The 72,089-nt window shown below is 35.1% G+C and overlaps 1 protein-coding gene and 1 long non-coding RNA gene across 3 annotated transcripts; both read left to right on the top strand.

Moving 5' to 3' along the window:
* Positions 1-40,485: 40,485 nt before the first annotated feature.
* LOC310716478 (uromodulin-like) lies at positions 40,486-43,532 on the top strand. Its single transcript, XM_083523809.1, has 7 exons — positions 40,486-40,602; positions 40,705-40,889; positions 40,990-41,150; positions 41,271-41,516; positions 42,738-42,900; positions 43,150-43,251; positions 43,431-43,532. The coding sequence occupies exons 2-6, from the start codon at positions 40,740-40,742 to the stop codon at positions 43,243-43,245; spliced, it is 816 nt and encodes a 271-aa protein (XP_083379935.1). The 5' UTR covers positions 40,486-40,602; positions 40,705-40,739; the 3' UTR covers positions 43,246-43,251; positions 43,431-43,532.
* A 13,346-nt stretch (positions 43,533-56,878) lies between these two features.
* On the top strand, positions 56,879-64,051 carry LOC310716559. 2 transcript variants are annotated; one of them, XR_014530614.1, is made up of 3 exons: positions 56,879-56,911; positions 58,669-58,707; positions 63,927-64,051. It is a non-coding gene; the product is annotated as an uncharacterized lncRNA (long non-coding RNA). The 2 variants fall into 2 exon arrangements; XR_014530615.1 differs by lacking the exon at positions 56,879-56,911 and adding an exon at positions 58,337-58,357.
* Positions 64,052-72,089: the final 8,038 nt, after the last annotated feature.

Raw genomic sequence — 72,089 nt, 5'->3', positions numbered from 1 at the left:
TTAATTAGAGGGTAAAGGAGATTTTTTTTTTTATTATTTTATTTATTAATTTTTTTAAACCATGTATCTTAGTTAATTCAGTTTTATTTTAAATCCTATGGACAAAATCTGCATTTAGCAAATCTAGCTGATTAGCTGCTTTTTTAAAGTCTACAAGTTCTATGTTTAAATATGTGTAAAATGTTCTTTATTGCAGAACCACCCACAGAGCCACCAACAGGTAAAACAATTTTCCGTTTTACAGTAGTTTTAATTGGCAATGTGTAGGAGATATTTTTGGGAAAAATGTATATGAATTTTTCTAGATTTTAGCCAGAATTCTAGGAACAAAAATGTCATTTACTGAAGCGTCTCCCTAAAATCCTTTTCCAAAATGTACATCTTTTATGATTAAATACGAGTAAATGTTGTTTTTGCAGAACCACCCACAGCGCCACTAACTGGTAAAACAATTTTCCTTTACAGTAGGTTTAATTGGCAATGTGTAGGAAATTTTTTGGTTGGAAAATGTATATGAATTTTTCTACATTTTAGCTAGAATTCTAGAACCAAAAACTTAATTTACTAAAGCGCCTCAATAAATTGTTTTTCCAAATTGCTCATCTTTTATGATTAAATACGAGTAAATGTTATTTTTTGCAGAACCACCCACAGAGCCACCAACAGGTAAAACCATTTTCCTTTACAGTAGTTTTAATTTTCAATGTGTGGGAGAAATCTTTGTAAAAAAAATGTATAGGAATTTTTCTAGTTTCTAGCTTCAGTTCTAGAAAGAAAAATGGCTTTTTTTGACGCTTCTTGCTTAATTGCATTTCCAAATGTACATCTTTTATGATTATATACGAGTAAAATGTTCTGTTTTTGCAGAACCACCCACAGAGCCACCAACAGGTAAAACCATTTTATATCAGTTTTTATTTAGAAGGTTAAGGAGATTTTTTTTTTAACTAAGAATCTTTATTAATTCAGTTTTTATCTTAAATCTTATGGACAAAATATGCATTAAGCAATTCTCGCTGATTAGCTGCTTTTCTAAAGTCTACAAGTTCTAAGTTTAAATATGTGTGAAATGTTCTTTATTGCAGAACCACCCACAGAGCCACCAACAGGTAAAACTATTTTCCTTTACAGTAGGTTTAATTGGAAATGTGTAGCAGATATTTTCGGAAAAAATGTATATGAATTTTTCTAGATTTTAGCCAGAATTCTGGTAACAAAAACGTCATTTACTGAAGTGTCTCCCTAAATTGCTTTTCCAAACTGTACATCTTTTATGATTAAATACGAGTAAATGTTGTTTTTGCAGAACCACCCACAGAGCCACCAACTGGTAAAACAATTTTAAATCACTGTTACTTGGTAATTTGTAGGAGATTTTCGGAACAATGTATTTGAAATATTCTAGTTGTTATATTAAGTCATTTGGATAAATCCTGCATTTACTGAAGCTCATTGCAAAGTTGCTTTCCCAAGTTCTACATCACCTATGTGTAACCACAATTAACATGTTCTTTTATCGCAGAACCACCCACAGAGCCACCAACAGGTAAAACCATTTTCCTTCACAGTAGTTTTGATTGGCAATGTGTGGGAGAAATTTTGAGGAAAAATGTATATGAATTTTTCTAGTTTCTAGCTTCAGTTCAAGAAAGAAAAACTGCTTCTTTATGAAGCTCCTTGCTTAATTTCATTTCCAAATGTACATCTTTGATGATTATATACGAGTAAAAGTTTCTGTTTTTGCAGAACCACCCACAGAGCCACCAACAGGTAAAATACTAGTAATTCAGTTGTAATTGCCAATGTGTACTAGATATTTTTGGGAACCATACAATCCAAATATTCCAGTTTCTATCTTTAATCATATGAAAATAATTTTAATTTACTAAAGCTACTTGCTTAGCTGCTTTTACAAACTCTACAAGTTCTATGTGTAAATATTTTAATTTACTGAAGCTACTTGCTTAGCTGCTTTTTCAAACTCTACAAGTTCTATGTATATATATGTGTAAAATGTTTTTTTAATTGCAGAACCACCCACAGAGCCACCAACAGGTAAAACAATTTTTCTTTACAGTAGGTTTAATTGGCAATGTGTAGGAGATTTTTTGGTGGGAAAATGTGTATGAATTTTTCTACATTTTAGCTAGAATTCTAGAACCAAAAACTTCATTTACTAAAGCGCCTCAATAAATTGCTTTTCAAAATTTCGCATGTTTTATGATTAAATACGAGTAAATGTTATTTTTTGCAGAACCTCCCACAGAGCCACCAACAGGTAAAACCATTTAATTTCAGTTTTTATTTAGAGGGTAAAGGAGATTTTTTTATTTAATATTTTATTTATTTATTTATTTATTTATTTATTTATTTATTTATTTATTTATTTATTTATTTATTTTAAACCTTGTATCTTACTTAATTCAGTTTTATCTTAAATCCTATGGACAAAATCTGCATTTAGCTAATCTCGCTGATTAGCTGCTTTTCTAAAGTCTACAAGTTCTATGTTTAAATATGTGTAAAATGTTCTTTATTGCAGAACCACCCACAGAGCCACCAACAGGTAAAACCATTTTCCTTTATAGTAGGTTTAATTGGCAATGTGTCGCAGATATTTTCGGGAAAATGTATATGAATTTTTCTAGATTTAAGCTGGAATTCTAGGAACAAAAACTTTATTTACTGAAGCGTCTCGCTAAATTGCTTTTCCAAATTGTACATCTTTTATAATTAAATACGAGTAAATGTTATTTTTTGCAGAACCACCCACAGAGCCACCAACTGGTAAAACCAATTTCCTTTACAATAGTTTTAATTTTCAATGTGAGGGAGAAATCTTTGTAAAAAATCTATATGAATTTTTCTAGTTTCTAGCTTCAGTTCTAGAAAGAAAAACTGCTTTTTATGATGCTCCTTCCTTATTTGCATTTCCATTGTACAACTTTAATGATTATATACGAGTAAAACTTTCTGTTTTTGCAGAACCTCCCACAGAGCCACCAACAGGTAAAACCATTTAAATTCAGTTTTTTATTTAGAGGGTAAAGGAGATTTTTTTTTTTATTATTTTATTTATTAATTTTTTTAAACCATGTATCTTAGTTAATTCAGTTTTATTTTAAATCCTATGGACAAAATCTGCATTTAGCAAATCTAGCTGATTAGCTGCTTTTTTAAAGTCTACAAGTTCTATGTTTAAATATGTGTAAAATGTTCTTTATTGCAGAACCACCCACAGAGCCACCAACAGGTAAAACAATTTTCCGTTTTACAGTAGTTTTAATTGGCAATGTGTAGGAGATATTTTTGGGAAAAATGTATATGAATTTTTCTAGATTTTAGCCAGAATTCTAGGAACAAAAATGTCATTTACTGAAGCGTCTCCCTAAAATCCTTTTCCAAAATGTACATCTTTTATGATTAAATACGAGTAAATGTTGTTTTTGCAGAACCACCCACAGCGCCACCAACTGGTAAAACAATTTTCCTTTACAGTAGGTTTAATTGGCAATGTGTAGGAAATTTTTGGTTGGAAAATGTATATGACTTTTTCTACATTTTAGCTAGAATTCTAGAACCAAAAACTTAATTTACTAAAGCGCCTCAATAAATTGTTTTTCCAAATTGCTCATCTTTTATGATTAAATACGAGTAAATGTTATTTTTTGCAGAACCACCCACAGAGCCACCAACAGGTAAAACCATTTTCCTTTACAGTAGTTTTAATTTTCAATGTGTGGGAGAAATCTTTGTAAAAAAAATGTATAGGAATTTTTCTAGTTTCTAGCTTCAGTTCTAGAAAGAAAAACGGCTTTTTTTGACGCTTCTTGCTTAATTGCATTTCCAAATGTACATCTTTTATGATTATATACGAGTAAAATGTTCTGTTTTTGCAGAACCACCCACAGAGCCACCAACAGGTAAAACCATTTTATATCAGTTTTTATTTAGAAGGTTAAGGAGATTTTTTTTTTTAACTAAGAATCTTTATTAATTCAGTTTTTATCTTAAATCTTATGGACAAAATATGCATTAAGCAATTCTCGCTGATTAGCTGCTTTTCTAAAGTCTACAAGTTCTAAGTTTAAATATGTGTGAAATGTTCTTTATTGCAGAACCACCCACAGAGCCACCAACAGGTAAAACTATTTTCCTTTACAGTAGGTTTAATTGGCAATGTGTAGCAGATATTTTTGGGGAAATGTATATGAATTTTTCTAGATTTTAGCCAGAATTCTGGTAACAAAAACGTCATTTACTGAAGTGTCTCCCTAAATTGCTTTTCCAAACTGTACATCTTTTATGATTAAATACGAGTAAATGTTGTTTTTGCAGAACCACCCACAGAGCCACCAACTGGTAAAACAATTTTAAATCACTGTTACTTGGTAATTTGTAGGAGATTTTCGGAACAATGTATTTGAAATATTCTAGTTGTTATATTAAGTCATTTGGATAAATCCTGCATTTACTGAAGCTCATTGCAAAGTTGCTTTCCCAAGTTCTACATCACCTATGTGTAACCACAATTAACATGTTCTTTTATCGCAGAACCACCCACAGAGCCACCAACAGGTAAAACCATTTTCCTTCACAGTAGCTTTGATTGGCAATGTGTGGGAGAAATTTTGAGGAAAAATGTATATGAATTTTTCTAGTTTCTAGCTTCAGTTCAAGAAAGAAAAACTGCTTCTTTATGAAGCTCCTTGCTTAATTTCATTTCCAAATGTACATCTTTGATGATTATATACGAGTAAAAGTTTCTGTTTTTGCAGAACCACCCACAGAGCCACCAACAGGTAAAATACTAGTAATTCAGTTGTAATTGCCAATGTGTACTAGATATTTTTGGGAACCATACAATCCAAATATTCCAGTTTCTATCTTTAATCATATGAAAATAATTTTAATTTACTAAAGCTACTTGCTTAGCTGCTTTTACAAACTCTACAAGTTCTATGTGTAAATATTTTAATTTACTGAAGCTACTTGCTTAGCTGCTTTTTCAAACTCTACAAGTTCTATGTATATATATGTGTAAAATGTTTTTTTTATTGCAGAACCACCCACAGAGCCACCAACAGGTAAAACAATTTTTCTTTACAGTAGGTTTAATTGGCAATGTGTAGGAGATTTTTTGGTGGGAAAATGTGTATGAATTTTTCTACATTTTAGCTAGAATTCTAGAACCAAAAACTTCATTTACTAAAGCGCCTCAATAAATTGCTTTTCAAAATTGCGCATGTTTTATGATTAAATACGAGTAAATGTTATTTTTTGCAGAACCTCCCACAGAGCCACCAACAGGTAAAACCATTTAATTTCAGTTTTTATTTAGAGGGTAAAGGAGATTTTTTTATTTATTATTTTATTTATTTATTTATTTATTTATTTATTTATTTATTTATTTATTTATTTATTTATTTATTTATTTATTTTAAACCTTGTATCTTACTTAATTCAGTTTTATCTTAAATCCTATGGACAAAATCTGCATTTAGCTAATCTCGCTGATTAGCTGCTTTTCTAAAGTCTACAAGTTCTATGTTTAAATATGTGTAAAATGTTCTTTATTGCAGAACCACCCACAGAGCCACCAACAGGTAAAACCATTTTCCTTTATAGTAGGTTTAATTGGCAATGTGTCGCAGATATTTTCGGGAAAATGTATATGAATTTTTCTAGATTTAAGCTGGAATTCTAGGAACAAAAACTTTATTTACTGAAGCGTCTCGCTAAATTGCTTTTCCAAATTGTACATCTTTTATAATTAAATACGAGTAAATGTTATTTTTTGCAGAACCACCCACAGAGCCACCAACTGGTAAAACCAATTTCCTTTACAATAGTTTTAATTTTCAATGTGAGGGAGAAATCTTTGTAAAAAATCTATATGAATTTTTCTAGTTTCTAGCTTCAGTTCTAGAAAGAAAAACTGCTTTTTATGATGCTCCTTCCTTATTTGCATTTCCATTGTACAACTTTAATGATTATATACGAGTAAAACTTTCTGTTTTTGCAGAACCTCCCACAGAGCCACCAACAGGTAAAACCATTTAAATTCAGTTTTTTAATTAGAGGGTAAAGGAGATTTTTTTTTTTATTATTTTATTTATTAATTTTTTTAAACCATGTATCTTAGTTAATTCAGTTTTATTTTAAATCCTATGGACAAAATCTGCATTTAGCAAATCTAGCTGATTAGCTGCTTTTTTAAAGTCTACAAGTTCTATGTTTAAATATGTGTAAAATGTTCTTTATTGCAGAACCACCCACAGAGCCACCAACAGGTAAAACAATTTTCCGTTTTACAGTAGTTTTAATTGGCAATGTGTAGGAGATATTTTTGGGAAAAATGTATATGAATTTTTCTAGATTTTAGCCAGAATTCTAGGAACAAAAATGTCATTTACTGAAGCGTCTCCCTAAAATCCTTTTCCAAAATGTACATCTTTTATGATTAAATACGAGTAAATGTTGTTTTTGCAGAACCACCCACAGCGCCACCAACTGGTAAAACAATTTTCCTTTACAGTAGGTTTAATTGGCAATGTGTAGGAAATTTTTGGTTGGAAAATGTATATGACTTTTTCTACATTTTAGCTAGAATTCTAGAACCAAAAACTTAATTTACTAAAGCGCCTCAATAAATTGTTTTTCCAAATTGCTCATCTTTTATGATTAAATACGAGTAAATGTTATTTTTTGCAGAACCACCCACAGGGCCACCAACAGGTAAAACCATTTTCCTTTACAGTAGTTTTAATTTTCAATGTGTGGGAGAAATCTTTGTAAAAAAAATGTATAGGAATTTTTCTAGTTTCTAGCTTCAGTTCTAGAAAGAAAAACGGCTTTTTTTGACGCTTCTTGCTTAATTGCATTTCCAAATGTACATCTTTTATGATTATATACGAGTAAAATGTTCTGTTTTTGCAGAACCACCCACAGAGCCACCAACAGGTAAAACCATTTTATATCAGTTTTTATTTAGAAGGTTAAGGAGATTTTTTTTTTTAACTAAGAATCTTTATTAATTCAGTTTTTATCTTAAATCTTATGGACAAAATATGCATTAAGCAATTCTCGCTGATTAGCTGCTTTTCTAAAGTCTACAAGTTCTAAGTTTAAATATGTGTGAAATGTTCTTTATTGCAGAACCACCCACAGAGCCACCAACAGGTAAAACTATTTTCCTTTACAGTAGGTTTAATTGGCAATGTGTAGCAGATATTTTTGGGGAAATGTATATGAATTTTTCTAGATTTTAGCCAGAATTCTGGTAACAAAAACGTCATTTACTGAAGTGTCTCCCTAAATTGCTTTTCCAAACTGTACATCTTTTATGATTAAATACGAGTAAATGTTGTTTTTGCAGAACCACCCACAGAGCCACCAACTGGTAAAACAATTTTAAATCACTGTTACTTGGTAATTTGTAGGAGATTTTCGGAACAATGTATTTGAAATATTCTAGTTGTTATATTAAGTCATTTGGATAAATCCTGCATTTACTGAAGCTCATTGCAAAGTTGCTTTCCCAAGTTCTACATCACCTATGTGTAACCACAATTAACATGTTCTTTTATCGCAGAACCACCCACAGAGCCACCAACAGGTAAAACCATTTTCCTTCACAGTAGTTTTGATTGGCAATGTGTGGGAGAAATTTTGAGGAAAAATGTATATGAATTTTTCTAGTTTCTAGCTTCAGTTCAAGAAAGAAAAACTGCTTCTTTATGAAGCTCCTTGCTTAATTTCATTTCCAAATGTACATCTTTGATGATTATATACGAGTAAAAGTTTCTGTTTTTGCAGAACCACCCACAGAGCCACCAACAGGTAAAATACTAGTAATTCAGTTGTAATTGCCAATGTGTACTAGATATTTTTGGGAACCATACAATCCAAATATTCCAGTTTCTATCTTTAATCATATGAAAATAATTTTAATTTACTAAAGCTACTTGCTTAGCTGCTTTTACAAACTCTACAAGTTCTATGTGTAAATATTTTAATTTACTGAAGCTACTTGCTTAGCTGCTTTTTCAAACTCTACAAGTTCTATGTATATATATATGTGTAAAATGTTTTTTTAATTGCAGAACCACCCACAGAGCCACCAACAGGTAAAACAATTTTTCTTTACAGTAGGTTTAATTGGCAATGTGTAGGAGATTTTTTGGTGGGAAAATGTGTATGAATTTTTCTACATTTTAGCTAGAATTCTAGAACCAAAAACTTCATTTACTAAAGCGCCTCAATAAATTGCTTTTCAAAATTGCGCATGTTTTATGATTAAATACGAGTAAATGTTATTTTTTGCAGAACCTCCCACAGAGCCACCAACAGGTAAAACCATTTAATTTCAGTTTTTATTTAGAGGGTAAAGGAGATTTTTTTATTTATTTATTTATTTATTTATTTATTTATTTATTTATTTATTTATTTATTTATTTTAAACCTTGTATCTTACTTAATTCAGTTTTATCTTAAATCCTATGGACAAAATCTGCATTTAGCTAATCTCGCTGATTAGCTGCTTTTCTAAAGTCTACAAGTTCTATGTTTAAATATGTGTAAAATGTTCTTTATTGCAGAACCACCCACAGAGCCACCAACAGGTAAAACCATTTTCCTTTATAGTAGGTTTAATTGGCAATGTGTCGCAGATATTTTCGGGAAAATGTATATGAATTTTTCTAGATTTAAGCTGGAATTCTAGGAACAAAAACTTTATTTACTGAAGCGTCTCGCTAAATTGCTTTTCCAAATTGTACATCTTTTATAATTAAATACGAGTAAATGTTATTTTTTGCAGAACCACCCACAGAGCCACCAACTGGTAAAACCAATTTCCTTTACAATAGTTTTAATTTTCAATGTGAGGGAGAAATCTTTGTAAAAAATCTATATGAATTTTTCTAGTTTCTAGCTTCAGTTCTAGAAAGAAAAACTGCTTTTTATGATGCTCCTTCCTTATTTGCATTTCCATTGTACAACTTTAATGATTATATACGAGTAAAACTTTCTGTTTTTGCAGAACCTCCCACAGAGCCACCAACAGGTAAAACCATTTAAATTCAGTTTTTTATTTAGAGGGTAAAGGAGATTTTTTTTTTTATTATTTTATTTATTTATTTTTTTAAACCATGTATCTTAGTTAATTCAGTTTTATTTTAAATCCTATGGACAAAATCTGCATTTAGCAAATCTAGCTGATTAGCTGCTTTTTTAAAGTCTACAAGTTCTATGTTTAAATATGTGTAAAATGTTCTTTATTGCAGAACCACCCACAGAGCCACCAACAGGTAAAACAATTTTCCGTTTTACAGTAGTTTTAATTGGCAATGTGTAGGAGATATTTTTGGGAAAAATGTATATGAATTTTTCTAGATTTTAGCCAGAATTCTAGGAACAAAAATGTCATTTACTGAAGCGTCTCCCTAAAATCCTTTTCCAAAATGTACATCTTTTATGATTAAATACGAGTAAATGTTGTTTTTGCAGAACCACCCACAGCGCCACCAACTGGTAAAACAATTTTCCTTTACAGTAGGTTTAATTGGCAATGTGTAGGAAATTTTTGGTTGGAAAATGTATATGACTTTTTCTACATTTTAGCTAGAATTCTAGAACCAAAAACTTAATTTACTAAAGCGCCTCAATAAATTGTTTTTCCAAATTGCTCATCTTTTATGATTAAATACGAGTAAATGTTATTTTTTGCAGAACCACCCACAGAGCCACCAACAGGTAAAACCATTTTCCTTTACAGTAGTTTTAATTTTCAATGTGTGGGAGAAATCTTTGTAAAAAAAATGTATAGGAATTTTTCTAGTTTCTAGCTTCAGTTCTAGAAAGAAAAACGGCTTTTTTTGACGCTTCTTGCTTAATTGCATTTCCAAATGTACATCTTTTATGATTATATACGAGTAAAATGTTCTGTTTTTGCAGAACCACCCACAGAGCCACCAACAGGTAAAACCATTTTATATCAGTTTTTATTTAGAAGGTTAAGGAGATTTTTTTTTTTAACTAAGAATCTTTATTAATTCAGTTTTTATCTTAAATCTTATGGACAAAATATGCATTAAGCAATTCTCGCTGATTAGCTGCTTTTCTAAAGTCTACAAGTTCTAAGTTTAAATATGTGTGAAATGTTCTTTATTGCAGAACCACCCACAGAGCCACCAACAGGTAAAACTATTTTCCTTTACAGTAGGTTTAATTGGCAATGTGTAGCAGATATTTTTGGGGAAATGTATATGAATTTTTCTAGATTTTAGCCAGAATTCTGGTAACAAAAACGTCATTTACTGAAGTGTCTCCCTAAATTGCTTTTCCAAACTGTACATCTTTTATGATTAAATACGAGTAAATGTTGTTTTTGCAGAACCACCCACAGAGCCACCAACTGGTAAAACAATTTTAAATCACTGTTACTTGGTAATTTGTAGGAGATTTTCGGAACAATGTATTTGAAATATTCTAGTTGTTATATTAAGTCATTTGGATAAATCCTGCATTTACTGAAGCTCATTGCAAAGTTGCTTTCCCAAGTTCTACATCACCTATGTGTAACCACAATTAACATGTTCTTTTATCGCAGAACCACCCACAGAGCCACCAACAGGTAAAACCATTTTCCTTCACAGTAGCTTTGATTGGCAATGTGTGGGAGAAATTTTGAGGAAAAATGTATATGAATTTTTCTAGTTTCTAGCTTCAGTTCAAGAAAGAAAAACTGCTTCTTTATGAAGCTCCTTGCTTAATTTCATTTCCAAATGTACATCTTTGATGATTATATACGAGTAAAAGTTTCTGTTTTTGCAGAACCACCCACAGAGCCACCAACAGGTAAAATACTAGTAATTCAGTTGTAATTGCCAATGTGTACTAGATATTTTTGGGAACCATACAATCCAAATATTCCAGTTTCTATCTTTAATCATATGAAAATAATTTTAATTTACTAAAGCTACTTGCTTAGCTGCTTTTACAAACTCTACAAGTTCTATGTGTAAATATTTTAATTTACTGAAGCTACTTGCTTAGCTGCTTTTTCAAACTCTACAAGTTCTATGTATATATATGTGTAAAATGTTTTTTTTATTGCAGAACCACCCACAGAGCCACCAACAGGTAAAACAATTTTTCTTTACAGTAGGTTTAATTGGCAATGTGTAGGAGATTTTTTGGTGGGAAAATGTGTATGAATTTTTCTACATTTTAGCTAGAATTCTAGAACCAAAAACTTCATTTACTAAAGCGCCTCAATAAATTGCTTTTCAAAATTGCGCATGTTTTATGATTAAATACGAGTAAATGTTATTTTTTGCAGAACCTCCCACAGAGCCACCAACAGGTAAAACCATTTAATTTCAGTTTTTATTTAGAGGGTAAAGGAGATTTTTTTATTTATTTATTTATTTATTTATTTATTTATTTATTTATTTATTTATTTATTTATTTTAAACCTTGTATCTTACTTAATTCAGTTTTATCTTAAATCCTATGGACAAAATCTGCATTTAGCTAATCTCGCTGATTAGCTGCTTTTCTAAAGTCTACAAGTTCTATGTTTAAATATGTGTAAAATGTTCTTTATTGCAGAACCACCCACAGAGCCACCAACAGGTAAAACCATTTTCCTTTATAGTAGGTTTAATTGGCAATGTGTCGCAGATATTTTCGGGAAAATGTATATGAATTTTTCTAGATTTAAGCTGGAATTCTAGGAACAAAAACTTTATTTACTGAAGCGTCTCGCTAAATTGCTTTTCCAAATTGTACATCTTTTATAATTAAATACGAGTAAATGTTATTTTTTGCAGAACCACCCACAGAGCCACCAACTGGTAAAACCAATTTCCTTTACAATAGTTTTAATTTTCAATGTGAGGGAGAAATCTTTGTAAAAAATCTATATGAATTTTTCTAGTTTCTAGCTTCAGTTCTAGAAAGAAAAACTGCTTTTTATGATGCTCCTTCCTTATTTGCATTTCCATTGTACAACTTTAATGATTATATACGAGTAAAACTTTCTGTTTTTGCAGAACCTCCCACAGAGCCACCAACAGGTAAAACCATTTAAATTCAGTTTTTTAATTAGAGGGTAAAGGAGATTTTTTTTTTTATTATTTTATTTATTAATTTTTTTAAACCATGTATCTTAGTTAATTCAGTTTTATTTTAAATCCTATGGACAAAATCTGCATTTAGCAAATCTAGCTGATTAGCTGCTTTTTTAAAGTCTACAAGTTCTATGTTTAAATATGTGTAAAATGTTCTTTATTGCAGAACCACCCACAGAGCCACCAACAGGTAAAACAATTTTCCGTTTTACAGTAGTTTTAATTGGCAATGTGTAGGAGATATTTTTGGGAAAAATGTATATGAATTTTTCTAGATTTTAGCCAGAATTCTAGGAACAAAAATGTCATTTACTGAAGCGTCTCCCTAAAATCCTTTTCCAAAATGTACATCTTTTATGATTAAATACGAGTAAATGTTGTTTTTGCAGAACCACCCACAGCGCCACCAACTGGTAAAACAATTTTCCTTTACAGTAGGTTTAATTGGCAATGTGTAGGAAATTTTTGGTTGGAAAATGTATATGACTTTTTCTACATTTTAGCTAGAATTCTAGAACCAAAAACTTAATTTACTAAAGCGCCTCAATAAATTGTTTTTCCAAATTGCTCATCTTTTATGATTAAATACGAGTAAATGTTATTTTTTGCAGAACCACCCACAGGGCCACCAACAGGTAAAACCATTTTCCTTTACAGTAGTTTTAATTTTCAATGTGTGGGAGAAATCTTTGTAAAAAAAATGTATAGGAATTTTTCTAGTTTCTAGCTTCAGTTCTAGAAAGAAAAACGGCTTTTTTTGACGCTTCTTGCTTAATTGCATTTCCAAATGTACATCTTTTATGATTATATACGAGTAAAATGTTCTGTTTTTGCAGAACCACCCACAGAGCCACCAACAGGTAAAACCATTTTATATCAGTTTTTATTTAGAAGGTTAAGGAGATTTTTTTTTTTAACTAAGAATCTTTATTAATTCAGTTTTTATCTTAAATCTTATGGACAAAATATGCATTAAGCAATTCTCGCTGATTAGCTGCTTTTCTAAAGTCTACAAGTTCTAAGTTTAAATATGTGTGAAATGTTCTTTATTGCAGAACCACCCACAGAGCCACCAACAGGTAAAACTATTTTCCTTTACAGTAGGTTTAATTGGCAATGTGTAGCAGATATTTTTGGGGAAATGTATATGAATTTTTCTAGATTTTAGCCAGAATTCTGGTAACAAAAACGTCATTTACTGAAGTGTCTCCCTAAATTGCTTTTCCAAACTGTACATCTTTTATGATTAAATACGAGTAAATGTTGTTTTTGCAGAACCACCCACAGAGCCACCAACTGGTAAAACAATTTTAAATCACTGTTACTTGGTAATTTGTAGGAGATTTTCGGAACAATGTATTTGAAATATTCTAGTTGTTATATTAAGTCATTTGGATAAATCCTGCATTTACTGAAGCTCATTGCAAAGTTGCTTTCCCAAGTTCTACATCACCTATGTGTAACCACAATTAACATGTTCTTTTATCGCAGAACCACCCACAGAGCCACCAACAGGTAAAACCATTTTCCTTCACAGTAGTTTTGATTGGCAATGTGTGGGAGAAATTTTGAGGAAAAATGTATATGAATTTTTCTAGTTTCTAGCTTCAGTTCAAGAAAGAAAAACTGCTTCTTTATGAAGCTCCTTGCTTAATTTCATTTCCAAATGTACATCTTTGATGATTATATACGAGTAAAAGTTTCTGTTTTTGCAGAACCACCCACAGAGCCACCAACAGGTAAAATACTAGTAATTCAGTTGTAATTGCCAATGTGTACTAGATATTTTTGGGAACCATACAATCCAAATATTCCAGTTTCTATCTTTAATCATATGAAAATAATTTTAATTTACTAAAGCTACTTGCTTAGCTGCTTTTACAAACTCTACAAGTTCTATGTGTAAATATTTTAATTTACTGAAGCTACTTGCTTAGCTGCTTTTTCAAACTCTACAAGTTCTATGTATATATATATGTGTAAAATGTTTTTTTAATTGCAGAACCACCCACAGAGCCACCAACAGGTAAAACAATTTTTCTTTACAGTAGGTTTAATTGGCAATGTGTAGGAGATTTTTTGGTGGGAAAATGTGTATGAATTTTTCTACATTTTAGCTAGAATTCTAGAACCAAAAACTTCATTTACTAAAGCGCCTCAATAAATTGCTTTTCAAAATTGCGCATGTTTTATGATTAAATACGAGTAAATGTTATTTTTTGCAGAACCTCCCACAGAGCCACCAACAGGTAAAACCATTTAATTTCAGTTTTTATTTAGAGGGTAAAGGAGATTTTTTTATTTAATATTTTATTTATTTATTTATTTATTTATTTATTTATTTATTTATTTATTTATTTATTTATTTTAAACCTTGTATCTTACTTAATTCAGTTTTATCTTAAATCCTATGGACAAAATCTGCATTTAGCTAATCTCGCTGATTAGCTGCTTTTCTAAAGTCTACAAGTTCTATGTTTAAATATGTGTAAAATGTTCTTTATTGCAGAACCACCCACAGAGCCACCAACAGGTAAAACCATTTTCCTTTATAGTAGGTTTAATTGGCAATGTGTCGCAGATATTTTCGGGAAAATGTATATGAATTTTTCTAGATTTAAGCTGGAATTCTAGGAACAAAAACTTTATTTACTGAAGCGTCTCGCTAAATTGCTTTTCCAAATTGTACATCTTTTATAATTAAATACGAGTAAATGTTATTTTTTGCAGAACCACCCACAGAGCCACCAACTGGTAAAACCAATTTCCTTTACAATAGTTTTAATTTTCAATGTGAGGGAGAAATCTTTGTAAAAAATCTATATGAATTTTTCTAGTTTCTAGCTTCAGTTCTAGAAAGAAAAACTGCTTTTTATGATGCTCCTTCCTTATTTGCATTTCCATTGTACAACTTTAATGATTATATACGAGTAAAACTTTCTGTTTTTGCAGAACCTCCCACAGAGCCACCAACAGGTAAAACCATTTAAATTCAGTTTTTTACTTAGAGGGTAAAGGAGATTTTTTTTTTTATTATTTTATTTATTTATTTTTTTAAACCATGTATCTTAGTTAATTCAGTTTTATTTTAAATCCTATGGACAAAATCTGCATTTAGCAAATCTAGCTGATTAGCTGCTTTTTTAAAGTCTACAAGTTCTATGTTTAAATATGTGTAAAATGTTCTTTATTGCAGAACCACCCACAGAGCCACCAACAGGTAAAACAATTTTCCGTTTTACAGTAGTTTTAATTGGCAATGTGTAGGAGATATTTTTGGGAAAAATGTATATGAATTTTTCTAGATTTTAGCCAGAATTCTAGGAACAAAAATGTCATTTACTGAAGCGTCTCCCTAAAATCCTTTTCCAAAATGTACATCTTTTATGATTAAATACGAGTAAATGTTGTTTTTGCAGAACCACCCACAGCGCCACCAACTGGTAAAACAATTTTCCTTTACAGTAGGTTTAATTGGCAATGTGTAGGAAATTTTTGGTTGGAAAATGTATATGACTTTTTCTACATTTTAGCTAGAATTCTAGAACCAAAAACTTAATTTACTAAAGCGCCTCAATAAATTGTTTTTCCAAATTGCTCATCTTTTATGATTAAATACGAGTAAATGTTATTTTTTGCAGAACCACCCACAGAGCCACCAACAGGTAAAACCATTTTCCTTTACAGTAGTTTTAATTTTCAATGTGTGGGAGAAATCTTTGTAAAAAAAATGTATAGGAATTTTTCTAGTTTCTAGCTTCAGTTCTAGAAAGAAAAACGGCTTTTTTTGACGCTTCTTGCTTAATTGCATTTCCAAATGTACATCTTTTATGATTATATACGAGTAAAATGTTCTGTTTTTGCAGAACCACCCACAGAGCCACCAACAGGTAAAACCATTTTATATCAGTTTTTATTTAGAAGGTTAAGGAGATTTTTTTTTTTAACTAAGAATCTTTATTAATTCAGTTTTTATCTTAAATCTTATGGACAAAATATGCATTAAGCAATTCTCGCTGATTAGCTGCTTTTCTAAAGTCTACAAGTTCTAAGTTTAAATATGTGTGAAATGTTCTTTATTGCAGAACCACCCACAGAGCCACCAACAGGTAAAACTATTTTCCTTTACAGTAGGTTTAATTGGCAATGTGTAGCAGATATTTTTGGGGAAATGTATATGAATTTTTCTAGATTTTAGCCAGAATTCTGGTAACAAAAACGTCATTTACTGAAGTGTCTCCCTAAATTGCTTTTCCAAACTGTACATCTTTTATGATTAAATACGAGTAAATGTTGTTTTTGCAGAACCACCCACAGAGCCACCAACTGGTAAAACAATTTTAAATCACTGTTACTTGGTAATTTGTAGGAGATTTTCGGAACAATGTATTTGAAATATTCTAGTTGTTATATTAAGTCATTTGGATAAATCCTGCATTTACTGAAGCTCATTGCAAAGTTGCTTTCCCAAGTTCTACATCACCTATGTGTAACCACAATTAACATGTTCTTTTATCGCAGAACCACCCACAGAGCCACCAACAGGTAAAACCATTTTCCTTCACAGTAGCTTTGATTGGCAATGTGTGGGAGAAATTTTGAGGAAAAATGTATATGAATTTTTCTAGTTTCTAGCTTCAGTTCAAGAAAGAAAAACTGCTTCTTTATGAAGCTCCTTGCTTAATTTCATTTCCAAATGTACATCTTTGATGATTATATACGAGTAAAAGTTTCTGTTTTTGCAGAACCACCCACAGAGCCACCAACAGGTAAAATACTAGTAATTCAGTTGTAATTGCCAATGTGTACTAGATATTTTTGGGAACCATACAATCCAAATATTCCAGTTTCTATCTTTAATCATATGAAAATAATTTTAATTTACTAAAGCTACTTGCTTAGCTGCTTTTACAAACTCTACAAGTTCTATGTGTAAATATTTTAATTTACTGAAGCTACTTGCTTAGCTGCTTTTTCAAACTCTACAAGTTCTATGTATATATATGTGTAAAATGTTTTTTTTATTGCAGAACCACCCACAGAGCCACCAACAGGTAAAACAATTTTTCTTTACAGTAGGTTTAATTGGCAATGTGTAGGAGATTTTTTGGTGGGAAAATGTGTATGAATTTTTCTACATTTTAGCTAGAATTCTAGAACCAAAAACTTCATTTACTAAAGCGCCTCAATAAATTGCTTTTCAAAATTGCGCATGTTTTATGATTAAATACGAGTAAATGTTATTTTTTGCAGAACCTCCCACAGAGCCACCAACAGGTAAAACCATTTAATTTCAGTTTTTATTTAGAGGGTAAAGGAGATTTTTTTATTTATTTATTTATTTATTTATTTATTTATTTATTTATTTATTTATTTATTTATTTTAAACCTTGTATCTTACTTAATTCAGTTTTATCTTAAATCCTATGGACAAAATCTGCATTTAGCTAATCTCGCTGATTAGCTGCTTTTCTAAAGTCTACAAGTTCTATGTTTAAATATGTGTAAAATGTTCTTTATTGCAGAACCACCCACAGAGCCACCAACAGGTAAAACCATTTTCCTTTATAGTAGGTTTAATTGGCAATGTGTCGCAGATATTTTCGGGAAAATGTATATGAATTTTTCTAGATTTAAGCTGGAATTCTAGGAACAAAAACTTTATTTACTGAAGCGTCTCGCTAAATTGCTTTTCCAAATTGTACATCTTTTATAATTAAATACGAGTAAATGTTATTTTTTGCAGAACCACCCACAGAGCCACCAACTGGTAAAACCAATTTCCTTTACAATAGTTTTAATTTTCAATGTGAGGGAGAAATCTTTGTAAAAAATCTATATGAATTTTTCTAGTTTCTAGCTTCAGTTCTAGAAAGAAAAACTGCTTTTTATGATGCTCCTTCCTTATTTGCATTTCCATTGTACAACTTTAATGATTATATACGAGTAAAACTTTCTGTTTTTGCAGAACCTCCCACAGAGCCACCAACAGGTAAAACCATTTAAATTCAGTTTTTTATTTAGAGGGTAAAGGAGATTTTTTTTTTTATTATTTTATTTATTTATTTTTTTAAACCATGTATCTTAGTTAATTCAGTTTTATTTTAAATCCTATGGACAAAATCTGCATTTAGCAAATCTAGCTGATTAGCTGCTTTTTTAAAGTCTACAAGTTCTATGTTTAAATATGTGTAAAATGTTCTTTATTGCAGAACCACCCACAGAGCCACCAACAGGTAAAACAATTTTCCGTTTTACAGTAGTTTTAATTGGCAATGTGTAGGAGATATTTTTGGGAAAAATGTATATGAATTTTTCTAGATTTTAGCCAGAATTCTAGGAACAAAAATGTCATTTACTGAAGCGTCTCCCTAAAATCCTTTTCCAAAATGTACATCTTTTATGATTAAATACGAGTAAATGTTGTTTTTGCAGAACCACCCACAGCGCCACCAACTGGTAAAACAATTTTCCTTTACAGTAGGTTTAATTGGCAATGTGTAGGAAATTTTTGGTTGGAAAATGTATATGACTTTTTCTACATTTTAGCTAGAATTCTAGAACCAAAAACTTAATTTACTAAAGCGCCTCAATAAATTGTTTTTCCAAATTGCTCATCTTTTATGATTAAATACGAGTAAATGTTATTTTTTGCAGAACCACCCACAGAGCCACCAACAGGTAAAACCATTTTCCTTTACAGTAGTTTTAATTTTCAATGTGTGGGAGAAATCTTTGTAAAAAAAATTTATAGGAATTTTTCTAGTTTCTAGCTTCAGTTCTAGAAAGAAAAACGGCTTTTTTTGACGCTTCTTGCTTAATTGCATTTCCAAATGTACATCTTTTATGATTATATACGAGTAAAATGTTCTGTTTTTGCAGAACCACCCACAGAGCCACCAACAGGTAAAACCATTTTATATCAGTTTTTATTTAGAAGGTTAAGGAGATTTTTTTTTTTAACTAAGAATCTTTATTAATTCAGTTTTTATCTTAAATCTTATGGACAAAATATGCATTAAGCAATTCTCGCTGATTAGCTGCTTTTCTAAAGTCTACAAGTTCTAAGTTTAAATATGTGTGAAATGTTCTTTATTGCAGAACCACCCACAGAGCCACCAACAGGTAAAACTATTTTCCTTTACAGTAGGTTTAATTGGCAATGTGTAGCAGATATTTTTGGGGAAATGTATATGAATTTTTCTAGATTTTAGCCAGAATTCTGGTAACAAAAACGTCATTTACTGAAGTGTCTCCCTAAATTGCTTTTCCAAACTGTACATCTTTTATGATTAAATACGAGTAAATGTTGTTTTTGCAGAACCACCCACAGAGCCACCAACTGGTAAAACAATTTTAAATCACTGTTACTTGGTAATTTGTAGGAGATTTTCGGAACAATGTATTTGAAATATTCTAGTTGTTATATTAAGTCATTTGGATAAATCCTGCATTTACTGAAGCTCATTGCAAAGTTGCTTTCCCAAGTTCTACATCACCTATGTGTAACCACAATTAACATGTTCTTTTATCGCAGAACCACCCACAGAGCCACCAACAGGTAAAACCATTTTCCTTCACAGTAGTTTTGATTGGCAATGTGTGGGAGAAATTTTGAGGAAAAATGTATATGAATTTTTCTAGTTTCTAGCTTCAGTTCAAGAAAGAAAAACTGCTTCTTTATGAAGCTCCTTGCTTAATTTCATTTCCAAATGTACATCTTTGATGATTATATACGAGTAAAAGTTTCTGTTTTTGCAGAACCACCCACAGAGCCACCAACAGGTAAAATACTAGTAATTCAGTTGTAATTGCCAATGTGTACTAGATATTTTTGGGAACCATACAATCCAAATATTCCAGTTTCTATCTTTAATCATATGAAAATAATTTTAATTTACTAAAGCTACTTGCTTAGCTGCTTTTACAAACTCTACAAGTTCTATGTGTAAATATTTTAATTTACTGAAGCTACTTGCTTAGCTGCTTTTTCAAACTCTACAAGTTCTATGTATATATATGTGTAAAATGTTTTTTTAATTGCAGAACCACCCACAGAGCCACCAACAGGTAAAACAATTTTTCTTTACAGTAGGTTTAATTGGCAATGTGTAGGAGATTTTTTGGTGGGAAAATGTGTATGAATTTTTCTACATTTTAGCTAGAATTCTAGAACCAAAAACTTCATTTACTAAAGCGCCTCAATAAATTGCTTTTCAAAATTGCGCATGTTTTATGATTAAATACGAGTAAATGTTATTTTTTGCAGAACCTCCCACAGAGCCACCAACAGGTAAAACCATTTAATTTCAGTTTTTATTTAGAGGGTAAAGGAGATTTTTTTATTTATTATTTTATTTATTTATTTATTTATTTATTTATTTATTTATTTATTTATTTATTTATTTTAAACCTTGTATCTTACTTAATTCAGTTTTATCTTAAATCCTATGGACAAAATCTGCATTTAGCTAATCTCGCTGATTAGCTGCTTTTCTAAAGTCTACAAGTTCTATGTTTAAATATGTGTAAAATGTTCTTTATTGCAGAACCACCCACAGAGCCACCAACAGGTAAAACCATTTTCCTTTATAGTAGGTTTAATTGGCAATGTGTCGCAGATATTTTCGGGAAAATGTATATGAATTTTTCTAGATTTAAGCTGGAATTCTAGGAACAAAAACTTTATTTACTGAAGCGTCTCGCTAAATTGCTTTTCCAAATTGTACATCTTTTATAATTAAATACGAGTAAATGTTATTTTTTGCAGAACCACCCACAGAGCCACCAACTGGTAAAACCAATTTCCTTTACAATAGTTTTAATTTTCAATGTGAGGGAGAAATCTTTGTAAAAAATCTATATGAATTTTTCTAGTTTCTAGCTTCAGTTCTAGAAAGAAAAACTGCTTTTTATGATGCTCCTTCCTTATTTGCATTTCCATTGTACAACTTTAATGATTATATACGAGTAAAACTTTCTGTTTTTGCAGAACCTCCCACAGAGCCACCAACAGGTAAAACCATTTAAATTCAGTTTTTTATTTAGAGGGTAAAGGAGATTTTTTTTTTTATTATTTTATTTATTTATTTTTTTAAACCATGTATCTTAGTTAATTCAGTTTTATTTTAAATCCTATGGACAAAATCTGCATTTAGCAAATCTAGCTGATTAGCTGCTTTTTTAAAGTCTACAAGTTCTATGTTTAAATATGTGTAAAATGTTCTTTATTGCAGAACCACCCACAGAGCCACCAACAGGTAAAACAATTTTCCGTTTTACAGTAGTTTTAATTGGCAATGTGTAGGAGATATTTTTGGGAAAAATGTATATGAATTTTTCTAGATTTTAGCCAGAATTCTAGGAACAAAAATGTCATTTACTGAAGCGTCTCCCTAAAATCCTTTTCCAAAATGTACATCTTTTATGATTAAATACGAGTAAATGTTGTTTTTGCAGAACCACCCACAGCACCACCAACTGGTAAAACAATTTTCCTTTACAGTAGGTTTAATTGGCAATGTGTAGGAAATTTTTGGTTGGAAAATGTATATGACTTTTTCTACATTTTAGCTAGAATTCTAGAACCAAAAACTTAATTTACTAAAGCGCCTCAATAAATTGTTTTTCCAAATTGCTCATCTTTTATGATTAAATACGAGTAAATGTTATTTTTTGCAGAACCACCCACAGAGCCACCAACAGGTAAAACCATTTTCCTTTACAGTAGTTTTAATTTTCAATGTGTGGGAGAAATCTTTGTAAAAAAAATTTATATGAATTTTTCTAGTTTCTAGCTTCAGTTCTAGAAAGAAAAACGGCTTTTTTTGACGCTTCTTGCTTAATTGCATTTCCAAATGTACATCTTTTATGATTATATACGAGTAAAATGTTCTGTTTTTGCAGAACCACCCACAGAGCCACCAACAGGTAAAACCATTTTATATCAGTTTTTATTTAGAAGGTTAAGGAGATTTTTTTTTTAACTAAGAATCTTTATTAATTCAGTTTTTATCTTAAATCTTATGGACAAAATATGCATTAAGCAATTCTCGCTGATTAGCTGCTTTTCTAAAGTCTACAAGTTCTAAGTTTAAATATGTGTGAAATGTTCTTTATTGCAGAACCACCCACAGAGCCACCAACAGGTAAAACTATTTTCCTTTACAGTAGGTTTAATTGGAAATGTGTAGCAGATATTTTCGGAAAAAATGTATATGAATTTTTCTAGATTTTAGCCAGAATTCTGGTAACAAAAACGTCATTTACTGAAGTGTCTCCCTAAATTGCTTTTCCAAACTGTACATCTTTTATGATTAAATACGAGTAAATGTTGTTTTTGCAGAACCACCCACAGAGCCACCAACTGGTAAAACAATTTTAAATCACTGTTACTTGGTAATTTGTAGGAGATTTTCGGAACAATGTATTTGAAATATTCTAGTTGTTATATTAAGTCATTTGGATAAATCCTGCATTTACTGAAGCTCATTGCAAAGTTGCTTTCCCAAGTTCTACATCACCTATGTGTAACCACAATTAACATGTTCTTTTATCGCAGAACCACCCACAGAGCCACCAACAGGTAAAACCATTTTCCTTCACAGTAGTTTTGATTGGCAATGTGTGGGAGAAATTTTGAGGAAAAATGTATATGAATTTTTCTAGTTTCTAGCTTCAGTTCAAGAAAGAAAAACTGCTTCTTTATGAAGCTCCTTGCTTAATTTCATTTCCAAATGTACATCTTTGATGATTATATACGAGTAAAAGTTTCTGTTTTTGCAGAACCACCCACAGAGCCACCAACAGGTAAAATACTAGTAATTCAGTTGTAATTGCCAATGTGTACTAGATATTTTTGGGAACCATACAATCCAAATATTCCAGTTTCTATCTTTAATCATATGAAAATAATTTTAATTTACTAAAGCTACTTGCTTAGCTGCTTTTACAAACTCTACAAGTTCTATGTGTAAATATTTTAATTTACTGAAGCTACTTGCTTAGCTGCTTTTTCAAACTCTACAAGTTCTATGTATATATATGTGTAAAATGTTTTTTTTATTGCAGAACCACCCACAGAGCCACCAACAGGTAAAACAATTTTTCTTTACAGTAGGTTTAATTGGCAATGTGTAGGAGATTTTTTGGTGGGAAAATGTGTATGAATTTTTCTACATTTTAGCTAGAATTCTAGAACCAAAAACTTCATTTACTAAAGCGCCTCAATAAATTGCTTTTCAAAATTGCGCATGTTTTATGATTAAATACGAGTAAATGTTATTTTTTGCAGAACCTCCCACAGAGCCACCAACAGGTAAAACCATTTAATTTCAGTTTTTATTTAGAGGGTAAAGGAGATTTTTTTATTTATTATTTTATTTATTTATTTATTTATTTATTTATTTATTTATTTATTTATTTTAAACCTTGTATCTTACTTAATTCAGTTTTATCTTAAATCCTATGGACAAAATCTGCATTTAGCTAATCTCGCTGATTAGCTGCTTTTCTAAAGTCTACAAGTTCTATGTTTAAATATGTGTAAAATGTTCTTTATTGCAGAACCACCCACAGAGCCACCAACAGGTAAAACCATTTTCCTTTATAGTAGGTTTAATTGGCAATGTGTCGCAGATATTTTCGGGAAAATGTATATGAATTTTTCTAGATTTAAGCTGGAATTCTAGGAACAAAAACTTTATTTACTGAAGCGTCTCGCTAAATTGCTTTTCCAAATTGTACATCTTTTATAATTAAATACGAGTAAATGTTATTTTTTGCAGAACCACCCACAGAGCCACCAACTGGTAAAACCAATTTCCTTTACAATAGTTTTAATTTTCAATGTGAGGGAGAAATCTTTGTAAAAAATCTATATGAATTTTTCTAGTTTCTAGCTTCAGTTCTAGAAAGAAAAACTGCTTTTTATGATGCTCCTTCCTTATTTGCATTTCCATTGTACAACTTTAATGATTATATACGAGTAAAACTTTCTGTTTTTGCAGAACCTCCCACAGAGCCACCAACAGGTAAAACCATTTAAATTCAGTTTTTTATTTAGAGGGTAAAGGAGATTTTTTTTTTTATTATTTTATTTATTAATTTTTTTAAACCATGTATCTTAGTTAATTCAGTTTTATTTTAAATCCTATGGACAAAATCTGCATTTAGCAAATCTAGCTGATTAGCTGCTTTTTTAAAGTCTACAAGTTCTATGTTTAAATATGTGTAAAATGTTCTTTATTGCAGAACCACCCACAGAGCCACCAACAGGTAAAACAATTTTCCGTTTTACAGTAGTTTTAATTGGCAATGTGTAGGAGATATTTTTGGGAAAAATGTATATGAATTTTTCTAGATTTTAGCCAGAATTCTAGGAACAAAAATGTCATTTACTGAAGCGTCTCCCTAAAATCCTTTTCCAAAATGTACATCTTTTATGATTAAATACGAGTAAATGTTGTTTTTGCAGAACCACCCACAGCACCACCAACTGGTAAAACAATTTTCCTTTACAGTAGGTTTAATTGGCAATGTGTAGGAAATTTTTGGTTGGAAAATGTATATGACTTTTTCTACATTTTAGCTAGAATTCTAGAACCAAAAACTTAATTTACTAAAGCGCCTCAATAAATTGTTTTTCCAAATTGCTCATCTTTTATGATTAAATACGAGTAAATGTTATTTTTTGCAGAACCACCCACAGAGCCACCAACAGGTAAAACCATTTTCCTTTACAGTAGTTTTAATTTTCAATGTGTGGGAGAAATCTTTGTAAAAAAAATGTATATGAATTTTTCTAGTTTCTAGCTTCAGTTCTAGAAAGAAAAACGGCTTTTTTTGACGCTTCTTGCTTAATTGCATTTCCAAATGTACATCTTTTATGATTATATACGAGTAAAATGTTCTGTTTTTGCAGAACCACCCACAGAGCCACCAACAGGTAAAACCATTTTATATCAGTTTTTATTTAGAAGGTTAAGGAGATTTTTTTTTTAACTAAGAATCTTTATTAATTCAGTTTTTATCTTAAATCTTATGGACAAAATATGCATTAAGCAATTCTCGCTGATTAGCTGCTTTTCTAAAGTCTACAAGTTCTAAGTTTAAATATGTGTGAAATGTTCTTTATTGCAGAACCACCCACAGAGCCACCAACAGGTAAAACTATTTTCCTTTACAGTAGGTTTAATTGGCAATGTGTAGCAGATATTTTTGGGGAAATGTATATGAATTTTTCTAGATTTTAGCCAGAATTCTGGTAACAAAAACGTCATTTACTGAAGTGTCTCCCTAAATTGCTTTTCCAAACTGTACATCTTTTATGATTAAATACGAGTAAATGTTGTTTTTGCAGAACCACCCACAGAGCCACCAACTGGTAAAACAATTTTAAATCACTGTTACTTGGTAATTTGTAGGAGATTTTCGGAACAATGTATTTGAAATATTCTAGTTGTTATATTAAGTCATTTGGATAAATCCTGCATTTACTGAAGCTCATTGCAAAGTTGCTTTCCCAAGTTCTACATCACCTATGTGTAACCACAATTAACATGTTCTTTTATCGCAGAACCACCCACAGAGCCACCAACAGGTAAAACCATTTTCCTTCACAGTAGTTTTGATTGGCAATGTGTGGGAGAAATTTTGAGGAAAAATGTATATGAATTTTTCTAGTTTCTAGCTTCAGTTCAAGAAAGAAAAACTGCTTCTTTATGAAGCTCCTTGCTTAATTTCATTTCCAAATGTACATCTTTGATGATTATATACGAGTAAAAGTTTCTGTTTTTGCAGAACCACCCACAGAGCCACCAACAGGTAAAATACTAGTAATTCAGTTGTAATTGCCAATGTGTACTAGATATTTTTGGGAACCATACAATCCAAATATTCCAGTTTCTATCTTTAATCATATGAAAATAATTTTAATTTACTAAAGCTACTTGCTTAGCTGCTTTTACAAACTCTACAAGTTCTATGTGTAAATATTTTAATTTACTGAAGCTACTTGCTTAGCTGCTTTTTCAAACTCTACAAGTTCTATGTATATATATGTGTAAAATGTTTTTTTTATTGCAGAACCACCCACAGAGCCACCAACAGGTAAAACAATTTTTCTTTACAGTAGGTTTAATTGGCAATGTGTAGGAGATTTTTTGGTGGGAAAATGTGTATGAATTTTTCTACATTTTAGCTAGAATTCTAGAACCAAAAACTTCATTTACTAAAGCGCCTCAATAAATTGCTTTTCAAAATTGCGCATGTTTTATGATTAAATACGAGTAAATGTTATTTTTTGCAGAACCTCCCACAGAGCCACCAACAGGTAAAACCATTTAATTTCAGTTTTTATTTAGAGGGTAAAGGAGATTTTTTTATTTATTATTTTATTTATTTATTTATTTATTTATTTATTTATTTATTTATTTATTTATTTATTTTAAACCTTGTATCTTATTTAATTCAGTTTTATCTTAAATCCTATGGACAAAATCTGCATTTAGCTAATCTCGCTGATTAGCTGCTTTTCTAAAGTCTACAAGTTCTATGTTTAAATATGTGTAAAATGTTCTTTATTGCAGAACCACCCACAGAGCCACCAACAGGTAAAACCATTTTCCTTTATAGTAGGTTTAATTGGCAATGTGTCGCAGATATTTTCGGGAAAATGTATATGAATTTTTCTAGATTTAAGCTGGAATTCTAGGAACAAAAACTTTATTTACTGAAGCGTCTCGCTAAATTGCTTTTCCAAATTGTACATCTTTTATAATTAAATACGAGTAAATGTTATTTTTTGCAGAACCACCCACAGAGCCACCAACTGGTAAAACCAATTTCCTTTACAATAGTTTTAATTTTCAATGTGAGGGAGAAATCTTTGTAAAAAATCAATATGAATTTTTCTAGTTTCTAGCTTCAGTTCTAGAAAGAAAAACTGCTTTTTATGATGCTCCTTCCTTATTTGCATTTCCATTGTACAACTTTAATGATTATATACGAGTAAAACTTTCTGTTTTTGCAGAACCTCCCACAGAGCCACCAACAGGTAAAACCATTTAAATTCAGTTTTTTATTTAGAGGGTAAAGGAGATTTTTTTTTTTATTATTTTATTTATTTATTTTTTTAAACCATGTATCTTAGTTAATTCAGTTTTATTTTAAATCCTATGGACAAAATCTGCATTTAGCAAATCTAGCTGATTAGCTGCTTTTTTAAAGTCTACAAGTTCTATGTTTAAATATGTGTAAAATGTTCTTTATTGCAGAACCACCCACAGAGCCACCAACAGGTAAAACAATTTTCCGTTTTACAGTAGTTTTAATTGGCAATGTGTAGGAGATATTTTTGGGAAAAATGTATATGAATTTTTCTAGATTTTAGCCAGAATTCTAGGAACAAAAATGTCATTTACTGAAGCGTCTCCCTAAAATCCTTTTCCAAAATGTACATCTTTTATGATTAAATACGAGTAAATGTTGTTTTTGCAGAACCACCCACAGCGCCACCAACTGGTAAAACAATTTTCCTTTACAGTAGGTTTAATTGGCAATGTGTAGGAAATTTTTTGGTTGGAAAATGTATATGAATTTTTCTACATTTTAGCTAGAATTCTAGAACCAAAAACTTAATTTACTAAAGCGCCTCAATAAATTGTTTTTCCAAATTGCTCATCTTTTATGATTAAATACGAGTAAATGTTATTTTTTGCAGAACCACCCACAGAGCCACCAACAGGTAAAACCATTTTCCTTTACAGTAGTTTTAATTTTCAATGTGTGGGAGAAATCTTTGTAAAAAAAATGTATATGAATTTTTCTAGTTTCTAGCTTCAGTTCTAGAAAGAAAAATGGCTTTTTTTGACGCTTCTTGCTTAATTGCATTTCCAAATGTACATCTTTTATGATTATATACGAGTAAAATGTTCTGTTTTTGCAGAACCACCCACAGAGCCACCAACAGGTAAAACCATTTTATATCAGTTTTTATTTAGAAGGTTAAGGAGATTTTTTTTTTAACTAAGAATCTTTATTAATTCAGTTTTTATCTTAAATCTTATGGACAAAATATGCATTAAGCAATTCTCGCTGATTAGCTGCTTTTCTAAAGTCTACAAGTTCTAAGTTTAAATATGTGTGAAATGTTCTTTATTGCAGAACCACCCACAGAGCCACCAACAGGTAAAACTATTTTCCTTTACAGTAGGTTTAATTGGAAATGTGTAGCAGATATTTTCGGAAAAAATGTATATGAATTTTTCTAGATTTTAGCCAGAATTCTGGTAACAAAAACGTCATTTACTGAAGTGTCTCCCTAAATTGCTTTTCCAAACTGTACATCTTTTATGATTAAATACGAGTAAATGTTGTTTTTGCAGAACCACCCACAGAGCCACCAACTGGTAAAACAATTTTAAATCACTGTTACTTGGTAATTTGTAGGAGATTTTCGGAACAATGTATTTGAAATATTCTAGTTGTTATATTAAGTCATTTGGATAAATCCTGCATTTACTGAAGCTCATTGCAAAGTTGCTTTCCCAAGTTCTACATCACCTATGTGTAACCACAATTAACATGTTCTTTTATCGCAGAACCACCCACAGAGCCACCAACAGGTAAAACCATTTTCCTTCACAGTAGTTTTGATTGGCAATGTGTGGGAGAAATTTTGAGGAAAAATGTATATGAATTTTTTTAGTTTCTAGCTTCAGTTCAAGAAAGAAAAACTGCTTCTTTATGAAGCTCCTTGCTTAATTTCATTTCCAAATGTACATCTTTGATGATTATATACGAGTAAAAGTTTCTGTTTTTGCAGAACCACCCACAGAGCCACCAACAGGTAAAATACTAGTAATTCAGTTGTAATTGCCAATGTGTACTAGATATTTTTGGGAACCATACAATCCAAATATTCCAGTTTCTATCTTTAATCATATGAAAATAATTTTAATTTACTAAAGCTACTTGCTTAGCTGCTTTTACAAACTCTACAAGTTCTATGTGTAAATATTTTAATTTACTGAAGCTACTTGCTTAGCTGCTTTTTCAAACTCTACAAGTTCTATGTATATATATGTGTAAAATGTTTTTTTAATTGCAGAACCACCCACAGAGCCACCAACAGGTAAAACAATTTTTCTTTACAGTAGGTTTAATTGGCAATGTGTAGGAGATTTTTTGGTGGGAAAATGTGTATGAATTTTTCTACATTTTAGCTAGAATTCTAGAACCAAAAACTTCATTTACTAAAGCGCCTCAATAAATTGCTTTTCAAAATTGCGCATGTTTTATGATTAAATACGAGTAAATGTTATTTTTTGCAGAACCTCCCACAGAGCCACCAACAGGTAAAACCATTTAATTTCAGTTTTTATTTAGAGGGTAAAGGAGATTTTTTTATTTATTATTTTATTTATTTATTTATTTATTTATTTATTTATTTATTTATTTATTTTAAACCTTGTATCTTACTTAATTCAGTTTTATCTTAAATCCTATGGACAAAATCTGCATTTAGCTAATCTCGCTGATTAGCTGCTTTTCTAAAGTCTACAAGTTCTATGTTTAAATATGTGTAAAATGTTCTTTATTGCAGAACCACCCACAGAGCCACCAACAGGTAAAACCATTTTCCTTTATAGTAGGTTTAATTGGCAATGTGTCGCAGATATTTTCGGGAAAATGTATATGAATTTTTTCTAGATTTAAGCTGGAATTCTAGGAACAAAAACTTTATTTACTGAAGCGTCTCGCTAAATTGCTTTTCCAAATTGTACATCTTTTATAATTAAATACGAGTAAATGTTATTTTTTGCAGAACCACCCACAGAGCCACCAACTGGTAAAACCAATTTCCTTTACAGTAGTTTTAATTTTCAATGTGAGGGAGAAATCTTTGTAAAAAATCTATATGAATTTTTCTAGTTTCTAGCTTCAGTTCTAGAAAGAAAAACTGCTTTTTATGATGCTCCTTCCTTATTTGCATTTCCATTGTACAACTTTAATGATTATATACGAGTAAAACTTTCTGTTTTTGCAGAACCTCCCACAGAGCCACCAACAGGTAAAACCATTTAAATTCAGTTTTTTATTTAGAGGGTAAAGGAGATTTTTTTTTTAATTATTTTATTTATTTATTTTTTAAAACCATGTATCTTAGTTAATTCAGTTTTATTTTAAATCCTATGGACAAAATCTGCATTTAGCAAATCTAGCTGATTAGCTGCTTTTTTAAAGTCTACAAGTTCTATGTTTAAATATGTGTAAAATGTTCTTTATTGCAGAACCACCCACAGAGCCAACAACAGGTAAAACAATTTTCCGTTTTACAGTAGTTTTAATTGGCAATGTGTAGGAGATATTTTTGGGAAAAATGTATATGAATTTTTCTAGATTTTAGCCAGAATTCTAGGAACAAAAACTTCATTTACTGAAGCGTCTTGCTTAATTGCTTTTCCAAATTGTACATCTTTTATGATTAAATACGAGTAAATGTTGTTTTTGCAGAACCACCCACAGCGCCACCAACTGGTAAAACAATTTTCCTTTTACAGTAGGTTTAATTGGCAATGTGTAGGAAATTTTTTGGTTGGAAAATGTATATGAATTTTTCTACATTTTAGCTAGAATTCTAGAACCAAAAACTTAATTTACTAAAGCGCCTCAATAAATTGTTTTTGCAAATTGCTCATCTTTTATGATTAAATACGAGTAAATGTTATTTTTTGCAGAACCACCCACAGAGCCACCAACAGGTAAAACCATTTTCCTTTACAGTAGTTTTAATTTTCAATGTGTGGGAGAAATCTTTGTAAAAAAAATGTATATGAATTTTTCTAGTTTCTAGCTTCAGTTCTAGAAAGAAAAACGGCTTTTTTTGACGCTTCTTGCTTAATTGCATTTCCAAATGTACATCTTTTATGATTATATACGAGTAAAATGTTCTGTTTTTGCAGAACCACCCACAGAGCCACCAACAGGTAAAACCATTTTATATCAGTTTTTATTTAGAAGGTTAAGGAGATTTTTTTTTTAACTAAGAATCTTTATTAATTCAGTTTTTATCTTAAATCTTATGGACAAAATATGCATTAAGCAATTCTCGCTGATTAGCTGCTTTTCTAAAGTCTACAAGTTCTAAGTTTAAATATGTGTGAAATGTTCTTTATTGCAGAACCACCCACAGAGCCACCAACAGGTAAAACTATTTTCCTTTACAGTAGGTTTAATTGGAAATGTGTAGCAGATATTTTCGGAAAAAATGTATATGAATTTTTCTAGATTTTAGCCAGAATTCTGGTAACAAAAACGTCATTTACTGAAGTGTCTCCCTAAATTGCTTTTCCAAACTGTACATCTTTTATGATTAAATACGAGTAAATGTTGTTTTTGCAGAACCACCCACAGAGCCACCAACTGGTAAAACAATTTTAAATCACTGTTACTTGGTAATTTGTAGGAGATTTTCGGAACAATGTATTTGAAATATTCTAGTTGTTATATTAAGTCATTTGGATAAATCCTGCATTTACTGAAGCTCATTGCAAAGTTGCTTTCCCAAGTTCTACATCACCTATGTGTAACCACAATTAACATGTTCTTTTATCGCAGAACCACCCACAGAGCCACCAACAGGTAAAACCATTTTCCTTCACAGTAGTTTTGATTGGCAATGTGTGGGAGAAATTTTGAGGAAAAATTTATATGAATTTTTCTAGTTTCTAGCTTCAGTTCAAGAAAGAAAAACTGCTTCTTTATGAAGCTCCTTGCTTAATTTCATTTCCAAATGTACATCTTTGATGATTATATACGAGTAAAAGTTTCTGTTTTTGCAGAACCACCCACAGAGCCACCAACAGGTAAAATACTAGTAATTCAGTTGTAATTGCCAATGTGTACTAGATATTTTTGGGAACCATACAATCCAAATATTCCAGTTTCTATCTTTAATCATATGAAAATAATTTTAACTTACTAAAGCTACTTGCTTAGCTGCTTTTACAAACTCTACAAGTTCTATGTGTAAATATGTTAATTTACTGAAGCTACTTGCTTAGCTGCTTTTTCAAACTCTACAAGTTCTATGTATATATATATGTGTAAAATGTTTTTTTAATTGCAGAACCACCCACAGAGCCACCAACAGGTAAAACAATTTTTCTTTACAGTAGGTTTAATTGGCAATGTGTAGGAGATTTTTTGGTGGGAAAATGTGTATGAATTTTTCTACATTTTAGCTAGAATTCTAGAACCAAAAACTTCATTTACTAAAGCGCCTCAATAAATTGCTTTTCAAAATTGCGCATGTTTTATGATTAAATACGAGTAAATGTTATTTTTTGCAGAACCTCCCACAGAGCCACCAACAGGTAAAACCATTTAATTTCAGTTTTTATTTAGAGGGTAAAGGAGATTTATTTATTTATTTATTTATTTATTTATTTATTTATTTATTTATTTATTTATTTTAAACCTTGTATCTTACTTAATTCAGTTTTATCTTAAATCCTATGGACAAAATCTGCATTTAGCTAATCTCGCTGATTAGCTGCTTTTCTAAAGTCTACAAGTTCTATGTTTAAATATGTGTAAAATGTTCTTTATTGCAGAACCACCCACAGAGCCACCAACAGGTAAAACCATTTTCCTTTATAGTAGGTTTAATTGGCAATGTGTCGCAGATATTTTCGGGAAAATGTATATGAATTTTTCTAGATTTAAGCTGGAATTCTAGGAACAAAAACTTTATTTACTGAAGCGTCTCGCTAAATTGCTTTTCCAAATTGTACATCTTTTATAATTAAATACGAGTAAATGTTATTTTTTGCAGAACCACCCACAGAGCCACCAACTGGTAAAACCAATTTCCTTTACAATAGTTTTAATTTTCAATGTGAGGGAGAAATCTTTGTAAAAAATCTATATGAATTTTTCTAGTTTCTAGCTTCAGTTCTAGAAAGAAAAACTGCTTTTTATGATGCTCCTTCCTTATTTGCATTTCCATTGTACAACTTTAATGATTATATACGAGTAAAACTTTCTGTTTTTGCAGAACCTCCCACAGAGCCACCAACAGGTAAAACCATTTAAATTCAGTTTTTTATTTAGAGGGTAAAGGAGATTTTTTTTTTTATTATTTTATTTATTAATTTTTTTAAACCATGTATCTTAGTTAATTCAGTTTTATTTTAAATCCTATGGACAAAATCTGCATTTAGCAAATCTAGCTGATTAGCTGCTTTTTTAAAGTCTACAAGTTCTATGTTTAAATATGTGTAAAATGTTCTTTATTGCAGAACCACCCACAGAGCCACCAACAGGTAAAACAATTTTCCGTTTTACAGTAGTTTTAATTGGCAATGTGTAGGAGATATTTTTGGGAAAAATGTATATGAATTTTTCTAGATTTTAGCCAGAATTCTAGGAACAAAAATGTCATTTACTGAAGCGTCTCCCTAAAATCCTTTTCCAAAATGTACATCTTTTATGATTAAATACGAGTAAATGTTGTTTTTGCAGAACCACCCACAGCGCCACCAACTGGTAAAACAATTTTCCTTTACAGTAGGTTTAATTGGCAATGTGTAGGAAATTTTTGGTTGGAAAATGTATATGAATTTTTCTACATTTTAGCTAGAATTCTAGAACCAAAAACTTAATTTACTAAAGCGCCTCAATAAATTGTTTTTCCAAATTGCTCATCTTTTATGATTAAATACGAGTAAATCTTATTTTTTGCAGAACCACCCACAGAGCCACCAACAGGTAAAACCATTTTCCTTTACAGTAGTTTTAATTTTCAATGTGTGGGAGAAATCTTTGTAAAAAAAATGTATATGAATTTTTCTAGTTTCTAGCTTCAGTTCTAGAAAGAAAAACGGCTTTTTTTGACGCTTCTTGCTTAATTGCATTTCCAAATGTACATCTTTTATGATTATATACGAGTAAAATGTTCTGTTTTTGCAGAACCACCCACAGAGCCACCAACAGGTAAAACCATTTTATATCAGTTTTTATTTAGAAGGTTAAGGAGATTTTTTTTTTTAACTAAGAATCTTTATTAATTCAGTTTTTATCTTAAATCTTATGGACAAAATATGCATTAAGCAATTCTCGCTGATTAGCTGCTTTTCTAAAGTCTACAAGTTCTAAGTTTAAATATGTGTGAAATGTTCTTTATTGCAGAACCACCCACAGAGCCACCAACAGGTAAAACTATTTTCCTTTACAGTAGGTTTAATTGGCAATGTGTAGCAGATATTTTTGGGGAAATGTATATGAATTTTTCTAGATTTTAGCCAGAATTCTGGTAACAAAAACGTCATTTACTGAAGTGTCTCCCTAAATTGCTTTTCCAAACTGTACATCTTTTATGATTAAATACGAGTAAATGTTGTTTTTGCAGAACCACCCACAGAGCCACCAACTGGTAAAACAATTTTAAATCACTGTTACTTGGTAATTTGTAGGAGATTTTCGGAACAATGTTTTTGAAATATTCTAGTTGTTATATTAAGTCATTTGGATAAATCCTGCATTTACTGAAGCTCATTGCAAAGTTGCTTTCCCAAGTTCTACATCACCTATGTGTAACCACAATTAACATGTTCTTTTATCGCAGAACCACCCACAGAGCCACCAACAGGTAAAACCATTTTCCTTCACAGTAGTTTTGATTGGCAATGTGTGGGAGAAATTTTGAGGAAAAATGTATATGAATTTTTCTAGTTTCTAGCTTCAGTTCAAGAAAGAAAAACTGCTTCTTTATGAAGCTCCTTGCTTAATTTCATTTCCAAATGTACATCTTTGATGATTATATACGAGTAAAAGTTTCTGTTTTTGCAGAACCACCCACAGAGCCACCAACAGGTAAAATACTAGTAATTCAGTTGTAATTGCCAATGTGTACTAGATATTTTTTGGAACCATACAATCCAAATATTCCAGTTTCTATCTTTAATCATATGAAAATAATTTTAATTTACTAAAGCTACTTGCTTAGCTGCTTTTACAAACTCTACAAGTTTTATGTGTAAATATTTTAATTTACTGAAGCTACTTGCTTAGCTGCTTTTTCAAACTCTACAAGTTCTATGTATATATATGTGTAAAATGTTTTTTTTTATTGCAGAACCACCCACAGAGCCACCAACAGGTAAAACAATTTTTCTTTACAGTAGGTTTAATTGGCAATGTGTAGGAGATTTTTTGGTGGGAAAATGTGTATGAATTTTTCTACATTTTAGCTAGAATTATAGAACCAAAAACTTCATTTACTAAAGCGCCTCAATAAATTGCTTTTCAAAATTGCGCATGTTTTATGATTAAATACGAGTAAATGTTATTTTTTGCAGAACCTCCCACAGAGCCACCAACAGGTAAAACCATTTAATTTCAGTTTTTATTTAGAGGGTAAAGGAGATTTTTTTATTTATTTATTTATTTATTTATTTATTTATTTATTTATTTATTTATTTATTTATTTATTTATTTATTCATTTATTTTAGGAGATTTTCGGAACAATGTTTTTGAAATATTCTAGTTGTTATATTAAGTCATTTGGATAAATCCTGCATTTACTGAAGCTCATTGCAAAGTTGCTTTCCCAAGTTCTACATCACCTATGTGTAACCACAATTAACATGTTCTTTTATCGCAGAACCACCCACAGAGCCACCAACAGGTAAAACCATTTTCCTTTACAGTAGGTTTAATTGGCAATGTGTAGCAGATATTTTCGGGAAAATGTATACGAATTTTTCTAGATTTAAGCTAGAATTCTAGGAACAAAAACTTTATTTACTGAACCGTCTCGCTAAATTGCTTTTCCAAATTGTACATCTTTTATAATTAAATACGAGTAAATGTTATTTATTGCAGAACCACCCACAGAGCCACCAACAGGTAAAACAATTTTTCTTTACAGTAGGTTTAATTGGCAGTGTGTAGGAAATTTTTTGGTTGGAAAATGTGTATGAATTTTTCTACATTTAAGCTAGAATTCTAGAACCAAAAACTCAATTTACTAAAGCGCCTCAATAAATTGCTTTTTCAAATTGCTCATGTTTTATGATTAAATACGAGTAAATGTTATTTTTTGCAGAACCTCCCACAGAGCCACCAACAGGTAAAACCATTTAAATTCAGTTTTTATTTAGAGGGTAAAGGAGATTTATTTATTTATTATTTTATTTATTTATTTTTATTTTTTAAACCTTGTATCTTACTTAATTCAGTTTTATCTTAAATCCTATGGACAAAATCTGCATTTAGCAAATCTCGCTGATTAGCTGCTTTTCTAAAGTCTACAAGTTCTATGTTTAAATATGTGTAAAATGTTCTTTATTGCAGAACCACCCACAGAGCCACCAACAGGTAAAACCATTTTCCTTTATAGTAGGTTTAATTGGCAATGTGTCGCAGATATTTTCGGGAAAATGTATATGAATTTTTCTAGATTTAAGCTGGAATTCTAGGAACAAAAACTTTATTTACTAAAGCGTCTCGCATAATTGCTTTTCCAAATTGTACATCTTTTATAATTAAATACGAGTAAATGTTATTTTTTGCAGAACCACCCACAGAGCCACCAACTGGTAAAACCAATTTCCTTTACAATAGTTTTAATTTTCAATGTGAGGGAGAAATCTTTGTAAAAAATCTATATGAATTTTTCTAGTTTCTAGCTTCAGTTCTAGAAAGAAAAACTGCTTTTTATGATGCTCCTTCCTTATTTGCATTTCCATTGTACATTTTTTATGATTATATATGAGTAAAACTTTCTGTTTTTGCAGAGCCTCCCACAGAGCCACCAACAGGTAAAACCATTTAAATTCAGTTTTTATTTAGAGGGTAAAGGAGATTTTTTTATTATTATTTTATTTCTTTATTTTTTTAAACCTTGTATCTTACTTAATTCAGTTTTATCTTAAATCCTATGGACAAAATCTGCATTTAGCAAATCTAGCTGATTAGCTGCTTTTCTAAAGTCTACAAGTTCTATGTTTAAATATGTGTAAAATGTTCTTTATTGCAGAACCACCCACAGAGCCACCAACAGGTAAAACAATTTTCCGTTTTACAGTAGGTTTAATTGGCAATGTGTAGGAGATATCTTTGCGGAAAATGTATATGAATTTTTCTGGATTTTAGCTAGAATTCTAGGAACAAAAACGTCATTTACTGAAGCGTCTCCCTAAAATGCTTTTCCAAACTGTACATCTTTTATGATTTAATACGAGTAAATGTTGTTTTTGCAGAACCACCCACAGCGCCACCAACAGGTAAAACAATTTTCCTTTACAGTAGTTTTAATTGGCAATGTGTAGGAAATTTTTTTGGGGGAAAATGTATATGAATTTTTCTTCATTTTAGCTAGAATTCTAGAACCAAAAACTTAATTTACTAAAGCGCCTCAATAAATTGCTTTTCCAAATTGCTCATCTTTCATGATTAAATACAAGTAAATCTTATTTTTTGCAGAACCACCCACAGAGCCACCAACAGGTAAAACCATTTTCCTTTACAGTAGTTTTAATTTTCAATGTGTGGGAGAAATCTTTGTGAAAAAATTTATATAAATTTTTCTAGTTTCTAGCTTCAGTTCTAGAAAGAAAAACTGCTTTTTATGACGCTTCTTGCTTAATTGCATTTCCAAATGTACATCTTTTATGATTATATACGAGTAAAACGTTCTGTTTTTGCAGAACCACCCACAGAGCCACCAACAGGTAAAACCATTTTATATCAGTTTTTATTTAGAAGGTTAAGGAGATTTTTTTTTTAAACTAAGAATCTTTATTAATTCAGTTTTTATCTTAAATCTTATGGACAAAATATGCATTAAGCAATTCTCGCTGATTAGCTGCTTTTCTAAAGTCTGCAAGTTCTAAGTTTAAATATGTGTAAAATGTTCTTTATTGCAGAACCACCCACAGAGCCACCAACAGGTAAAACTATTTTCCTTTACAGTAGGTTTAATTGGCAATGTGTAGCAGATATTTTTGGGGAAATGTATATGAATTTTTCTAGATTTTAGCCAGAATTCTGGTAACAAAAACGTCATTTACTGAAGCGTCTCCCTAAATTGATTTTCCAAACTGTACATCTTTTATGATTAAATACAAGTAAATGTTGTTTTTGCAGAACCACCCACAGAGCCACCAACTGGTAAAACAATTTTAAATCACTGTTACTTGGTAATTTGTAGGAGATTTTCGGAACAATGTATTTGAAATATTCTAGTTGTTATATTAAGTCATTTGGATAAATCCTGCATTTACTGAAGCTCATTGCAAAGTTGCTTTCCCAAGTTCTACATCACCTATGTGTAACCACAATTAACATGTTCTTTTATCGCAGAACCACCCACAGAGCCACCAACAGGTAAAACCATTTTCCTTCACAGTAGTTTTGATTGGCAATGTGTGGGAGAAATTTTGAGGAAAAATGTATATGAATTTTTCTAGTTTCTAGCTTCAGTTCAAGAAAGAAAAACTGCTTCTTTATGAAGCTCCTTGCTTAATTTCATTTCCAAATGTACATCTTTGATGATTATATACGAGTAAAAGTTTCTGTTTTTGCAGAACCACCCACAGAGCCACCAACAGGTAAAATACTAGTAATTCAGTTGTAATTGCCAATGTGTACTAGATATTTTTGGGAACCATACAATCCAAATATTCCAGTTTCTATCTTTAATCATATGAAAATAATCTTAATTTACTAAAGCTACTTGCTTAGCTGCTTTTACAAACTCTACAAGTTCTATGTGTAAATATTTTAATTTACTGAAGCTACTTGCTTAGCTTCTTTTTCCACACTCTACAAGTTCTATGTTTATATATGTGTAAAATGTTTTTTTTATTGCAGAACCACCCACAGAGCCACCAACAGGTAAAACCATTTTAATTCAGTTTTAATTAACAATGTAAAGGAGATTTATTTATTTTTTATAAACTATGTATCTTAGTTAATTCATTTTTTATCTTAAATCCTATGGACAAAATCTGCATTTAGCAAATCTAGCTGATTAGCTGCTTTTTTAAAGTCTACAAGTTCTATGTTTAAATATGTGTAAAATGTTCTTTATTGCAGAACCACCCACAGCGCCACCAACAGGTAAAACTATTTTCCTTTATAGTAGGTCTAATTGGCAATGTGTAGGAGATTTTCTGGGGGGAAAATGTATATGAATTTTTCTCGATTTTAGCTAGAATTCTATGAACAAAAACTTTATTTACTGAAGCGTCTCGCTAAATTGCTTTTCCAAATTGTACATCTTTTATGATTAAATACGAGTAAATGTTATTTTTTGCAGAACCACCCACAGAGCCACCAACAGGTAAAACCATTTTCTTTTACAATAATTTTAATTTTCAATGTGTGGGAGAAATATTTGTGAAAAATCTATATGAATTTTTCTAGTTTCTAGCTTCAGTTCTAGAAAGAAAAACTGCTTTTTATGATGCTCCTTGCTTATTTGCATTTTCATTGTACATCTTTTATGATTATATATGATTAAAAAAGCATGTTTTTGCAGAACCTCCCACAGAGCCACCAACAGGTAAAAACATTTTAATTCAGTTTTTATTTAGAGGGTAAAGGAGATTTTTTTTTTTATCATTTTATTTATTTTTTTATTTTTTTAAACCATGTATCTTAGTTAATTCAGTTTTATCTTAAATCCTATGGACAAAATCTGCATTTAGCAAATCTAGCTGATTAGCTGCTTTTTTAAAGTCTACAAGTTCTATGTTTAAATATGTGTAAAATGTTCTTTATTGCAGAACCACCCACAGAGCCACCAACAGGTAAAACTATTTTCCGTTTTACAGTAGTTTTAATTGGCAATGTGTAGGAGATATTTTTGGGGAAAATGTATATGAATTTTTTCTATATTTAACCTAGAATTCTAGGAACAAAAACTTCATTTACTGAAGCGTCTTGCTTAATTGCTTTTCCAAATTGTACATCTTTTATGATTAAATATGAGTTAATGTTATTTTTTGCAGAACCACCCACAGAGCCACCAACAGGTAAAACCATTTTAAATCCCTGTTACTTGGTAATTTGTAGGAGATTTTTTCGAAACAATGTATTTGAAATATTGATTTTTTAGGATAACTTTTTATTTGGATTGTTTTTCCTTTTTTTTTTGTACACCAAATCCTATATCTATTTCTTTTCTCCTTGTAAATTTTCATAACCTATTAGGATTATTTTAATTATTTCACTTTACACCATGTGTACTATCTGCAATAATATTTTATAATACAGCTTTAAGCCATGTAAAAAAAGAAAATAAAGATTATTATCTATTTCTCTATTCATTAGTGACTCCAGGTCCCTGTGAGCTCCTGAGCTGTAGTCAGAAAGAATATTGTGGGAAGAAAAATGGCATCCATGGCTGCTTCTGTATTGTGGATCATCCCAGACCAAACCCTGATTATTACGGTACAAATTTTTTAAAACATAACTGCTGTGGAGTCAAACGCAATAATTAATGCTTTAATTCCAACAAAAACATCCCTGGCCAACTACCTTTTCTTCCATCAGATGCCACTGAAATTTGTGATAGCAGCTCCGGCACCATGTCACTGTCCCGCTGTCAGCTGTTTGAAGCTGGATTTCCTGATAATAAACTTCACTTAAATGACCCCAGCTGCAGAGGAACAGTCAAAAATGACAGACTGGTTTTCCACTTTGATAATGATAACCACCTCTGTGGCACACATCTCACGGTACACCCAGCTGTCAAAGCAATTGGGATTGGTTTAAATTTGTAAATCAAGAAATCAGAGATGTTAAAAACATGAATTTAACTTTCAACGATATTTTCAGGCCAACGGCACCCATATCATCTATGAAAACCAAATATATGGGGAGGTGGACACAGCAGGGGGCATTATTAACAGGAAGAAAACACTGGAGCTTTCTTTCTCCTGTGTGTACCAGATCACTAAGACATCTAGCATGAACACAGAGCTTAACCCTATTCAGAGGTAGGAGTTCTGTTGAATAATAAACCTTTATGTAAGGCATTAGAGTGTTACACTTTGCATGCATAGACACCGAACTTGTATACACATTTCTAATTAATCTGTGGTTGTACTTTTTTAAAGCATTGTTAACAGGCATAATCCAGATGGAGTGGGCATGTACCAGGTCACAATGATTCCCTATATGGATGCTGGCTTTTCTCACCCTTACACTGGCAGTGTGAATATAATGGTGGGCGATCCAATCTACATAGAAGTCTCTGTTCAAGGAGTGGACAACACTCAGATTGCCCTGGTGATGGATACATGTTGGGCCACACCTGTAAATGAGAAGCACTACCCTGTCTACTGGGACCTGATTTCTCAAAAGTAAGTAACTCTTTCCTTCTATAGATATCTTAAAAGCTTATCTTAAGCTGCCTGTGGTCCTAGTAGAATTTAAACACTAAATAGCATATAATGTTTACTGTCCTTTACTAATATCTCACACTGCTTCAGCTGTTGTCTGATATCTGACTTTACTAAAACGCTCATTAAAATATTTGTTTTAATAGCTTTTTCTGTTGCTTTTTTCAGTCACATAAAAAAATACACCTTCTTCAAATTGAAATGCTTAAAATCAAGACATTAAATTAACTGGTCCTTAGAATTAGGTACATTAAATACAGTCTCAGATATAACAAAACATGACATTATTTTACAAAAGCATTTTACAAAAGTCATGTGTAAAAAAACTAAGGACATCTAATGATTCAACACTTTTAGCAGTAATAACTAATCATCTTCTGTATGACTATCAGTCACACATCATTGTAGAAGAATTTTGGCTCTCATTTCCTTGTAACGTTGCTTCAGTTCATTAAAGTTTTGATTATACACAGCTCATTTAAGGCCCTGCCACAGAATTTTAGATGGGTTGAGGTCTGTACTTTGACTGAGCTATTGCAACACCTTCATTCTATTCTTTTTTTTAGCCATTTTGTTGTAGATTTGCTGTTGTGATTATCCTGTTGCATGCCTCAATTTCAAGATTTTCATTTTTCAAAATATAGTAATATACAGAATACAACTTGCAGTGAAATGTAAACCTGATCGACTGCTCAGAAGATAAGATTATATCCATTAGATAAATGGAACTATAAATATAAAATATAAGAAAATATGAGAAAATATATTAGATAATGATAAATTTGTAGGTAAAAAATAGTACAGATATATTTAGATATTTTGGCCAAGCTTTAGCTATCAGACAAATAACCTCGATTTTGGCTCTAGAATCTGGTATACAGATAAATTCATTGATGACTAAATGACTGCAAGGTGCCCAGGTCCAGTGGCTGCAAAACGAGCCGAAATCATTACCCCTCCCTTAGAATGATGTACCATAAATTGTTTAAAAATGCCTTATAACATTTCCTAGAGCAGCAGCTTTTGCTTCTCTAAATTCAATGCTGAATTTCACACATTGTTTTTTATTTTGCCCTGATTTTTAATCAATGTGCATGTCATGTGTTGTTCATCTGAGGTTTTCTTATATGTTTATATATTTTATTTAATTTTTTAAATGTTTGTAAATTAAATATTTTTTAGATGTCCCAATCCAAATGATGGCACAGTGAATGTTCTTCAGAATGGTTTATCCACAATTGGACAATTCTCCTTCGAGATGTTTTCTTTTGGTGTAGACCAGTCCAGAGTTTTCCTTCACTGCAGCGTTCACCTTTGCCTGCTAGAAAATAACAACTGTGCAGTGGTGAGTTAATACATTCCTGAACTAGAGAATAATGAATAGTCAACTTGTAAGATAAGCCTTCAGTGTGAGAATCTAATAATGACATTGGCACTACTTAAACCTCACACACACACACACACACACACACACACACACACACACACACACACATAAAATTATTCATTAGCTCATTACATTGTAAAATAAACAAAACTATTTGTGAACAAAAATAAATAAATAAATAAAATCTCTTTTATGTGTTTTGTACAGGATTGTTCTTCTGGAAATCACCAACGTGTAGGCAGATCTGTGGACAACCATGATAGTGCCTCCATCTCCATGGGGCCTTTTAATCTGGTCAACTAAAAACAGGTAAAAAAAAAAGAAAGAAAAAAGGCACCATGCTTGCAGAAATTTAGTTGAAGAGGGCTAACATCAGTGACCACGGTGTTGCAGTTTTTATCTACAATCTACAGAACATTGTCAGATCACTGACCTTTATTTATTTTTTCTGCTCTCTAACACACTGGTTTTTATTTTTTACTTTACAGACTTTTAGCCCCAAAAGGAATAAAAACTTTCATTTCCTGGATTTCCTGAGCATTGGAACCGTTCTCTGAAAGCAAACATTAAGACCAACGATTTACTGCTTTTAATTTATCTGTTAATACATTTCTGTCTTCATAAAGTAACTTTATAATCTTGGTTTAAACCAAATGTCTGTATTTATGATTATAATTATTCCTATTATTATTAAATGAGGGAGTTTGCGGTCAATTAAATGTGGGAAATAATACGAATTTATGATGAATTCAATCATTGATTTAATTTTTGCTTTAAATTTAATATTTTAGGAAGGAAGATAAAGTAAGAAAAAGATTGTATTTTTTGGGTTTTAATTAGTTTTTGTACTTTGGCCTGATGATTCAATGGTAAACTTGGAAAAATATTTTTCATGTCTGTATTCTTTTACAGGTATAATAAATATCTCTCTTTAAAGTCAGTCATTGTAGCATTGTTTCCTGCTTCCTTTTTTTATGCACACTGTGTGTAAGAGTGAAAGAGGCAGGACATTCAGAGAAAGAGACAAGACAATAAGACATGATTATTAATGTTCATCAAATAATATTGTTATAATATTTAGAACATTGTGAAGAACATTTGGTACATGTAGAATATTTGTTCTAAATAATGTCTGTATGTAATAATTTTTTCTCCCTTTAATGATGATACTCAGAGATGAGTGTAAAATGAGTCACAGCAGTTCTGATGGAGGAAACTTTAGTGTCATTAGAGAAACATACAAGCAAAAATATATGCCTTGTTTAAATATAATCCTTATAATTCTTTATAGTCTTTTGTAATATTTGTATTTTTTGCTCAACTACTTTTTAGCCTGTTTAGTACTGTGGAACAAAGGCTGTAAATCTTGAACAAGAAATTTAACTGTCTCCATTTTTGAGTGCAGGTTAATGTTTGTAAAATTTGGATAAACAAACAGAGAGCTGTATGATGTTATTATCAAAGCTAAATCAACATGTCAGTTAGATCCAATTCCGACTAAACTACTGAAGGAAGTGTTATATACAGCTGGTGAGCCTCTTCTCAATATTATTAACTCCTCACTATCTTTAGGTCACGTCCCTAAATCCCTCAAGTTAGCAGTTATTAAGCCCCTCATTAAAAAAACCTAATCTGGATCCAAACATGCTATTGAATTACAGACCTATTTCAAATCTCCCATTTATGTCTAAGATTTTAGAAAAGATTGTCACTGCCCAGTTATGTTCCCACTTGCAAGAGAACAATATCTTTGAAGAGTTTCAGTCAGGTTTTAGGCCCCATCATAGCACAGAAACTGCCCTATTTAAAAATCACTAATGACCTGTTTTTAGCTTCAGACCAAGGCTACGTCTCTTTATTAGTTTTACTAGATCTTAGTGCTGCGTTTGACACTATAGATCATGATCTCCTCCTCAATCGCCTACAGAATTACATCGGCATTCAGAGACAGGCATTAAGCTGGTTTAAATCCTACCTGTCCATTCGTTACCATTTCGTAGATTTAAATGGAGAGCTATCCAGGCTAATGCTAGTAAATTATGGTGTGCCACAAGGGTCAGTTCTAGGACCCTGCTTTTCACAATATACATGCTTCCGTTAGGAAATATTATTAGAAGGCATGGAATTAGGTTCCATTGTTATGCTGATGATACCCAGCTATATATCTCATCTAAACCAGGCGATACAGCTCAATTAGCTCGGATAACTGAGTGTGTTAAGGAAATAAGAGATTGGATGACCCATAAAAAAAAAAAAAACAGTACACAGAAGCTCCAGCATCTCAACCTGCATTTAGATGGATGTTCTGTAACTACTAGTTCAACGGTAAAAGACCTGGGAGTTATTTCAGACAGCAACTTATCTTTTAAAAATGACATCAACCAAGTTACAAAAACAGTCTTCTTTCACCTTTGAAATATTTCTAAGCTAAGAAATATGTTATCTATATCTGATGCAGAGAAGCTCGTCCATGCGTTAATAACCTCCAGAATAGACTATTGTAATGCATTACTGGGTGGATGTCCTGCATCAGTAATAAACAAGCTTTAGTTAGTTCAGAATGTGGCAGCAAGAGTTCTTACTAGGTCAAGAAAATATGATCATATAACCCCAATCTTATCGTCCCTACATTTGCTTCCTGTTAAGTTTCGAATAGACTACAAACTACTGCTTCTCACTTATAAAGCACTAAATGGTTTCGCTCCCATGTATCTATCCAGTCTTTTAACACGCTACAATCCGTCACGCTCCCTGAGATCTCAAAACTCTGGGCTTCTAGTAGTTCCTAGAATAGCAAAGTCCACTAAAGGCAGTAGATCATTCTTACATTTAGCTCCTAAACTCTGGAATAGTCTTCCTATTTCAATTTGACGTAAATTATGTATGAAGCAGAAAAGAAAAAATTCGCATAATCAGACCCTGACACTGGAGCACAGAGTGTTAAGGTCATTGGTCAAGGGCCCTAAGAGTGGCCTTCTTACCTTCTTACTAAAAACCTTTTGGCTGAATGAGCATAAATTTCCACAACATCTAGTGGAACATTTTCCCAGGAGAGTGATTTTTCTAATAGCAAATAGGGAAATAGTTGTTCAAAATAAGCATACCAATCTGATAGACAGTTCTCCACAAAAATTTGCCCATATAGTATCTCAAGCTGCTAATGTGACTATGATTATTTTATTTTTTTTAGTTAATGCTTATTAAAATATTATCATTCATTGTAAATACAATTTGGAGGTAAATAAATTGTATACTGAATATGAAATTCCTCCTCTTTCTCTCTTTCCCTGCCACGCCCCCTTCGGAGGCTGTCATACCCCGGGATTCCCCGCTCGCTCCGGCTCGTTGCAATCGGGCTCATCCCGATCACCTGGGACTAATTCCGCACCTGAGGCTCATTTGTGTGTGTGTGTGTGTGTGTGTGTGTGTGTGTGTGTGTGTGTGTGTGTGTGTGCGTGCGTGCGTGCGTGCGTGCGTGCGTGCGCGCGCGTGCGTCCGTCCGTCCCGCTACGCACCTCCTCTTCCCGGACTCTTCGCTCTCTCCACGGTGGCGTGTGCGTGTGTGTGTGCACGCACGCGCGCGTGTGTGCGCGTGCGTCCGTCCGTCCCGCTACGCACCTCCTCTTCCCGGACTCTTCGCTCTCTCCACGGTGGCGTGTTCCTTCCCTCAGCGCACCTCGGACTTACGACGCTTCTCCGTCGCTGCCTTCCTCCCTCACGCGCCGTGGATATTATTTACGGACTGCCGTTTGCCGGATTATCCCGCGCTGCGGGTGCTTTATGTTGGCTCTGCCTTTTCTGTTGAATAAAAAAGGCGGCTTTTATTCCTGCCTCCGCCTCCATCTTCGCCGTGTGACACCCCCTGACTCGTTTTTTCGGAAATTCGTAAATATTAAGTGGAGGTGTTTAAGTGTTTATCCGGGCGGTGAGAGCGCCGCATCCTAACCACTAGACAGAATCATATTGTAAATGTGCCACAATATTTTGTTTCATTCATATTGGTTCATTTCATTTTGTGTGTGTGTGTGTGTGTGTGTGTGTGTGTGTGTGTGTGTGTGTGTGTGTGTATATATATAAGATCCAGCAGAACAGCTGCTGGATCCCCTACAGTTTGCATACCGAGCGGTGGATGACGCAGTCAACATGGGGCTAAACTACATTCTACAACACCTTGACTGCCCAGAAATATATGCCCGGATTCTGTTAGTTGACTTTAGTTTGGCTTTTAATACAATAAATCCAGTCCAAATTCCTAAACCTCACTATACACCCTGCCATATATATATATATATATATATATATATATATATATATATAAATTCATTCATTCAGTGTTGGGCAACGTTACTTTTAAAAGTAATGCATTACAATATTGAGTTACTCCCCAAAAAAGTAACTAATTATGATACTTAGTTACTTTTTATGGAAAGTAATGCGTTATATTACTTTTGCGTTACTTGTATCTCTTTCACGCCTTACAGGTGTAATATAGATAATTGGCATTAAGAAATAAAATTATATTAGGGCAAAGGACATGCCTTAAACATTTGAAATGTTTAATAACTTCTTAGGGAACAATAAGATGATCGACTAACTTTTGACCACAAGTCTGAACACTTTCCAGTCGCACTTCTGTACACTGCTTTTCAATCTGCCATCAGAAATGCAACTATCGTTCGTGTATATAAGGTTAAGGGTGTGGGCTGCACACCGGTGATGTGAAGGGAGAACATACCTTTCGCTGTCATCTCGTAAAACTTTGTGCAATTCCGTAAATATGACGTCGTCCTTGTCTACATCATTCTCAGCTTCATCATCAGCTTGAAACATTCTGAACACTTTTACAAAGTTTGTGCTATTATCAGTGACCGTGGCAGTTTATCTTCCCACAAAGAGCAAATGAGCTGTGAATTTGCCCTCTATCTCCGGTGCGATGGCATTGTACATGTGTCTCCCACGGAAAACTTTTATTCTGAGCAGTCTATAGATCTGCAGTGGTGGAAAGTCGGCAAAAGTTTTCTAGATGTTGTTTTTTTTTAAGTGGTATTTTTTGCAGTTGACGAGAGCTTTTCACCAACACATAATCTACATTTAACCATTATTCCTTTCTCCTTTTCCTCAACTATTTCAAAATAATAAGAATAGTTCCATCACAGTAATGTAATCCCTAGTTTGCCATCTCCGATTCTGACCAGCTTCTGTTCCCGCTGCTCGCACATGAGTGCGCGATTCTACCTGACTACGTTCATTTTAATTCAGTATTTATTTTTTTATGCAAAATAATTTAACTGAAAAGTAACTCGCATTACTTTTTAAAAAAAAAGTAACTTGGGTATTAGTGTGTAAATTTATAAAGTAACGCGCTACTTTACTCGTTACTCCAGAAAATTTATATTATTCCATAACGCACGTTACCCCCAACACTGTTTATATATATATATATATATATATATATATATAATACAGACCATTATTTCTATTTATCTGGGTATGCAAAAGTTACTTCATACTAATAATAACTGATTTGGCAACGGTTCCAGGAAGTTAAAGTTTGAAACCTGTCCAAGACTTGGTTGAGAAAATTTGTTTTGTTAAAAGCTGTTTATACATAACAAGGGTAACTTGTATTTTGATTATTAAAATAATTGTAATAATTTTAATGAAAGTGTCATTTGTGTTAGAAAAAAGTGTGATGAATCATCTCTTTATATATATATATATCAGAATCAGAATCAGAATCAGGTTTATTGGCCAAGTGTGTTGACACACACAAGGAATTTGGTTCCAGCTGTTAGTGACTCTCAAAAGTACAGACATAAATAAAAACCTATACATGACAAAACAGACAAGACAAGACAAAAACAGACTATACAAGACAATACAAGACAATACAGACAATGTGAGACAGTATAGACAGTGTGGGTATTAAATAGGGATACAGATCAGTAATGTACATAAAGTGTGAGAGTGCATGGTAGTGCAAATGACAGTATTGTGTGTCAGGTATGATTAGAGAGTTACTATAAAAACTTTGTAGGGTATAGCAGCCATAGTGTGTGCAACATATACAGATACTGTGATGACTGACAGTTCTGTGCTGTACTTATAGATATGAGCAGGGAATATAATTATGGTCAGTTGTTAGTGAGGCTGATTGCTTGGGAAAAGAAACTGTTCCTTTGTCTGGCAGTTTTGGTGAACAAAGTTCTGTAGCGCCTGCCAGAAGGGAGGAGCTGGAAGATGTTGTGACCAGGGTGTGAAGGGTCATTAATGATTTTCTCTGCCCGGTTTCTGGTTCTTGTTTGGTACAAGTCCTGGAAAGTGGGCAGAGGAACACCAATAATTTTTTCTGCTGTTTTAACAGTTTTCTGCAGTCTGTTTCTGTCCTGTTTTGTTGCTGCTCCAAACCATATGGTGATTGATGAGCACAGGACAGATTCAATGACTGCAGTGTAGAACTGCATCAACAGCGCCTGTGGCAGACTGTACTTCCTTAGCTGGCGTAGAAAGTACATCCTCTGCTGGGCCTTTTTCAGAATCAAGTTTATGTTGCATTCCCATTTCAGGTCTTGGGAAATGGTAGTGCCCAGAAACTTGAAGTTCTCCACAGATGACACAGGGATGTTGGATATTGTGAGGGGAAGTGGTGTTGAAGGGTGTTTCCTAAAGTCCACTATCATCTCCACAGTTTTGTGTGTGTTTAGCTCAAGGTTGTTCTGACTGCACCATAACACCAACTGCTTCACCTCCTGCTCATATGCAGACTCGTCACCATCTTGGATGAGTCCGATGAGCGTGGTGTCATCTGCAAATTTCAGGAGTTTGACAGTTGGGTCACTTGATATGCAAGTCATTTGTATAAAGGGAGAATAGCAGTGGGGAAAGGACACATCCCTGAGGAGCACCAGTGCTGACTGTCCGAATACTGGAGGTAACATCTCCCAGTCTCACCTGTTGTTTTCTGCCTGTCAGGAAGCTGGTGATCCATTGAAAGGTGGCAGGGTGTATAGTGAGGTTTAGGAGTTTGGACTGGAGAATTCCTGGATTTATTGTATTAAAAGCCAAACTAAAGTCAACTAACAGAATCCGGGCATATATTTCTGGGCAGTCAAGGTGTTGTAGAATGTAATTTAGCCCCATGTTGACTGCGTCATCCACCGCTCGGTATGCAAACTGTAGGGGATCCAGCAGCTGTTCTGCTGGATATATATATATATATATATATATATATATATATATATATATATATATATATATATATATATATATATATATATATATATATATATATATATTATAGTAAATGTGATAGTTTAGTTTAATTGTAACGAAAGGTGATTCAGGTTATATGTGGACCTTTAAGGGTCCTCTTGTGGCAAGGATTGTAAATAGTAACTTCTGTAAGTCGCTATTATTTGTCATAAAAAACATGACATTTAGTGAGGACAGAACAGTAAAAAGCCTTTTTCATCCGCATACAACGCCTTTCAGAAGCTGTTAACTTCAGTCATCAAATCATCATGTGGCAGCCATTGAACCCGCAACCCCAACGTTTGCCATGGAGCCACATGCCGAAAGCACAAGATGAGGTATTGGAAACAAGATCCCGGTGCTCTGTGCGATAACCCCTGGACTTCAAGGAAAAGGTAAAAAATTTTATTGATAGTCAAGTATTCTTGCAAAGCAACTGTTAGTGTTAAGATGGTTTTCACTCTGTTTCACACACATTTCTTTGTCTGTTCAGTGTCTATAGAATATTTACGATGTTAGTATGTAAGGTAAACAGGGAGTCTTATCTGGGCTCACACATCTCCGCCTAGTATATCCTCTTGTCTAAACAGGAAAACACTTAGGTCAGCCTTTTCTCTCCTATCTGTGTATATAATACGTTCTGCTGTCTGTAATAAACCCGAAGAGGAACATTTGCTGCATTCTGTGTGAGATGTGATTCTTTTCCCTAAATTCAGAAAGGCATTATGGGCATCGCAAGTTGTATGGAAAACTTACCCAAGAATTAAGTTTTGTTTGGGCATGATAAAAATCTTACAGCAACCAAGTGCCATCACAGCCTCAAATCTCAATCACAAACCCCTTCTATCAATGAAACATTTTTCTATGAATTTTTAAACATGATCTGGCAGCGCTGGGAAGAGACCTATTAAGCAACTGAGATAATTGAACATTCACTCTTTCAAAAGGTTGAAAACCTCCTTAAGATTACTGCTAGAGACTATGGTAAACTAAGGTAGCTAGGAGATCCCTTGCTTGAACTATAACTGGCTAAAGCAGAGGGTTATTTACCTGGGCTAGCCTTTCTGGATACAGCTCGTGGTGTTATTTCCATAGTGGAAAAGCTCCCTTACTCCCTACAAGAAAGATGGATCTCACATGCAGCCAAATACAAGGTAGATCTCACATGCAGCCAAATACAAGGTAGAGTACGATGCTACATTTCCACCATTTTCTACCTTCTCTAACTTTGTATGGGAGCAAGCATGCATAAGATATGATCCTTGCTTCTCCTTTCGTCCTATGATTTCAGTGAAAAAGACAGAACTAGCACAGAGTATCGAAACAACATATATTAGTGAGGATCCAGACAAACAATGTCCCTTGCATAAAAAAAATGCAACCCCTTAGGAGATAAAGCACTTTCTGCAGCAAGTCCCTGGAAGAGAGAAAAACATATTTGAAGGACAAAAAGTGTTCAAGTGTTGCGCATCAAACAAACACCAAGCCAAAAACTGTCAGATAAAAGTCACCTGCAAAGAATGTGGGAGTGAAAGACACAATACAGTGTTACATCCAGGCCCACCCCTCCTAACAGCATCACAACGCCGATAGAGGTGAAACAGCATGTCGGAGAGCCTGAGCTTAGCACACCATCAGTCTCAGCAGTGTGCACATAGGTACTTTATGTGGCAAACAGCGTGGCTCAAGGTCTTGTGCTAAAATATGCCTATGCAAAGTGTATCCATCAGGTCAAAGGGACAAGGCAATAAACCTGTATGCTGTTATGGAATTACAAAGTAATCAGTCTCTTGCCCGCTCTGACTTCTTCGACATCTTTAGTGTTAAAGGAGGCACGGAGGTGTATACCTTAAAAACATGTTCAGGTATCATGGAAGTTAGAGGGAGAAAGGCTAAAGACTTCATTGTCGAGTCTATAGATGGTCACATAAAGGTGCCGCTGGAATGTGACATGATCCCAGAGGATCGCTCAGAGATCCCCTCGCCTGAAGTCGCCCAATACCACCCACACTTAAAGGCGTTCACGCACAAGATACATGCCATAGATTCAAATGCACAAATCCTGTTGCTCTTGGGTAGAGACATACTGAGTTTACACAAAGTGAGAGAGCAGTGCAATGGTCCCCATAATGCACCATTTGCCCAGCGCCTTGATCTTGGCTGGGTTATTGTGGGAGATGTCTGTTTGAATGGTGCACACAAACCAAGGTCTGTCACAACGTACAAAACAAACACGTTGCTTAACGGACGTCCATGGTACCTCAGCCCATGTACCAATGTCCTGCAAATAAAAGAAAAATCTGTAAGGCATCTAAAAAACACTTAAATCTGTACAGATACTTACCAGGCGATACAAACAGACAATCTTGGGGACACTATCTTCATCGGAAGGGAGGATGATGAAAAGTTAGCACCTTCACAACAAGATGCGCAATTTCTCACAATAATGTAGAACGAAATGTATCAGGATGGGACCAACAGCTGGGTTGCACCCCTTCCCTTTATCCCACCCAGACAACGTTTACCAAATAATCGAGATCAGGCTTTAAAAAGACTCAACACACTAAAACGAAGTCTCAACAAAAAACCTGAGATAAGTGAGCACTTTGTACAGTTCATGAAAAAGTCATAGAGAACAAGCAAGCAGAAGTCGCACCCCTCTTACAGCTGAATGAAGAGTGTTGGTATCTCCCTATGTTTGGGGTGTATCACCCGCAGAGAGACCATCGCAATAACAGCAGATGTGGAACAAATGTTCTACTGTTTCACAGTAAGGGAAGACCATTGCAATTCCCTGCGATTTCTCTGGTTCAGAGACAATGATGTCACAAAGGAGATCATCGAGTATCGCATGAAAGTCCATGTTTTTGGAAATCGTCTGTCTCCCTCTGTTGCAATCTACTGGTCCCGGAAGGCAGCTGAATCCAGTGTGAAGGAATATGGCAAGGATGCAGAGCATTTTGTCACCAGAAACTTTTACGTGAACGATGGCCTAACATTACTCCCAACTGAATTTGAAGCAATTGATCTCCTGCAAAAAACACAGAAAAATCTAATCTTAATTTACACAAAATTGCCTTAAACAACAGCAAAGTCATGGAGGCATTCGCAGCAAATGACTTGGCAATAGACATCAAAAGCCTTGACTTAGACACTGACCCATTACCTGTGCAAAGAAGCTTAGGCATCAGCTGGAGTCTTGAATCAGACACTTTCACATTTCAAGTCTCTAGGGTCTCTAGAAGTCTCTAGAACAAAAAACATTCACCAAAAGAGGCATGCTATCCACTGTTAATAGTTTGTATGACCCCTTAGGTTTTGTTGCACCTATAACTGTACAGGGAAAAGCACTCATAACAGAACTAACCTCTGAAACATGTGACTGGGACAACCCCCTATCGCTAGCCAAAGAAAGACTATGGTCTGTATGGAGAGACGGTCTTCTCGAGTTAGAGCACTTGCACATTCCCAGATTGTATGTACCATTGTCTCTTTCCTCAACACAACACAGAGAGCTGTGTGTCTTCAGTGACGCCTCATCCACAGCAATTGCAGCTGTTGCCTACTTGCGAGTTGTCAATGAGCAGAGACAGCACTTCACCGGATTTGTTATGGGCAAAGCCAAACTGGCACCGAAACCAGCTCACACAATTTAACAACTGGAGCTATGTCCTTGCTACAGAAATGGCAGAGCTTATATGCCAAGAAATCGACCTAGAGCTTCATGCTGTAAAGTACTACACTGTACTGGATTACATCTACAACACGTCAAGAAGATTTGACGTCTATGTATCAAACAGAGTCTGTAGATTCAGAAAATCTTCAGTACCAACTCAATGGCATCATGTCTCATCAGAAAACAACGCAGCATACATTGCTACTCGCCCAATAGCAGCACTTCTACTGCCACAAACATACTGGTTCACCGGACCCTCATTCTTGTCGAAGGAACTGCCTCAGTGTTCATCTACAGCAGATACAAACAAGTCCAAACTTTCAAATCAAAACACTACAAATCCTCAAACCCAAGCTTAACTTAGTCATCTCAAGCGTCCAACAATATTCATTCAAAAAGGAACATTAAGAAACTGCATAAAGGGGAACGTATCACAAAAACACGCCCCTAAACCCTTTCATAGACTCAGATGGACTGTTAAGGGTGGGGGGGTCGGATGTCTGTAGCCGACCTCCTGTATAATGTAAAGCACCCTCTAATACTTCCTAAAAACATAATGTGTCAACTCTGCTTGTGAGACATTACCACCAAGGCATTGCTCACCAAGGCCCTCACCTCACTGAGGGAGCACTGCGATCTGCTGGTGTTTGGATAATTGGAAGCAGGAAACTAATCTCAAGTGTAATCTATCAGTGTGTCACTTGTCGTAGGCTTAGAGGAAAACTTGTTGAACAAAAAATGGCCAATCTGCCAGAAGATTGACTCACCATGGAGCCCCCGTTCACTAGGGTCAGCTTAGATGTTTTTGGGCCCTGGAGTGTAGTCACTCGCAAGACTAGGGGTGGGGCCGCAGAAAGCAGACGCTGGGCAGTTTTATTTAGTTGCTTAGGGACTCGTGCAGTTCATATAGAAGTAATCGAAACTATGTCCACCTCATGCTTTATTAATGCACTGAGAAGGTTTTTTTGCAGTTAGAGGCCCTTCCAAAGTTCTCAGATCTGACCACAGCACTAACTTTATTGGAGCCTGTAAGGAGTTAAAAATCAGTACAGATCACCCTGAGATCCAAGACTACCTCAGCAACGAAGGCTGTACATGGACATTCAACACGCCTCACTCATCTCATATGGGTGGATCATGGGAAAAAATTATTGGCATCGCCCGCCCGCCACATTCTAGATGCAATGTTACTGCAGTCAGGTCCAACTCGTCTTACCCATGAGGTCCTCAAAACACTAATGGCTGAAGTCATGGCAATCATTAATGCTAAATCATTAAAGTCCATTGGCTCCAGTGACTCAACTTATTCTCCTTCTCCCGCAAAGTAGTGACTGATTAGTATTATATAGTGGTATAAAAGCATTTATACCAGGCGGGGAGTGTAATCATTCAGTTTAATTGTAAAGAAAGGTGATTCTGGTTATATTTTGACCTTTAAGGGCCCTCTTGTTGTGAGGATTGTATATAGTTACTCCTGTATGACTCGTGTTGAGTTGAGTTAATTGTGAAGTGTCATGGCTGAAGAGCAGCTGAAGTCGTGACCCGCATAAGGCTGTAAGTCGCTATTATTTGTCATACAAACATGACGTTTAGTGAGGACAGAACAGTAATCATAGAAGTTAATAATAATTCACAAATCATAATGCATTTGTAATGGGTTTTTTTTTCAACTGGTATGTGTTTTTAATACATTCATACACGATGAGGTACCAAATACTACTCTGTGTGCTGATAATTTATGGTAACATTCTAGTTTTCTTAAATGTCTCCATATACTGGGAAAAAGTATGTTTTAACTAAATGTAACATTTAAATTGACAATTTAATTAACAAGACCTTCACAAGATTACAATGCAGAATTCAGAAGACTATTTCCTTGTACACAAAAACAGGGAGAAAGACTGAGAAGATGTTAAATGAACTGGCTGATTGAAGAGCAGGTAAGCTGATGATGAAATGAGGAGTCACTTGATTTACTTCCTACATTGTACATTACATAGTATGTTGGCCATAGTGGAACACTATAGTGAACATTGGTGCAAGAATGACATACACTTCCCAAGTCACCATCAGGGTTTGACAATACGGGTTTAACATATACGCTCATAACTCTTAGTACAGTAAATTATTTTCCTTATGCTAAGACTTCTGGGGATTAATTCATGTGAAACTGGTTATAGGGCAGAAAAAAACTACAACAGTAACAACAACAACAACTGAATCAATGTACAGACACATGTTTCAGGAATGATCTATTTCCTGATCTTTCCTCCAGTGTTTTGTGGTGAATCTAATAAAATAAAATCTTAAGAGACAGGAAAAAAATAGTCAAACTGACTATAATAAATGGGAAAGGGGATCAGTGGTTAAGACGTTGGATTTTTAAGCCCTCCTGGCTAAAGCAGGCAGACAGCATGAAAATGGCCCAATTGATCACAATATATGGGTATGGCGTAGCTCAGTGTTTATGATGTGGCAATTCTGATCAAAATGTCTTGAGTTCAAATCCTAGCACCATGACACTTCCAGGGCTGGGTCTTTGAACAAGGCCATTAACCCCTTAATTGCTCAGTTGTATGAATTACTTAATATTAATTTCCTCTTTTCTGGATAAGGACATCTGCTGGAATGAAATAAATATGATTTCAGCCTCATTCATTCTTCTTTTATAGGCCTGACACAGCTGCATGGGCTCCTCTCTGGGTGTGGTGGGCTTGGAGGGAGACTGGGCAGATGCTAAATGGCTTGGCTGGCTAAAGAGCAGGTTAGCTGATAGAGAAGCGAGGGGTTACATGGATTACTTGCTACATTGCAGATGCCATAGAATAGTGGACGGTAATGGAACCATACTAAACGCTGGCGCAAGAATGACATTCACTTCCCCCGGTCAGAAGAGTATGGATCACAGTTGAAAATAGAGGTTTCACATATACGTTTACAACTCTTGCTACATTATTTTCCAAATAAAAAGACTTCTAAACATTAATTTCTGTAAAATGAGTTTTATTGCAGCGAAACCAACAACAACAACAACAACAACAGGTATGTATCAGGGTTGGAAATAAAGGTTCCCTTTCGTGTTCCCGAAGCGTTTCAACGCTTCGGGAACACGCCTGAGTGTTCACCCTCTGAAATAATGTGTGTAATCAGCCAAAAATTGGACGCTGTCCGTCACCGGTAAGGTGACGTTACGAGCAGAAGTATAAAGCGCATATGAATAAGGGCAGTGGCAGCTTCTGTTGTTCAGAAAGCGCTCTGTGTGTTGTGTTGTCTGTCAGATTGTTTGTCTGATTGTTTGTCAAAAAGGAAAAAATTCCTGGAAGTTGAGCACGCTAGTCAGTTCTCGAGAGAGTCGGCTGCATGTCAATGCCATCGCTCAGCTCCCGAGCGGCACTCTCCGAGGAGACAGCTCACACTTCTTAGGTTTTGCCCCGCTTTTGCTGAGGCAGAGCGGCACGGCAGTTTCTAAGCTCACAAATGGACCTAGCAGTTGGTTTCGAGACGGGCTTGTCCCTTTCTCCAACCTCACCTGCTTGGTCCAGCACTTGTTTGCAGGCTCGGAAGCACGCCTTTTGGCGGATTCTTCCCCCTGCAACGAGAGCATTAGCTCCGCCTCTCTTCCGAGCTAGACTCGTAGAGCTATGGGAATGGGGGCAGAGCTAGGTTGCTTCCCGAGTGATGTGGCTGCGCACAATCTGCGCACCTTTGTAGCAGAGTCTCTGCACATTTTGTGCATGATCTGCACATATTGTGCGCAGCACAATGAGCGTGGCGCTTATTGTGCCGCGCACATTCTGCTCCCAAGTAGCAAGCGACCTGCGCCATGGCCTAGCTACATAACTTGGCTGGCTCATGAGCAGAACGTCTTTCTGTCCAGCTGGCACTAAAGTGTCATGGTCATAGGCGTGGCAATGCTCCAGGTTGAAGAGAAGCTTGCGAGCTATCTCTCTCCCGGGATCGCTTCCTCCCTCAAGACCCCGACATAAGAGTGGGAGGTGCCCCGGGCAGCCATTTTGGTTGAGCTTCACTGTACAGCAGCTCTGGCTCTCAGATCCACTAAAGAGACTGCTAGGGCCATTGGCTGGTCTATGGCTGCCCTGGTGTCTACAGAAAGGCACCTGTGGCTCACACTGTCAGACATGTCTGATAAAGACAGGGCCATACTGCTGGATACTCTGCAAGCCCCTTCTGGCCTCCTGGGTGATTCCATAAGCATTGTGGTTAAGAAGTTTCTTAAAAAGAAAAAAAAAAAAAACACATTATTTCAGAGCGTTAACACCCAGAGGCGTTCCCACAGCGTTTCGACGCAGCGTCTCATTCCCCCAGGGAACTGTGGTTACATACGTAACTTAGAGACGTTTCACATATATGTTTACAACTCTTACTACATTATTTTCCATATACTAAGACTTCTGATGATTAATTTATGTGAAATTGGTTTTATTGCAGAGGAACCAACAACAATTACAACAACAACAACAACAACAGGTAAATTATTTTTCATCTATAGACACATGTTTCAGTAAGGATTTATTTTCCTAATCTTTGCTCTAGTGTTTTGTGGTGAATCATGGCCAGTAGTGAAACACTAGGAAACACTGTCGCAAGAAAACATCTACCTCCACCATCGAAGGGGGCCTGGGAACTGCATGTTTCAGTATAGGTTTACTCAGATAATGTGGTGATAAAAATAAATAACATGTCATTTTTAAGTGTAAATTTGTCCCTGATGAGCAAGCCGGTGGAGAATGTGGGTTGTGGATTGTGGATTCATTCATGTAAAATGGGTTTTATTGCAGAGGAACCAACAACAACAACAACAACAACAACAACAACAGGTATGAATAGGGTTGTGAATAGAAGTTTCACATATACATTTATAACTCTTACTACATTTTTTTCCAAATACTAAGACTACTGTTGATTAATTCAAGTAAAATTGGTTTTATTTTAGAGGAACAAACAACAACAACAACAACAACAGGTAAACAATTATTTATCAGACACGTTTCATTAAGAATTTATTTTCCTCATCTTTGCTCCAGTGTTTGGTTGTGAATTTCTACTTCTGTGATTAAAATAAACTCAACTCCTTTTGGCCGAAGTGGGCAGACTACAAGAAAATTGCAGAACTGAGCACAATATATAAATTCAGCTTCATTTAATCTTATTATGGGTCTGACACTGCCTTATATCCAAGTCCAGTGCAGCTATGTTCAACAGGAACATCCTGTATTGCCATCATTCCATTGTCCAAAATGTTAGGTAGATTAGGTTTTCTATGGCTTACATGAGGGAATTGGCGAGGAATAAAGTTGGAATTTGAAGAAAAAACATTCAAAAGGGAGTTATTCATATGCTCACAGGTTTTGTATGTGAACCTGTACTCCTTTGGAATTTTAGTGTACTAGATTAGCATTAATGGCTAAATACATTTTATCTGTGAGTCTACTTACAGCACATTGACCTCTCCAGCCTGGTGGAAGAGAAGAATATGCAACATTACCGCATACCCAGTAGAAATCATTCACTGTGTCTGCCCCACACACAGGAAAAGAGCGAGAACAGGTTTTGTCACTTTCTAGACAATGGGTTACAAAGGCAGATTCACAACTATGTTGTTCATGGTTATGATCAGCATGGGAAGGCATCACGGTAGGTCGAGTGACTATACTAAAGGGAACTAGGCAGATGTCTAAGAAAGACACTGGGTAACAGCCATCCAGAAGGCAGTTCATTTTCAAAAAAAGGGAATAAATGTTTAGGAAGCCTAACAGCAGGCATTATAGAGTAATGGGGTTAGATAGTAAATCTAGTCTCACAGACAGCTAAGGGGTCATAACAGGATTTATTCTGCCTATACCAGTAAGTACAATTAGGTTAGGTTTGGTTAGGTTAGGTCAACTTTATTATCCCTGAGGGGCAATTTGTTTCACAGCCAGCAGAATCCGTACAATCCCAAAACACACAACAACAAACAAACAGTACAGAAAAAAAAAAAAAAAAAAAACATTTAATAAAATAAAAAACATTTTAAGTATTTAAAAACCCAATAGCAACTGGTACAAAAGAATTTTTAAAACTATTTGTCCTGCAAAGCGGTAAAGAATATCTACCTGAAGAAGGTAACAACATAAAAAGATTCTGCAAAGGATGGCTGGAGTCTCAACATTAAATCGGCCTTCCTCAGAGTCCTTGCTTTATACAAACTGTTTAAATCAATCAGGTTGGTGCTAACAATCTTACCACACACTTTAACAATACCCTGAAGTCTATTTCTATTTTTCAGATTAAGCGATCCATACCAACACACAAATGTAAAAGTAATAACTGACTCAATAAAACTGAATAAAATATTTTCATAAAAGTGCTATCCACGTTAAAACCACAAAGTTTCCGTAAAAATACATACGCTGGTGAGCTTTTTTACAAACAGCATCCACATGGGCCCCAAAAGTCAAATTTTCATCTATTATAGTACCAAGATATTTAAAATAATGTACAATCTCAACAGCAGGATCATTAATAACCACACGAGAGATGGCTGTACGATTCTTCCTAAAATCTACAATCATCTCTTTAGTTTTTAATACATTAATGTCCAAAAAGCATAGTTTACACCAATCAATAAAGTCTACCAATGCAGAACCGTGCACATAATCATCATTATTAAGGTGGGAAACGATCACTGAATCATCAGCAAACTTAATGATATGACGCCTCTCAAGTTGCGTACGACACTCATTAGTATAACGCACAAATAAAAGAGGTGAAAGAACACACCCTTGCGTTGACCCCGTAGAGGAAAAAAGTACATCAGACAAAACACTGTTCACCTTCACACGCTGAGACCTATTGGTTAAGAAATCCATCAGCCAACTTATCAATCCAAAATTAATATTATGAACACTCTTTAACCTTTCTGCTAGGATATGAGGTTGGATACAATTAAAGGCTGATGAAAAGTCAATAAAAAACAAACGTACAAAAGTTTTTGCGCCCTCAAGGTGTGCCAAAATCATATTTAATAGAGCACATATCGCATCATCAACACCCCTGCCTGACCTATAGGCAAACTGAAGCGGATCTAGATTTGCCTGTACCATGGTCACAAGTGCGTCCTTCACAATCCTCTCAAATGTTTTCATTATCAGAGAAGTAAGTGCTACTGGCCTGTACTCATTTAAAGATTTTGGTGCATTATTCTTAGGAACAGGTACGATAATAGACTCTTTCCAAAGACAAAGATAAATACCGTGGATAATATACCGAGCATTATGCATGATAATATCGAACCTTATGGAGCTTGTGATATTACGCTTGTAATATAAATATAGGAGAATGGCTGTGAGTAAAATGGATATTCCTGGCGATACAGGACATTACCCAGATTGGTGGAAACATTATAGGCAGCCCCTCTATTAATCTATCCATTTGACTGGCAGTATTCATGTTGCGTTAGAAGGCAGGTACGCACCAAGAAAGATGTTTAAACTTTAAATGGGCAGTAAGGTTAAACGGAATTTTTTTACTATGGGAAAGGAGGGAACAAACAAAGAAAGATGACTGAACACCTGAAAAGCGGGCTGGCATTGTGCAAAATGGTCCAGGTTGGGCAGATCAAAACTTACTTCCTTTGTTCCCATATTAAGGATGGAAGTCTGGCTTAAGTTCAGGAGGGAGAGGAGGAAGATTAATTGGGCACAGAGAAGTGACCATGCCAACATGATTCAGTTATGTTGAATCCTGGCCGAAGCAGGCAGACCACAATATATGAACACTGGGTAGATGCTCAATACCCTGGCTTGCTGAAGAGCAAGTTAACAGATGGAAAAGTCTCTGCAGCTGTCTGGCCAAGGCTGCGGTCTCGGGGCACTCGTTTCCTTTGCTCAATGTGTACCTTGACAAGGGAAATTCCTAGCTCCACAAGAAACATTATTTGTTTTTAAACTCTAGGTGGATTTGGGTCCACAACACAAGTGCATTGTATGCAGACACATCTAAGATGTTAGAAACACAACTATTGGCCATCTCCTGGTCATTCACTGGCAAGTGTAGGTGGCAGTCAGCTTGTCCAGATAGTCTACTCCTCCTTTGTTTATTGTCTAGGATAAGTATGGGCTTTTGTCACTTCCTGATGACATAGCTGCATCTTTGTGAAAAGAGGACATTAGTACCAGACTTTCTTTGGACAATATGAATCAACAGTGGTAGTAAAAGCAAATTTTGAAAAATGTGGAGCCCTGTCCTTTACCTGCAAAATTCCAGCAGGCAGCTCAGGTCTATTATTTTTTTTATTGTGCCCACCATTGTAAGTTTCCTCCTGAGAAGTTAAAATAATTGTTACACATAATATTGACCAGTAGTCATATCGAGGACTACAGACACATTTTCCTTGTTTTTTTCAGGGATGCCACTGGTAGGTTTGCCTGTGTAATTTTGTAGATTTCATGCATAGCTGGTTTTTGCATCACAGGCTGCAGATTTTTATGCTGTATTTGCCTGTCTTAGTGGGCATGAATTGCCAGAAGGGGCATTTTCTACGTAAAAGGGACAAAACCTTTAGCTACTGTCACCTATGGCCCTGGGTTGAACATCAGTGGATGTTCAAGTGGAAGAAGCTGCACCCATCTCTCCCAGACATCCTTGATGAGAGCAAGCTTGTCAGATTTCTCTGTTGTCTAATCTGAGAACTCTTGATATCATTCGAAAGGTTTAAAGCGATGTTTTGGTCTGAAATTGTTTTGCCTGTCGACACGTACCAGAGATCTGTACACTCCAACAAGAAGAACATTAATATAAGCATTTAGGCATTCCTTATAGTCATTCCACATAATGCCTTGGACATTTTGTCCTTCAATGTTTGTCATAGCAATGATGACTTCTTTTATTTTTTTATAATCTTATATTATAACTGGGTCCAAACTGAACCTAACAACACAAACGTCATAATTTTTACAAGAACATTTTAGAATTTAGTGAAAACTTTTTTGTTAGTTGGTTTAAATAGAGTAATCTGACAAAGTCAAAAAGCCTTGATGCAATAAACAAATTTATGTGGTACTTTTATACATTTAAAACCTAAAAACGGGTCAAGGAGGATTATTTCATGTAAAATTAGTTTAAATTTAGCGTAAACAACAAAAACAACAAAAAAGTAAATACATTTTCATGTATAGACACATTTTAGTAAGGATTTATGCTGATCTTTCCTCCAGTGTTTTTGCTGAATAATTTTAAAATAAGGTCTTAAACCCTCCTGGCCGAAGTGGACAGACAGCAAGAAACGGACCAACTGACCACAATATTCAATCCACAGTTGCATCTGGGATGAGAAGTGCTGTGAGGTAGACAGGCACTGGTCCATTTTTGGCTTTGTAAGCAAGCATGAGTGTACAAGCAGGTACAGGAAGCCTGTAGAGTTATTGTAGCAACGAGGTCATTTGTGAAAAATGAGTAACCTTTAAAACAACAGTTCCATTCTGAATCAGTTAAAGAGGTCTTTTGGTCAGAAGCAGATCTGCCTGGTGCAGGTTAACACTAGTTTTACTAGCCCTGTGCAAATTTGCGGAAATTTCCTGGACCTAACACCTTAGTAAAGACCTCTTTAACTGATTCAGAATGGAACTGTTGGGGTGCAGGGGTGCTAGTGCACCCCTGCTGAGATTTTCACAGGCCTTTGGCTCCATTGAACTGCAAGCCTTGAGATAAAGAGAGGCCAAACAAGCACCTGGCATTTAAAACATCCTATTTGTGGGCATTAGTGCAGATAAATTATTATGCTTATTACTATTATATTGATATTGAATGTATTTATTATTGATAAGATATAAATTAAACTAATCAGAAGACATTTTGCTCAAACTTGTTAATTGGCCATATACAGGACAACTTTGTTGACCCTGTGTATCTGAACTAATTAAATTATTATATTGAGCCATATTGATGTGTGTGATGTATAACTAAGGATGTACCTTGAAAGGTCACATGCTAATCATATAATTTTAATTATATGAAAATATAAAAAAGAATTTCATTTATTTTTTCCTTTAATTAGACCACCATGATGAACACTGTGAGTTTCTGAGCTGTAGTGAGAATTAATATTGTGGGGAGAAAAATGGCATCTATGGCTGCTTCTGTATTGTGGACAATCCCAGACCAAACCCTGATTATTACGGTACAAATTTTCTAAAACATTAATGCTGTGGAAACAAACGCTTAATTAATGCTTCAATTCCCACAAAAACATCCCTGACCAACTACTTTTTCTTCCATCAGAAGAAATATGTGATGGCAGCTCTGGCACTATGTCTCTGTCCCGCTGTCAGCTGTTTGAAGCTGGATTTCCTGATAATGAACTTCACTTAAATGACCACAGCTGCAAAGGAACAGTCCAAAATGACAGACTGGTTTTCCACTTTGATAATGATAACCATCTTTGTGGGACACATCTCACAGTACACCTAGCTGTCAAAGCAATTGGGATTGGTTTAAATTTGTAAATCAAGAAGTCAGAGATGTTAAAAACTTTCAACCATATTTACAGGCCAATGGCACCCATATCATCTATGAGAACCGAATCCTAGGAGAGGTGGACACAGCAGGGGGCATTATTACAGGAAGAAAAGAATGGAACTTTCCTTCTCCTGTGTGTATCAGCTCAATAAGACATTAAGCATGGACACAGAGCTCAACCCTATTCAGAGGTAGGAGTTCTGTTGAATAATAAACCTATATGCAAGGCATTAGAGTGTAACACTTTGCTTGCATTAACAGGCATATTCCAGATGGAGTTGGCATGTACCAGGTCACAATGATTCCCTATATGGATGCTGGCTTCTCTCACGCTCACACTGGCAGTGTGAATATAATAGTGGGCGAATCAATCTACATAGAAGTCTCTGTTCAAGGAGTGGACAGTCGTCAGATTGCCCTGGCAATAGATTCATGTTGGGCCACACCTGTAAATGAGAAGGACTACTCAAAAGTAAGTAAGCACTACTCAAAAGTAAGTAACTCTTTCCTTCTTTAGATACCATAAAAGCTGCCTGTGTTCCTAGTAGATTTAATTAGGTGGAAGATACTCAGCATGCAATGTTTAATATCTTTTACACATGAATGAAACCAATAGGCCCAGAAGGCTTAACTTCTCAATCAGGTGCTGAGGAATGATTGTGTTGAATACTGAGCTCAAGTATTCAAGTCAATGAACAGCATTCGTACATATGAGTCCTTGTTATCCAGGTGGATGAAGGCCAAATTAAGGGTTTTGAAGATAACATCATCCGTGGAACGGTTTGGACGATACGCAAACTGCATGGGGTCCAGGAAGGGTGGAAGCTGGGTCTTAATGTACCTTATGATGAGCCTCTCGAATGTGCCTCATGACGAGCCTCTCTCTCCAAGATGGCGGCGCGGCAGTAGCTCGCAGCGGCCTCTCTGGATCAAAAAATTTTGCTTTTACCATAATTTGCTTGACCTTTCGCAATACATGGACACCAGAGTCAGCTGTATTCATGTGTACGACCACCAGACACTACTAAGGTACAGGCATCATGCAACCAACAATTTGCATGATGAAGTTATTAATAACCTTCGCAACCTCGGCTTTCCGCGACCTTGGCCAAAAAGACCAGGCCCTCAGCCCTCGGTGTCACCTGATACCGGTGGCCGGGAGAGAGGACGTCAGAAGCGCTGTTCGAGGAAGCAGAAGCGTGGCAAGTGGGCAGGTGTCTGTGCTAGGCTAAATGCTAACCCTAGCCGTCCGGCTCTCCCGTTCATTTTTCTTTCAAACGTCTGCTCCCTGGACAATAAACTGGATTACATCCAAATCCAGCGTACCACACGGTGAGAGTTTAGAGACTGCTGCATCCTTGTTTTCATGGAGACGTGGCTCAGCGACAGAGTTCCGGAAGCCGTCATCCAGCTAGACGGGCTAACTGTGTTTCGAGCCGACAGAAACGCAGCTCTGTGCGGTAAGACTCGCGGTGGTGGTGTGTGTGTTTATATCAACATGGAATGGTGCTTGTTTCACGCTACTGCTCATCGCTAGTGGAGTTTGTGACTGTTAGATGTAGACCATTTTATTTACCACAGGAATTCACCACTGTTTTCATTGTCGGAGTGTACATTCCTTCCAGTGCTAATGCTAAGGAGGCACTGTGTGAACTTTACGGCGCTATTTGCGACCTGCAGAATGCTCAACCCGACGGATTGGCGTGTATTGTGCAGAGCCTCGCCCACATCTCTCGTACACACAAAGAAAATCCACGACCACTTCTAGGACAGCGGAGACACCCGGCGTATGTGACAGGGCATCCAGGCGATCACAAACAACAAGACAACATCACCTGCTTGTGACCATGACGCCTCCCTCCCAGATGCGCTGAATGACTTCTACGCCCGGTTTGAGCACCAGAACAACGTGAAGGCGAGGAAGACCATCTCTCCTCCCACTGACCAGGTGCTCTGTCTAACCACAGCTGAAGTGAGGAAAACTCTATGCAGAGTTAACCCATGGAAGTCTGCTGGACCTGGCAACATTCCTGGCAGAGTGCTCAGGAAATGTGCAGAACAGCTAGCGGATGTCTTCACTGACATCTTCAACATCTCCCTGAGCAGTACCATTGTCCCACGTGCTTCAAAACAATGACCATCGTTCACCATCGACCAACGCTCCCTTGCCGAAGAAATCTACTGTCTCCTGCCTCAATCGTCGCATCGCGCTCACACCCATCGTGATAAAGTGCTTCAAGAGGCTTGTCATAAGGCACATTAAGACCCAGCTTCCACCCTGCCTGGACCCCATGCAGTTTGCGTACTGTACAAACCGTTCCACGGACGATGCTATCAGTGTGGAGAAGATGAGCAATGGAGTTCTCAGTAGAATGGTTCTGGCGGTACGTGAACTGTGGAGAATCCAGTGTGTCTGGTAGTGATGCAGTAATGAAGTCTCTGACCAGTCTCTCAAAGCACTTCATCGCTACTGAGGTCAAGGCTACAGGGCGATAGTCATTGACGCAGGCGGGCTGGGTTTTCTTTGGGACAGGAACAATGGTGGACTGTTTGAAGCATGAGGGGACAAAGTCTGTTCCAGTGAGAGGTTAAATATCTCAGTGAATACTGGTGCTAGCTGGTCAGCGCAGGCTTTCAGAACCTGACCTGTGATGCCATCTGGTCCTGCTGCCTTCCTTATACCACCCAGACCTGGGAAAGCACTACCCCTATGTCGGAGGTGTCAACTTCGACTACGAAAGATGAGGATGGGTGCCTCTGTGAATCGCCGATTAAGATCGTAAAAAGCGTCCTCAGCCTCTGGGCCCCAAAGGAACAAGCGGAGGAAGGACGTCAGGTGGTAGAGGGGCGATGCGACCGAACTATAGCCCTTGGCGAAACGATGATATAAATTGGCAAATCCCAGGAACCTTTGTAGATGGCAGTGGGCAGTGAAGGTTGGCCAATCCCAGATGGCCTGGATCCTGGCAGGGTCCATCTGGATGTTACCAGCTGAAAGCTGATATACCAGGAACAAGGTTTGTGAGCTGTGAAATTCGCATTTTTTTCAGGTTTCATGTAGAGCCCGTTTTTTTTAAATCTCTGCAAGACCAAGTGTTCATCCATGGAATGGGAGAAGATCAGGATATTATCTAGATAGACAAACACAAAGCTGTTGAGCATGTCTCAGAGGACCTCATTGACCAGTGCCTGAAATATGGCCAGGGCAATAGTAGCGCCGAACGGCATGACGAGGTACTCGTAATGAACAGCTGAGGTATTGAAGGTGGTCTTTCCTTCGTCCCCCTCTCTGATACGCAACACTTGGAAAGATCCATGTTAGACAGTGGCACCATGCAGGAGCTTAAACGCCAAGGCCATAAGCATCAAGGGGTAATTGTTCCATACAGTGATGGCATTAAGACCCTGGTAGTCGATACCTGCTACCTGGGACTCCTGAATATACTGGTTCATGGCTGCTCTCTCTGGGGCTGATAACTGAGACAGGCGGCCCCATGGGGGACTGGTTCCTAGAAGCAGTTCAATGGTTCAGTCAAAGTTTCGGTGGAGAGGCAGGGAGGTAGCCAAGGCCTTACTGAACACGGGCGCAAGGTCATGATAGATTTCAGGAACCGGTGCTAAATCTGAGTGCTTGGGAGTGACAGCCGGCAGTGGTTTGGGTAGGGGGAAGGCAAGGCCAGTGGGCCAAAGCAATGCACACCCCAATCCAGTATACGCCCTGTCCTCCAGTCTACATGTGGGTTGTGTTTCCGCAGCCAAGGGAACCCAAGTATGATGGAGGCTAGGGGCGAGGAGATGACCAGGAAGAAAAGCTACTCCTGATGTCATTCCTCCACTGACATGAGTAGAGGCTTAGTGCGGTGAGTGGCCCGGTCTAAAAGGCTGTCGTCCAGGACTTTGGGAAGGGGTTCCATGGGGACTTGTAGTTGCTGGCAAGCTTGAGGTTAATGAACTTACGATGAAGGTAGCCAATTCCGTGCCTCCGGGCCTGCCTGAAGGTGGACCAAGATGGTGGCTTTGGAGAGAGTAGGGGAAGAGGGGCTCATGGGTGCTCTCTTCTTCACTGATGAGCCTTCTAGAATCCTAAGTTAACGTAGTAATGTTTACTATTCTATGGCACCTGCATGTGATCTAAAAATGTGAAGCCAAATATAAACAGCGCATTTGCATACACATTTACTGAAAGTGAGAGGATAGTCTTTTCTAATATTTTGGGGGTCTCTAGATGCACCAGGAACACATAGTCATGGACAAAAATATCGGCACCCCTGCATATCTGTTATATAATAAGTATATAAATAGTATAAATATAAGTTCTCCCAGAAAATTGTTGCAATTACAAATGCTTTGGTATTGTCATGTAAATTTTCAATGTACACATAAAAGTAGAGGGAAAAAAGCCAAATCTGGACAAAATTGACAACCTAAATGTAATATTCAGTAGTACATCCTTCGGAAAAAAAAAATAAATAAAATCAATTACTTTCTGTAACCATAAATGAGTTTCTAACAGCTCTTTACTGAATTTTGGACCACTCTTCTTTTGCCAGCTAATCCAGGTTTCTTCTCCCAACTGCTGTTTTAAGATCTCTAGACAGGTGCTTTATAGAATCTATAGGACTCGTATCTGGCCACTTAAAACTACCAGTGCTTTGTTTTAAAATGTTTTTGGTTGCTTTATGAAACATGCTTTGTCCCGCTTTAAGACTCACAACCCCTGACTGAGACCCAGCTTTCTGACACTGGGCCCTACATTGCTCCCCAGAATTATTTGGGAGTCTTCAGACTTCAGAATACCATGTTGACAGTCAAGACATCCAGCGCCTAAGGCAGTAAAGTAACCCCAAAATAACATAATAAATCTCCACCATGTTTGACTGTAGGGACAGTGTTCTTTTCTTTTGAATGCCTTATTTAATTTTCTGACAGTAAAAATGTGCATTACCAAAAAGCTCTATTTTAGTCTTCTTTGTCCACAGGACATTCTCTCAGGATTTTGGCTTCCTCAGTCATGTTTTGGCAAACTCCAATCTGGATTGTTTGTGTCAGCAGCGGGGTCATTCTGGGTCTCCTACCATAGCGTCCCTTCACAGTAAATTTTGTTAAAATAATAATTCATCTAGATAAATTATTCTAGGCTCCTAGATAATTCATCTAGGCGCCGCCCAAGTGGCAGCCTGTTGCAGCAGCTCCCGTTAAGTTTGGGCTTTCTGATTTATTTAATAGTGTTCCGGCACTTTGTGTTTTTTGTTCTTTTTTGTGTGTACGCGTGGAAATTGCAAACTGCAAAATGGACATTAACAAAGTCACAGAGTTTGCTCTACTTTTCCTGGTTATTTGGACTTTGTTCACAGTCGCGTCTGGAAACACTGTTCACAGCCACGGTCCTATTGTTTACACCAGTGATCAGCATTCCGCAACACGCCGATGCTACTAGAAGAAAAAACGGATATTCCCCACGAACTAAGAAGGAGAAGATGGGGGAACCATGCTGGAGCTATGTGTCAGAATAAAAGGAGACGTTACAGAACAACTCTCCCGTCCATCGTCATGGGAAACGTAAGATCTTTACCCAACAAGATGGACGAGCTAACGGCTCTTACCCGGCATCAGAGGGAATTCCGGGAATGTAGCATCATGCTGTTCATGGAGTCATGGCTAACCAAGCTAACACCGGATACGACCGTGGCTCTGGATGGATTTGATTTACTGCGCGCGGACAGAACGATGGAGAGCGGTAAGAGAAAGGGAGAAGGACTGGCAGTGTTTGTGAATAATAGATGGTGTAAAACTGGACACATCACTATTAAAGAGCAGATCTGCTGTTAGGACATTGAGCTGTGAATCGGCATGTGATGTCCTGCATTCTGTTGTTAACAGACTGTTAACACAGAGCCCAAATGCACTTCTCATTATCTCTGGAATTTTTAATCATGACCCTCAATCCTCCACTCTGCCCACATTCACTCAGTATGTTTCATGCCACACCAGAGACAATAAAACACTGGATTTATTTCATGCAAACACAAAGGAGGCTTATACATTAGCACCCCTCCCCACCTGGGAAGATCGGATCACAACCTGGTTCATCTCCTACCTGTGTACAAACCCATTGTATGCAGGCAACCAGCTACCTCCCGCACAGTGATGACATGGTCTGATAAGACCAGTGTGGCTCTGAAAGACTGTTTTGAAACAACTGTGTGGGAGGAATTGTGCAATCCACATGGGGAGGATATTGACAGTTTAACAGACTTTATTACGGACTACATTAACTTCTGTGTGGAGAATACTGTACCCACCAGGACTGTACAGTGTTTTCCCAACAACAAACCATGGATTAACCCTGATATAAAGACTCTCCTTAAAGAGAAGAAGAGGGTTTTTAAATCAGGAAACAAGGAAGGGCTGAAAACTGTCCATAGAGAACTGAGAAAGAAGATCAGCGAAGGAAAAGCAAGCAGCTTCAGCCCCACCTCTCTCTGTACTGCTATCAGCTCACAGACAATACACAACACACCTAACCCCCCCGCCCCCTGCCGATTCCTTCCAGTCAACACTCCATCCAATACACACTGCCCCTTACAGAAGACCAGGTGAGATTGGAGCTCAGAAGGCTCAAAGCGAGGAAGGCTGCGGGCCCAGACGGCATCAGCTCCAGGCTACTTAAGACCTGTGCAGACCAGCTGTGCGGCATATTGCTGTACATGTTTGACCTGAGCCTGAGGCTGGGAAAAGTGCCACAGATATGGAAAACATCCTGCATGGTGCCTGTTCCAAAGACGTCGCGGCCAAAAGAATTTGGAGACTATCGACCAGTAGCACTGACCTCGCATCTGATGAAAACATTGGAGAGGCTGGTGCTTACTCATCTCTGACCTCTGGTGAGCCCATCAATGGATCCACTTCAGTTTGCCTACCAACCTGGCATTGGAGTGGAAGACGCAATCATCTTCCTCCTAAATCTGGCTATTTCACACCTGGAAAAGGCTGGGAGCACTGTGAGAGTCATGTTTTTTGACTTCTCTAGTGCTTTTAACACCATCCAACCTGAGCTCCGGGGGGATAAGATGGTGTACATGGGAGTGGACCATCATCTGTCTGCCTGGATACTGGACTACCTGACAGACCAACCACAGTATGTGAGGACTCGTGACTGTGAGTCTGACATGATTGTCTGCAACACTGGAGCCCTGCAGGGAATGGTTCTGGCCCTGTCTACACTGCTGTTCAGCTCAGCAACTTGTCACCTACAGAAGTTCTCAGATGACTCTGCCATCGTCGGTCTGATCACGGATGATGATGACAGGGAGTACAGAGGACTTATTCAGAACTTTGTGGACTGGTGCCAACAGAGCTGCCTCCAGATAAATGCGGGGAAAACTAAAGAACTGGTGGTGGATTTCCGTAGGCACAAACACACTTCATCAGCAGTGAACATTAAGGGAAAGGACATTGTGAGAGTGGACTCTTACAAATACCTGGGTGTTCACTTAAACAACAAACTGGACTGGACAGACAACACTGAGGCAATTTACAAGAAAGGGCAGAGCAGACTCTTTCTGCTGAGGAGACTAAGGTCTTTTGGAGTGCAAGGAGAGCTACTGAAAACCTTTTTTGACACTGTGGTGGCCTCAGCCATTTTTTTATGGAGTGGTCTGCTGGGGCAGCAGCATCTATACTGCAGACAGGAAGAGACTGG

This window comes from Silurus aristotelis, assembly GCF_946808225.1.
Source record: "Silurus aristotelis genome assembly, chromosome: 21".
In the NCBI taxonomy this organism is placed as follows: Eukaryota; Metazoa; Chordata; class Actinopteri; order Siluriformes; family Siluridae; genus Silurus; species Silurus aristotelis.
Note: the sequence above shows the minus strand (reverse complement) of the source record. Positions and strands in the feature narration are given on the sequence as shown.

What these genes read in the sequence shown, in the direction of transcription:
- LOC310716478 (XM_083523809.1), top strand. Translation starts at nt 40,740, where the DNA reads ATGTCACTGTCCCGCTGTCAGCTGTTTGAAGCTGGATTTCCTGATAAT. An exon ending in TCTGTGGCACACATCTCACG is followed by an intron (nt 40,890 to 40,989) that starts GTACACCCAGCT and finishes CGATATTTTCAG; the next exon opens with GCCAACGGCACCCATATCAT. An exon ending in AAAATAACAACTGTGCAGTG is followed by an intron (nt 42,901 to 43,149) that starts GTGAGTTAATAC and finishes TGTTTTGTACAG; the next exon opens with GATTGTTCTTCTGGAAATCA.